The 71,664-nt window shown below is 42.3% G+C and overlaps 4 protein-coding genes across 11 annotated transcripts in view; all 4 read left to right on the top strand.

Annotated features, from left to right (window-relative positions):
• The first annotated feature begins 2,837 nt into the window (after positions 1 to 2,837).
• On the top strand, positions 2,838 to 6,815 carry LOC118791183. Its single transcript, XM_036548466.1, has 3 exons — positions 2,838 to 3,143; positions 5,832 to 6,056; positions 6,378 to 6,815. The coding sequence occupies exons 1-3, from the start codon at positions 2,838 to 2,840 to the stop codon at positions 6,633 to 6,635; spliced, it is 789 nt and encodes a 262-aa protein (XP_036404359.1). The 3' UTR covers positions 6,636 to 6,815.
• Positions 6,816 to 23,722: 16,907 nt separating this feature from the next.
• Positions 23,723 to 45,215, top strand: pelp1 (proline, glutamate and leucine rich protein 1). Its single transcript, XM_036548986.1, has 17 exons — positions 23,723 to 23,868; positions 24,386 to 24,450; positions 24,732 to 24,837; positions 26,372 to 26,521; positions 28,586 to 28,657; positions 28,774 to 28,833; positions 29,597 to 29,753; positions 30,603 to 30,735; positions 30,924 to 31,011; positions 31,146 to 31,234; positions 31,603 to 31,716; positions 32,036 to 32,186; positions 32,786 to 32,948; positions 33,190 to 33,245; positions 33,367 to 33,591; positions 41,990 to 43,936; positions 44,234 to 45,215. The coding sequence occupies exons 1-17, from the start codon at positions 23,728 to 23,730 to the stop codon at positions 44,324 to 44,326; spliced, it is 3,810 nt and encodes a 1,269-aa protein (XP_036404879.1). The 5' UTR covers positions 23,723 to 23,727; the 3' UTR covers positions 44,327 to 45,215.
• Positions 45,216 to 47,356: 2,141 nt separating this feature from the next.
• Positions 47,357 to 63,104, top strand: alox12 (arachidonate 12-lipoxygenase). Of its 2 annotated transcripts, none has more exons than XM_036547997.1 (15): positions 47,357 to 47,761; positions 53,051 to 53,194; positions 53,370 to 53,571; positions 54,120 to 54,201; positions 54,705 to 54,827; positions 55,405 to 55,511; positions 57,911 to 58,083; positions 58,423 to 58,566; positions 59,097 to 59,300; positions 60,091 to 60,177; positions 60,532 to 60,701; positions 61,108 to 61,229; positions 61,326 to 61,426; positions 61,819 to 61,989; positions 62,353 to 63,104. In XM_036547997.1, the coding sequence occupies exons 2-15, from the start codon at positions 53,051 to 53,053 to the stop codon at positions 62,530 to 62,532; spliced, it is 2,010 nt and encodes a 669-aa protein (XP_036403890.1). In that variant the 5' UTR covers positions 47,357 to 47,761; the 3' UTR covers positions 62,533 to 63,104. The 2 variants fall into 2 exon arrangements, with proteins under 2 accessions (XP_036403890.1, XP_036403891.1); XM_036547998.1 differs by lacking the exon at positions 47,357 to 47,761 and adding an exon at positions 52,873 to 52,887.
• Positions 63,105 to 68,136: 5,032 nt separating this feature from the next.
• The window catches only part of LOC118790764 (chromatin complexes subunit BAP18-like), a 12,264-nt gene continuing 8,736 nt past the window's right edge, over positions 68,137 to 71,664 (top strand). For all 7 annotated transcript variants that reach the window (XM_036547778.1, XM_036547777.1, XM_036547776.1 and 4 more), the window contains exons 1-2: positions 68,137 to 68,650; positions 69,534 to 69,628. In XM_036547778.1, coding sequence (XP_036403671.1) covers positions 68,630 to 68,650; positions 69,534 to 69,628 — 116 coding nt within the window. In that variant the 5' untranslated portion in view covers positions 68,137 to 68,629. The remainder of the gene's footprint in view (positions 68,651 to 69,533; positions 69,629 to 71,664) is intronic.

Here is a 71,664-nt window from a genome sequence, read left to right as displayed (position 1 = left end):
ACTATTTGATTATATAGCCTACATTATTAAATACGTGACAGACATCTAGTCACAATTCAGCCGTTTCAGCCTTTTGCTTTTAGAGATGGATAAGCTTTGGGACAGAATGGTCGCATGGAAGAAAGCCGAAAGGAATCATTTTCAATAATGAGTGTATTGAATTCGTGTCAAGATGAGTATATTGAGCTCTGTGTAACGTTACCTGTGCAACTGTTGAATTGTTTCAGTGGACGCTCTTAATAATAGGCTATTAGTGTGTTAGAGTGTGTACGTTTGCTTCTGTGTTACTTGCAGATCTTTCAGTGTGCACACGTTCCTCTCGGTGTGCAGAAAGCTGCGCTTCATCATGTTTTGCGCAGATTAATTATAGGCTGTATGATTTTTTTTACCATTGTTACTATTGAATTGCAGGAAAGAAGAGAAAGAAAGTTGAATTTAATGAAACCTACGCAGCAGGTGAGAACACGGACTTGTTTAGTCAGGCTCACACAGCAGAAATACTTAACGGTGCATATACGGGAATGGCAACTAAAAACTAAGGTGTGACCAGAAGGTTTAAACAGTACCACCAAGCCTGCCAAACTCCTACTATGAACGCACAGTGGAATGCGGACCGGATAACTCTCATTCTAGGGTTCTGAACCATAGCCGAATTTGCTTTCGCGGGTTTCTACAGAGGGGCGGAATAGTGAAACCAGCTCGTGTGTTTCTCTGACTTGCGATATTTTCTTTTTTTTTCATATTCTCTGCGAGTTGTTGATTTTGTTAACACTCACGCTCACTGATGTCCATACATTCTTATGCTGATTGTGAATTGAGGATATTCTCAAATTACGCATGTGGTGTTAACCGCGGCACGTCATAAATTCATTGCGTATTTTCAATACTTTGAAGCTTCCTTGAGACATGCAGCCATTTCTGTCTATTCTTTTAAATTCTTTCTCCCTTTATGCTACGCTAATTCGAAATCGCTAACTGTGAGCCTCTCCGCAATGGGCCTCAGTCTCTCCCCCACTGGAATCAGTAAAGGTTTCACTTTACGATTTAGGTTTCCTTTTTCTGGATAGGTTTCGTTACTGTTTTTATGTAGGCCCACCAACAACATGTTTTTGCAACATGGAAACAGCTTTCTAGATTCAGAAAAAAATAATAATTGTTAAGTATTTCGATGGAATTATGGATCATTAAGTCAACAAAACACACTTTATCGAAATAGTGGCGTCTATCATTTAGTTATAAGTCAAAACGAAGAAAATTGTGTTTGATTATGTTATTTAGTAAGTCGTTATTTGGAGAAAGTATCTCTACATAAGCAGGTAATTATTATGTTATTATAGTTTAATAAATGGTAATTATGAGATGTTCTGTGCATCTTTCCCTAAATGTCAGTGGATTTTTTTGTGTGGGAAATAGGCTTTCACTGGACTCTCCACATGCTTGTATTTCATATACCAAGTAGATATCATAAATATTAATCCACACGAGAGTAAATTTATGAATAATGCCTTTTGTATATATCATAATATACATTTCAGTTGTGAAATCCCTATAAACCTACATTTATTGCTATGGAAAAAAAATGATGCAGAGGTGACAAACTAGAAGAGAGAATAAGATGGACAAGATTAACAATATAACTATTTGGGTGTTAGCAGATTAATGACAGTTGTATTAATCATATTTATCTGTTGTCCTCTAGTTCTCATGCCATCTTCTTATTCTGCATGAGTGGTTGTTGAGTTTCCAACAGCAGCAGACTCTTCTTCTCTCTCCTGCAGAGAAAAAGATGAAGACATTTGAACTCGAAACCTGGAATACCAACCAACTTCCCAACAAGTTGGCGTCTGGATTCCCTCCAGGTGTAGATGGCTTGAGACCTTGACATGGTTGCATTCAGCATGTAGCTTTCCTGTCTGTAATCTGTCTGTCTTTGTGTTCATTTGTATGCTAAAGATACAAGAAAGGGATTTACAATATTCCAGAACGTATCATTCAGAAACAAATAAGAAAGACCTGAAAATGTTTTGCAGTGGTTTGATTCTGACAAATGTCTTCCAGCTTTCAAAAAGGAAGTGACTGGACCAAGGAAAGGGGTAAGCCTTTTTAAGGTACATTGTATGTACCAAATGAAAAAAACAAAAGTCAGATTGTTGCAATATACTACGTAATATATGATTTTGTTGGCGTTTGTCCAATTCTGGGTTGTTAGAAATAGGGCTGTGACGATAACCGCATCACCGCAATACCGCGGTCATGAGACGCCTACCGCGGGGTTGAGCTCATTACTGCAATTATTTATTTATTTTAGGGCTGTCAACGTTAACGTGTTGACACGATTAATCTGGAAACTTTAACGCGTTAATGTTTTAACGCAAATACGCAAATAAACCGCTTTGTTGCTTTATTTGTTGCTTTATTACCACGGGAAGAAAAAATCATTACCGTCACAGCCCTAGTTAGAAAAATTCCCTACCGTTTTGCTCATGCTTATTTATTGGCTGATGCAGTATACCTATTTACAGTAGTTTAGTAAGAGATGGGTTTGACAGTGTGAACCCAGTCTCTGCACTGATCGCACTCCCTCTCAGTCTCCACCCTCAGGTGAATCTCAGATCACCTCAAACACCTCTTGCACTCAACAGTCACAAGAGTTTGTTGTATCTGGATGCAAGGGGTTCCTTCCTCCTCTCTCACTTCTTCCTCTGTATTCCCCTCAGATAATGATGATCAGAGATTTAAAACAGGGTGGAAAGCTTGATGACAAAGGCATCCAAGGAAAGGTTGTGCTGAAATCACCAGAGATTCCATACTGCAACAGCCAGGGAAAAAAGAATGTGATGTGTCACCTGGCTCTGGCTGATGAAACCGACTGCATCAAAGTCACTGTATATGGCAGTGAGAAATACAAACAGTTGCAAGAGGGATGTTTTTACTTGCTCTGGGGGCTGATCTTAGAGGAAAGCGTGGTGAAGGTCACAAGCTGCAGTACAATTGGTCAGTGCGGCCCACTGATCATTCCACCAGACTTGGAAGAGGAAGCAGCGCTGCTTGTGGCTCTGCGCGCGCCGCCTGTTTCCTCCATCAAAGAAGCTAAGGACTCTGAGACAGACGCTTTCCTGGCCATCGAGGGCACGGTGACTTTGGTGAGTCCTGAGATAGAATTCGTAATCTTTCCAGTCTGTGGCTTTCTTTGTTCAATTTTAGCAACAGCTTTGTGTAGAGGATGACTAACATGTTACTCCACTCGACTGAAGTCGTGAGTCTTCAAAGTTGATATACAAGAGCAAAATTCGTGAGTGCTCCAAAGTGGCTCAGACAAGGCACTTGTTTAAGCGCAGACTTAACCCTACAGACAGGAACAGCCATGTCATCTGCTAACAGTAAGCAGGGGCCCAGAGAGGTGGGACAAATTGGCTTATATCCGCTGAAGGATAGCTGGCCAGCGCCCCCTTGAATCACAACTGTGGCGACGTCCATCAGTGATGTCATTGGGAATACACACGCCCTCCAGTTGGTGTTGGCCTTGCTGTGGTGCACTGTGGGACTTGTAGTGTGAAAAGGTTATGCACTCAAGTTTACCTGAGGATTGCGCTCATCCCTTGCGCTCATCGCAAGAGAAGAAAACGTCTGTACATTGTAGTGTGCCTCAATGTGATAATTCGTCAAGGACCACCTCGGAGATAAGCTTTCATTGGTTTCCAATTGATCCTGAGATCGGGTTCAGTGGCTCATTAAGATTCGTAGAGCAGGGTGCGAAATGGGGGGATCTCGGGGGGGTCCAAGACCCCTTGATTGACACTTGAGACCCCCCGAAAGCCTCAACAGCAAAATTTTGGGGAGTCTCTGGAAAAATCTTTAAATTAAATTATTTGTCACTTGCAATTATCACTAAAATGTCTTTTAACCCTTAAATCCGACAGACACAGCCTGAGTCCAAATTCACATCCCTTCTTCTCGGTTGAATTGCTCACAAAGTATTCATCGCTACTGATGCTAGTTGCTTGTCTGTGTAACAAAGTGTTGGCAAGAAAAATAGTTTTTAATTTACATCAAATTTAAATTATATTAGTTACAATCTGCATACAGATCTGCGTCCATCTCCACATCCATTATTCTTGTTTGAATTACTCATGAACTCGTCATTGCATAGATATGGAACACATATCACAAGAAAGAGCGGAACCTGAGCTTTGTTATGATGCTAGTCACATATTTGTATATACCGAAGTAATCACGTTATGAAGACAGGTCAAACTTCTGCAAAGTAATATCTTTACTAATTTCTTCACCCATTTTCACACTCCTGCTTCTCGGTTGAATAAGTCACGAAGTCCCTGTGGCTTCACAATGCATATCAAAATTAACAGCAGAACTTACCCTTTCTGATGATACTAGCTGTTTCTCTGTAGAGAAAGCGTTGTCGAGTAATCCAGTTTTGAAATCACAGCAAATTTCTGCATTGTCTCCAAAATAGGGCTGACATTACATCCCACTTTGTATAAAAAAATAAAACACAAACTCCCATAATTTGCATGGCAAACTTTATTATGAATAATCGTCATACACGGATCCATAAGTTTTGTATGTTTGTCTGACGTTACCCAAGTTGTCAGATCATCTATGAAACACAATCTACACACATGAACACTCAGCATCACTCATCTGTACAGGGGAGGAGTCCACAAGGACAATCTTAAAAAAAGGTGATGTCATGTTACAATCATATAGCCGACACTAACACATCAGCTTAAATATTACACAGAAAAAGAGAAATGAGAAAGCTAATCAAATTGTTTTGAGTAATCATGGTAGTAGGCTTAACCTTATCAAGTTATCAATGTCATCACAAAAAGAGAACAAAAATTGTCTATTTCTGTTCTGTTTTTGGAACATTGTAATGTTATTAAATTAAAATAGATAAGTCTGTAGTATCTACCATTAGTGTCTTAATTTGCTCAGACCTACTTTCAAATATAGTTTGTACAACAGTGAATACTGAACAGCATGCAGATAAATGAAACTGAACATACCGCAAAGAACAACAGCCGCCACAACCAGTTTCTGGGGTTTTCATGAAGGCTAGATACTTGAATGCTACCTACAAGGCAGGTAACGTTTATGTTACCTCCTTCAGACGTTAATGTTACAGAGTAACAGAACCTATCCTAGCCGCATCAAATCCCCAGAACATAACTGGAACAGAACTGGCTTGGAAGTGATGAACAACTGAACTATTTTCCATCCTACTCTGAGGCTGTGAGGTTTCTCATGTTTCCTCATAGACCTATGGCAGGTAGCTCGGATGCTCACTCTCCCTGTTCGTTGATCTTTATTTGATACTGGGGACAATATCACGTTATCATCAACACACTTAAAACTGGGTCATATTAGTCAAATTTTCCAATGTTAGATAGCAAAGTTAGCTGGTTAGCAAGATAGCTAATCCTCTGTGGCTGTTCATGTTAGGTAGCTACTAAGCTAGTAAGTTAACTTACCTTCATAATTATCGATGTAACTGGAGACGTACATCTTGAAGCCCTTCTCTCGCTTTCTCCTTGGTGCTGATGTTGCAGCTTGAATGATGCGGTGAACAATCATTGATTGTTATCTTTGGAAGTCTTAGAAAGTCATTTTGTTGTCTACAAACTGACCAGCGGCGGAAAGTGGGAATGCTTGTGCCCACTGTCCTCAAACCGGAAATCCTACAACATCGTCTTACGCAACTAGCCAATCGGCAATTCCAAAAATAGAGTGGTGGTGGTGGTAGGGGAGGACTCCTTCTTTGTTCTTGTATGGAATTTTTTGCTGAAAAACTATATATTCTCTGCTAGGACTCTGGTGTACATAAAGTTCAACCTAAAGGGAAGCAGGAGATGATTGAAAAGCGCATGCTGACGCTGAGGGATGAGACTGGATCCATTGATGTGTGCCTCTGGAGGAACCACGCGAAAAACAGGGTAACTGTAGGAGACTGTGTCAACATCTCCAATGTAAAAGTGAACAAATACTTTGACACCATCTCCCTCAGTTCAACTGGGAAAACCACAGTTAAAAAGGTACGAACATGTTAACTCCAGAAACATTCAAAACATAGCCCCATGTCTCGGTTAGCACTCACTGTTGGAGTATTGTTGAGATTACATGTTTTCTTCTTGAATTTTTGATTGTTACATCCAAAGTAACCAGAATTAGAGCTTTGTCCTTTTGTTTGATATTAAATAGCTTATATCAAGTAATTACAGCGGTTTTAAGTATCAGCCAGAAATTCTCTCAGTCAACACAGGCGTATTTTCCTAATGTATCATTGTGTCAAGTCAGTGTTCTCTTATGAATAATTTTGTGTGTGTGTACGTGCATGTGTGTGCACATGCTTACAGGTAGCTCCTGCAGCTCAAAAGATGATGTTCCTGACCATACAAGCAATTTTGAAATCCACTAAGAAGCAGGTGACCCTGATGACACAGACCAGTGAAGGACAGCAGACCTTCACTGCGACAACCGCCTGCCTCATGAAATTCTTCAACATGTCGTGTGATGAGGGCTTCAAGGAGAAACTGCTCAGCAAGATCCCCACTTGTGTGGAAGCTGTAGTTCAGGGCAGCAAAATCATAAGCTTCAAAAATAAAACAGCATAGACTTCTGTTGTAATTTTAATGTACTAATTACTGTTGTAATTGCTTTCATCTGTTATGTTTTCTTTATGGTTTTTTCCCTTCACCCGGTTTGGAATCGCCAGTTGTACATGAGGCTCATCTAATCGCACAGTCAGTGACTACTTTTTACGAGTGCCCCACAATGTACCACAGTGGAGCAGGCATCAGCTGGAACATGAGAGCTGGCAGAACAAAGCCAATTTATTCTACTGCTGTGGGCTTACAGCCATCACATTAATCAGATATTTTAATCACGTTTCTGATCTCTGTTTATGTCAGTGACATTGTGATTGTATCCTTCTGTTTTGCTGTGCTATACTTTGGGATTTCCCAGCAATTACATTCTTTACATTACATTCAGTTGCTTAAAAGACTTATCCAGAGTGATTGTTACCAACAATTGATTGTTACCAATAATTGTCACCATTTATCCATTTATAAAACTGATATTTACTGAGGCCATTTTGGATTAAGTACCTTCTCCAAGGGTACAACAGCGACCGTGGTGTGTGGGGGAATCATGCTGTGTCTTGTGAATTATGTCTTTTCTTATTTTTTGTATGGAGAGCAATAGTAGATGAAAATTAAGTCTGAGGGGAGAATCAATGGAAATGGTGGTCAAATATCTACCGTAATGTTCTTATTGCTGCTACACAATGCTACAGCAAATATGAGGATGTCATACCACATTCCTGCTCTAAGATACACTGCAGCCTTAAGATGGGTCCTGAATCAAGTAAAATAGGTGCAGCAGACTGTTTTTGTATTTGATGGTAGACACTCTAAAAGACTGATAGAATCTCTGTCCATACAGCTGATGGTCCTTGTGTTGGCTGTACAGTCGAGTGATGTTAACCTCAGATTCGAAGTATCTTAACCACCTGCAAGTTGTGTTACATGGATTTGAGAAGTGTAGTATTTGTGCTTCTTCATCAGCCCAATAAAACATGCATTGATCTGTCCTTTCTGTGGGTGTTGGCTCATGCTGGGCTGAGGGGGAATGAAGCAGTGGATTGTTTGGCTAAACTGTGTTCGGATGTGAGGTAAGGGCATCTATCAACAGAGAGGCCAAGGGAGGCAGTAACTGTCAAATGGCAAGATGGGAAAGGGAAAAATCTGCATCAGCCACAGCAGCCTTTGTATAGTAGATATTACAGGGAAACGATAGAAGAAAATAAATTTTAATAACAAGATTGAGATTTGGGCATTCAAGGTTAAATGTGTCACTGTACCTAGTGGGGAAAGATAATGACAGACTTTGTAGTACCTGAAACAACAATTGTGTATGTGTGTACGAGAGCACCCAACGCTAAGAGGGGGCTTTGCACCCTCAGTTGTATTTTCAGCCCCCCAAGTTTAAGTTTTATGTATCCTATAGAAAAATAGCAAAAACAACAAAAATATTGGCTGAGATGATAGAACACATCACTTCGGTTCAGCCAAGCTTGCTTTTCGTGGTTGTAAATAGAACTTTCAGCCCTATTTTTTCCATTGTAGCAATCCACAGAATGGAAACAACAGGGAAGTGAAGTTTCGGTCAGCAAGACAGAGAGAGAAAGGGAGAGAGCTGCATGGCATGGGCAGAAAGACAGACAAAACGATCTGATCATCTTTTTTTTTTTCTTACCCTGACCCTTACGCTGTTGGCTATTTGTTGATTTTAGCAGTCATCTCTCAGTGGTTAGAATCTTTCATAAATTCTATTATTTTGCATCTTGTAGACCTACGTTCCGAGTGCTCTGATTTCCTACATTGTATGAGGACACTCAGGTTTAATACTGGCTGCACCACTGCTGTGAAATAAATGTATTATTTGATTTTGAAACAGTAGTCTTGTGTTGTTGTTATTTAGCTTTTCAGAGGCTATTGCATGGTTAAATCAATGAATTTCATTAAGCCTACCACCAGATCAATTTTAGGTTGTGACCTGGCAATCTTCCCCAAATATTGCTATTTCATATTATGGCCATGATGCACAAACACATGGAAAAGGTAAGGTAGGGAATTGTTCGCATCTAGTCAAGATGCCACTATATGATGAAATACAGGATGATGTATAGGATGAAAATGCAGAAATAGGCATAACAGGGTGATAACCTACTGTTTTACTACATAAAAAGATTTCCCCCCTCTCCATTTTTAACTGCCCCCTCAGTCACTTCATCCTGGTGCTGGGCCTGTGCATGAGAGACATAAATAACATCAGCCACTACAGAAGGTCTTATCACTTGGGGTGACTGAAATGACATAGGTTGTTATGGAGTATAAGGGGTAGCAGGGAAATTTATACAAGAGAGCTCAAGGTCTTATTCTGCATAAGGGTGGAAGGTAAGATTCAATGTTTTTTATTATTATTATTCAAACTCCAGCACAGCTGGGGATGGTATGCACCTGCAAGTTGGTGTGCAACCTGCTATTGCAATACACAGAAGTACAATGTCTCTACCAGAATAACATACATTGACAGCTGTGTACACCATTCTATCCAAGAGCTAGTAGAACTTGTATATAAAATCATATATCTTTCTGTTTCTGCATACAGAATAGTTTATTGGGAGTATTAAAATACATCCAAGACCAAAACTTCCGAGTCTGCTGCCACATGCAAAGAAAACTCGAGTGTGAAAACAAAGAGTGTGTATGCACCAGAAGATCATGTCGTTCTGCGAAGACTCTGTCTTAACTATGGAGAGAATAGTGAAGAAGATACCAAAGAAGGATGAAGCCATTCAATCCCCTTTGCGTCGTTTCGTCAAACCGATTAACCCTATTGAATTAGGCTACTTGCATAGGTAGGTCTCACCACAAACGCCACATAGTGTCAAACACTAAAATTGACCTGTAATTCAGTTGCTTCAGGCTCTTAAATGCTTTTTGTAAGAAAAGCAGACGCTGTGTAATAGAATGGGCATGAGAAAGGAAACAGAAAACGATTCAATGTACCGAATGTGTTGTATTCAGTTTATATAAAATGTAACGAATTTATCTCTGAAATGACGGTCTTAACCAGATACGTATTTTAAGCAGGCTAGTTAGAAACGATATGTGTGACATTTGTTATTCTTTTGTTATTATCTTTCTCTGTGCTCAGGTGTCATATTTCTTACAAAAGTTGCTGCTCTGCATTTAGTCTGTTTTAGTGTCAGACACTTGGAATAATTCCACATATTGTCATGATTATTTTAATGTTTTTAGAACCGTAGAAGCTTGGTGCGTGGGAAAGGAAACCGAAAGCCATTGAATTCTTTGCATTTGTAACAAATTCAGCACAGTTTATATTTGTGTACCTGTGAAATTGTTGATTTATTTGAGTGGATGTTAAGCGCAATAAACTTCTACTTACTGTATCTAGTCAGATTCCCTTTTTGCAAACTTTGTAAACTTCGAACAGAAAAAATCTCATTTGTCTTGCAGAACTTTCCCTACTCAGCATAAATGTACAGATAGGCTCGCTGTTTTGAACTCTGGTATAACTTTTTTTTGGTCCAGAAAAGAAGAGAAATGGGGGTGAAATGGAGGACAATCCTACAGCAGGTGATGTGAAGCTGTCTCCGATTTCAGACCACATACTTAGCTTGCGTACAGTGTTTCGCACACGTAAATTCACACTAGAGACGCATTTTTAAGAGAGCATGGATGCGCAACATCATTCACAAAATTCTATATTCTCATTTGTTTTTTGTTCTCACAACTTCTCAAGCACTTAAACATCAATTTAAAAGATGAGTTATCGCCTTATGAACGTTAGTAACAATGGTTGCTTTGATCGCAACTCTAGTAAGAGTGGAGAAGGCCAAGGAATCCGCAGCAGATGTTTTTGTTCACCAAGTATGTTTTTTTAAGCTAATTATCCTTTCACCCGACCATTATAATTAATAAATAAATTAATCATTCATTTTCAACAGTTTTAATGGTTAAAGATGGTATATCTAATAGCAGCCATTGGTATTTCGCTATGACCTTGTGTGAAAAAGCAATTTTTTAAAGATCATGAACTGCATTAAACATTTCTTGAATGAAGCAGTAAATATGCCAATTCTCAGATATTGCTGAATTACAAACGATACATTTTAATTGAACTTGATGACCTTGTTGAATTTTGTTTTGTTATATTTATTTCGAAACGGCTTACTGAAAAAAGGACTCAACACCCACTGGCACCACCCTGGAAGGCGCTTGACCAGAATGGAGCTTCATATTAATAGTGTTGTCTTAATTGCTGTTATGTGCTTTGCTAACACTTATTGATCATATGCTAATTTTTTTCTGAAAATTTTTGCTGCTAATGGATGTGTGCTGCCAACATGTGTGTTGCTGTCTGTCTTCTGCTGAGGGTCACATACAGAATGATATTAGACACACAAGAAGTAAATGTGTACTGTTTTTGTGTTTTGGGTGTTATTATCCTTTGTTTTTATTATTATTTACAATTATTTTCATGTATTTTCTGTAAAGTGTGCAAGCAACTGAATTCACAGTGCACTAATACAGCACGTTTAGCCTTTGTTGAAGTGGTGTGGGAAATGGGAGAGTCATACAGCAGTTGGAATTAAATCACTGCATGTCCCCTCATGTTGTGTCATAACTCATGTTACATATAAACTACATGAATGCAGGAGGTCTTGACCCAATCACAGTGATTTGTTTGCTTCCAGTATATATGTAGCAAAGGGCGAGCGCAGTCACCCCACCCGGCCTCAAACCCAGGTCTACGGGGTACCAAACCTGCAGCTTGACTGCAAAGCCAAAGAGCCAGACTCGTTGGTATGGCAGTCAGAGCGCATACTCAGCCGTAGTGACAGCACTCTGTCACAATATATGATTTTTCACCGCTGGTGGAGTAAAGTGTCTGAAAGGAAAGCCTGCAGAATGATAGGTTTCAGACCCATTTCTCTGTTAAAGTATGAGCTTAAGCACTTTCTCATCTCTCCGCAGGGAAAAGGAAGAAACAACATGAGCCCAGCACCAACATGAATCCCAACCAACTTCCCAGTAAGATTGTTCCTGCATCCCCTGATGGTGTCAGGAACGGGGATCGGGACACAAACGCGGACCACCAGGTAAACGGAACCAAGCGTTTAATAATAATCGTCGGGCAGTTCGTCGTACAGGGGCAGGCAGGGATCTACAACCACCACCATTAATAGAAAAGATAGCATCCATTTCAACATCTGAGAAACCTTTATCTAAAATATACAAACACATATCATCACCAAAAGAAGAAGCACTACCTATACCAATAACAAACTGGGAAAAAGATTTAAAAATTAAGACTGATCTCAGTTTCTGGAAACAAATATGTAGCAACATCTTCTCCATGACAAACAACTCCCAACTACAGCTAATCCAGTATAAGGTCATGCACAGAACACACATCACCACCCGTAGAATGCGCCTCATGGGCTTCACCAATACAGATATCTGTCCACAATGCACCCTCAACACAATAGATTGTTATTATCACTCTTTCTGGCAATGCACACCAACCAAAAATTTCTGGCAAGCCATAATATTTGAACTCTCCAAATTTCTGGGTCACAGCATTCCACTGTCCCCGTCCCTTTGCCTTCTAGGAGATCTCACACCCATCAGTCATATTCACAAATACCACAAGATCATACTTGTCACCTTAACAATAGCCAAAAAAACAATACTCCTAAACTGGAAATACAGGCACAAACTTTCAATATCACAATGGCTTAATCTGTTAACAGACTACCTCTCAATGGAACGAATCACAGCTAAAAACAATAAACAGACCAAATTATTCAGTAACACCTGGGAACCCATCCTTGTAGCTCTGAACTTTCCAACAAATTGACCCCCCCCCCCTTTTTTTTTTTTTTTTTTTTTTTTTTTTTTCTCTTTTTCTTCCTCTCTCTCCCCCTTCTTCCTTCTTCTCCCCTTCTCCTTTAATAAAAGAAAAAAAAAAAAAAAAAAAAAAGAAATATAACCATAGCAGTTTCTGATTGGTACAGATGTAGATTGTGGAAAACCTTTAATAGTCTTTCCTTTTTTCTGAATAACCTGTTCATAGCTTTGTCAAATGCTAGTAAAAACAAAATCATTTCTTTGTAAAAAAAAAAAAAAAAAAAAAAATAATAGTAGTGTTTATTGAATATAAAAAAAAAAAAAAAAAAAAAAAAAAATGAGCACCTTCTTTGTTGAAAAGTGGTAGGGAAACACTGACAATATTGTTAAATGCAGTTTTTCCCAATGCAGCATGTGTTATAATAATTGTCTTGTTTGAGCAATTAATAAAGATTATTCTGCACACCCAAAAAAAAAAAAAAAAAAAAAAAAAAAAAAAAACAATCACCATCTAGTTCTGAAGGTGGCTTTCTTTTAATTGCTTTGGCTTTTCCATCAAGTTGGAGAGCTTTGAAGGGTGGCAGGGGTGGTATCGGGTGTTTGGTTACGCTTAAATTTGAGCTGTCTGTGTTTTCCTTTCTCCACCAACACACTGTCCCGCTGTATGCAAATCCCTAAACATAACCATGTGTAGCTAGCACCCAACACACATTCGTCTATGTCTGCCCTCACTGTGTAAAAAAAAAAAAAAAAAAAAAAGAAGTATCTACTTCTTCTGACTGCAGTCACCTACCACTTACCCCCATTGATGGAAAAGAACAGGTAAATGCAGCATCCAGAATTATTCCATTGTTTCCATGGATTCCTTGTATTTTAATGAACTTTCCAGTAATATTAAAACGTTTATTTATGTTAAAAAAAAAAAAAAAAAAAAAAAAAAACAAAAACACGGGGAAGCAGTCCGGGGGCAGATCCAGGATCGGGAGTCGGGGCAGGCAGAGTCGGTAACCAGGCGGGCAAGAAGAGTCAGACGGGACCAAGACGGCAGGCGAAGGACGAAGTCGGAAGACAGGCAGGATTCGAAGAACAGCAATCAGATCTCAGGTTAACTAGAGCGGGGACGAGACAGGAGAAACTCACTGAAACGAACAAGCAAACAGACAGGGACACGCAGGGGAGATATAGGGCAGGGATAACGAGGCGATGGGGTGCAGGTGAGCAGACAGGCAGCGGGGCGGGGCTGAAACACAGGGGAAACAAACGAAAACACCGCGACTAAGGGGGCGGAGCCCTGACAGATGGTATGGATGGTCTGTGACCTTGACCTGGTGATGTTCAGCATGTTCCTCTCGTTTAAACGTCCAATAAAATGTCCAGAAAAAGTGACAGTGGATACACAAAAAGGAAGTTAAACACCGAAAAACATAAAAGAGGAGAGGAACTGAAAGATAAATAACCAGACTGGCACAGCAATTTAGCCTCAAAACAACAGAAGTACCAGTGTCTGTTCAAACAGGAGAGGCTGGGACAGATATCTCCCTCTCCCCAGGTAACTAAGATCGTATATCTGCCAATTAGATGCGCATTTGACTGTAATTATACGAAACTGCCTGGGTTATTGATTAGCGCATCTTTATCTCATCCCACAGCCTCATGATTAGTCCGTGTGAAAATGTAACTTTGCTTCATTTCAGTTTATTAATCATATCATGTATAGTTAGCTGGGCTAGGGCAATATCCGACGGGAATCCAGTAGCTAGTTAGCATTGGGGCATCTAAAATCAATCTAGTTATCTAGCTAGCTTGATGGACAGACAAGTAGCCTAACACCTTGATTCCATATTGTTTATTTCGATTGAGTCAAATTGATATAACAAAATTGTATAAAATTAATGAAAGAGCAATGTGTTCCGCACTTTTTGGCCTGTAGAGGTGGTGAGTGCTGCTGGTTTTTATGGACCAGCAGCATTTACTGGAAGAGAGTCTTTGGAAGAGGTGGCTACTGAGGTGGGCAGGGGCAACAGCGATGTTTCCTGCAGGCTTCCTTGCACTGGCATCATGCAGGGCATTGATGGACGGCAGCTGACAGCCAGTGATACTCAGCTGAGCGGACAATGCGATGCAGTTTAATCCATTCATACAGCTGGATATATTCACTGTAGCTGACTGTAGCAATTGTAATCATCTGGATCCTCCAGAACACAAAAGGTTCTGGACCATGGATACCTTCCAGTCTGAGTGGGATTGGCTATCCCACTGTCTGGTTTCCACTTTTAGCAGATGACGTTTGGTATGTGCAGTGTCATCATAACATTTTTATGCGCTTCTATTTGATTCTTTTTACAGTATCATTTAATCATTGCATTTTTTCTATATCACATAGTACCATGGGCTTGCCAACCAATTATGATTATATTGATTTTCCTGCATGCATATGTTAGGTCTGCTTTTAAATCCTCTGTGTTAATTTCATTCTGTAATGCAGTGTAATATGAATTTGACTCATTTCTGTATTGTATTGAGTTGTGAATTATGACTTTCTGTCATGCATCTTATCAGTAATAATGGATAAGTAATAAAGAGATGGATTGATGGATTTAAATATTTCAAGCTGTGACACATGTGTAGCGGTAGAATGTTGTGTTATACTATAGAACATTTTGTATTATTAGTATTATTATTGTTGTTATTTTGCAACACTGTCTACGATTTTATTCCCAGTTTGGCAACCGTTGCCTAGGCTATTTCACCCTGGAAAGATAGGTTTCATTTTTGATTCGTTTGTTGTCGCTGTTATCGCGGTACTTTACTCCAGGGTTTCAGACACTAAATTTAAAATTGTCGAGCGACGTCGATCAGTCTTAGCTTTAGTATACGACGCCATTTAGCAAGCTATGTCTTTTTGACTTATAACCTACAATAATCTGATCTAAAATTACTTTCATATTTGCAAATACGATTTATGGGTAGCCTAATCATTACGGCTGAACATTAGAATAACCAGGAAGTACACATTAAGGTTGATTGCATGTTGCATTTCGTCGCAGGCTGAATTACACACAACAAAGTTAATCAGTTTTATAAGGATGCACAACAGGATGGAGCATAAGTGGTTACTGAATATGGTAAAGATAATGGAAGAGATAACCAGCCAAGAATATAAAAAGATGCGGGTCCACCTGAGGAAGATACCCACAGATGTGAAAAATCGCACTAACAAAATGGAACTCCCTCAGAAGATCCTCTCTGTCTATGGATTTGAAGGGTCCGTGCGGGTTATGGTTGAAATAATGAACAAGATCCCCAGGAAGGACGACGCCATTCAATCTCTGCTGCGTCCATTTCTTACCAAACGGATTGGTGGAAAAAAAGTTAACGGTAGCTATGCTCTTTTTCTTTCTTTTTTTGAACAAGATTTAATATCTCTGTGGAAGACCGTTTCCGCCACATTAAAAAATGTTTGCTTAATTGCGACTTTATTTCTTACAATTCCGACTTAAGGCCTATTTCTCGAAATTCTGACTTTTCCCCCTCACAATTCCGACTTTCCTTCTCACAATTCTGACTTTATTTCTCGCAATTCTGACTTTTTTTTTTTTTTTTGCAATTCTGACTTTTTTTTAAAGCCAATCAGCCGTCACCTTCTCTGCAATATGTTAGCCAGAAAGCTTTACATAGGCCTATTGAAAATGAAATACAATCAGTCGATTAATCTGTGAAACAATGGATACAGTAATAGAGCACTATTTTAGGCGTGGTTTCAAAAACGATGAGGTCTTGTTGTTACTGGAAGAATCGCATGGTATTAAACTAAGCCTCCGATCCCTCACGGCAGTTGTAGCTTAGTCGTCTATTTATTGTGATAGGCTACAATAAAATACAAATTCATTTACAAAAATAGAATTCACTGTAAAACATACTGCCTATTTAGTAGATAAGCAAGCTTGTCACCATTTCGATAGCTGTCGGTTAAAGTTACAGTTAAGTCTTCAATAAATCAGATGCTCGTTTCGCTGAGCTAGATGGCGACTCCCTGAGGCAACGTTGCAGGAATCTACATGCAAGTTATAAATTCAGATGTTTATGTTATTGTTTCTAATGTAACTGACTGTCCATGGGGGTAATTTATGGTAGGGACGGTGGGGATATGTCCCTACCACTTTTCTGATTACCTAAAATTGTCCCCACCACTATTTTGATATTAGTTGCATATGCGTTTAAATCAAATGTAATTTCCAAAGAGTTAACTCCCTCATGTTCCCGCTAAGTGAGAAATAGAGTTTCTATTGGCGTTTGGTCGCTCTGTTCCCGCCTCCTGTGCATGCAGCGATGTGATTGCTGGAGTGCATTTTGGATGAAAACAGCACAGTGTACAAACAAAAATAGTTAGGCATATTAACGTTATACTAGTAGCTAGTATACTTAGCTAACATTAATAGATAACGTAGTTAGTTAGCAAACTAAATGTTGTGACAGGGTGTGCTGTAGGGTGATTTTGTGCTATTACCTTTGACTTGGGTAACATTAACTGTTATTGTTCTTCTCGTGTTGGCATTAGGCCTATACCTGTTGACCAAACAAGAGGAGCATTAATAATTCTTCCAGGATTGCTAGTTTGCTATTCTGTCTTCTCCAGTTTCAAATCCCATCTGTGTGGCTACAGCCTAGGGTTACTATAGTTAACATTACAATCAAGAGCATCTAAACTATGCTGCAGTCTGCCATGTACATAGGAACATGATGGACAAACTGGATCTCAAGGCAATATGTAGACAATTTGTGTGTATCAGTGAGAGGTGAAGACATGTTTTTGGGTCATACACATGAACTTGTGGGTGGATGTAATAATATGGGAGGGGAAAGAAGACAGAGACATGTGGCCATGTTGAGGTAGACAAAGAAATGTGTGTTGATTTAAAGCTGCTGTACAGAGTAAAACTTCATTTATTGTGCTGTTGCTTTTCCATCTGGTAGAAAAAATAATAAAATGGCCATGACACAAAATTGATCAAAGCTAAGTGATGTGCATGTTTGTATCAACACCAGTTATATTATGAATTTAATTGTTAAAATGCTGTGTAAAAATTGTACTGATAATTTCTTACTTTTTATTGTGTTCAAGAAAGTACAGTCATAGTATATTGTGTAGAATTTCAGGAAATGCAATGAAAAATTCCAAAATTTTCTGGGGTAGGACCCCCAGACTTCCTGCCAAATTTATGTCCCCACCACTTTCCAAATCAAACCTACACCCTTGTGACTGGCATATTTTCAGACAAGCGATATGCGGCAAGGGAGCTAGGCTAGCTAGCTATCGTCAGCTGTCCAGCATGCTTCCCTCCATGGATCCAAATAGATAGAATGGTTAATACACTTGAATCACACGGGATGGCTGTGTGATTCAAATAAGGTCAGAAATTGTTTAACCGCGCTCTGCATTGTATGGAGAATTGAACTGAAGACCACAGGAGTCAAGGAGTCATGTTTTTTTTTTTAATTATTGTTCTGGAGAACATTGAAAAGTTTGCCGGTAAAGATGTTGGACTGGAGCACAATCAGTCACAAAGATTCATGTATATGCCCTAACAGGACGTTCATAGACGAGGCTTCAAAACGAGATGCTACATTGCTACATTGAAAAACATAACAATAAAAAAAACAGCACATAGCTAGTTATAATAGCTATCCTCACGTGAAGCACCAGTTAATGGGGGTGTATATAGTGCTCCTGTTATTAATTTGTCAGTCCTAAATTATCGGGGCACCAAGTGATGAATTTCATCTAAACATTTAAAGAATTTATACAAACAAGGATTTCATCCAAAGAGAGAGGACATTAAAATTGTAGCGTCAACTTACTGAGTGACCAAAACAACACCTTTCATAAAGTGTGGCGTGAAGGACTATCAGCCAAACTTCACTCAAAGGGTATCAGGAGAGCTTCACAAATGGCTGCAAGACTCTCTCTGGCTAAATGCCAGAAAATTCCTGTATCAATTCCTCACTACTGCAAGGCTCAATGCTTGGTTTACTCCTCTTCTTCTTCTTTCCTGATGAGCACCTGTATGTGGACAACTCAACCCTTTACTCCAGTAGGATCACAGATTGCAATGCACAACATTTCAGTACAGTGGCCACTAGCCTGCACACAGATCATGACCAAATGAAAACTAGGTTTGATAAAGGAAAGATCACCTTTGAACCTAAAAGGGGTAGACCATGACACTATCCAGGAAATGAATTTCATCTAAGCTGGATCTACAATTTGGTAACTGTAACTTAATGTCAACACATCAACAGTGAGTTAACATGGTCGAAACATCTTACAAACAGCTCCATCAGAGTAGGGCCAACAGACCTGACACCATAGACTGAGTCACTGTCTAAAAAGCAGAAGCCCTCTGTGTCGTGGTTTACACCTCACTGTTCCAGATGAATGCCTCACCAGTTCACCTCAGCCTGCCCTGAGGCCACATCCCACTCTTAACTTACCATTGCCAGCTTACATCACAGAGAGACTGGTCTGTGCTAATATCTTGTAAAAAATGCACACACAATAGTGCCCTACAGACCTCCAAGCCATGCTTCCACCCCTATAAAAAAGATGCTTTGCCACCTTTAACGCAGCCATGTCAGGTCATGCACTCTCCCCTACATTTACCACCACACACTCCATGGGAAGGAGCTTCATGCACTCTGCTGTTTGAACATGAAATAGCATTCTACAGCGTTTTGTTGGAAACATCATAGACACTGGCCTCCAGGTCTTCAAATATCATGTGCATGGATATCTCCTAACTTCAACCCACTAGGGTTATGACAATATTCAATTCTTTGAGCTACAGTGAACCATAGCCAACTACATTCAGTCATCTGATGTGGCTATTATTCACAGTTACACCCAATAAAAAGGCAGCAGTTTGAGATATCCAAAATAAACTGGCACCTTCAGTATACAGAGTGTCAAAAGGTACCATTGTAAGTCTTTAACATCAATGTGCCATTCATAGCCAAGTTGCAAGTAAGAAGCATCTTCTGAAAGCAAAACACAAAAAGTGGTGCTATGAATTTGGCAAACTACACTGACAGTTTGAAGCATTCACCTGTTTCTCAGCTTGAGATTTGAAGAAGGTATAGGGCATATGGAGCTTTGTTTTCACCCATGCCTGTACTCTGATAGGGCTATATAGATTTGTTGTCTTCCTTTGCTTTCATTTTTCAGTTCTATCCCCATATGGCAATTTTTCTTGATTAGCACCACAGTCCTGTAGTATGCCTACCCACAATGGTCAGATTTAGGGCAGTGGTCAACTACAAAAATATCTTAAAGGAAGTGAGCCCAGGATAAGTCTGTACTGAGACTAGCAATTGTCTGGGCTTTGTCATGATCAGGTAAGTACCAATAGTCCAAGAGACATAATTTGCTTCACACTGGGGTTAATTGGGCTCACATAGCTTTGGGTTCCTTGGATCAGCACTGTATCAGTGCCTCCTACAAAGTTACAACAGCCTGTAATTTAATAGGTTGTCATCAGGGAGAGATTCACAAAGCTAATTGGTGCTAGCTCTCCTGTTGCAACACAGTGTGGTTTGCAGTGTGGCTAGCAGCTATTGGCATTATGGGCAAGTCAAAGAGAGAAGTTCACTTGCCTTCACTTGAGTGGTTGGCTAATTTATTCTAAAATCTGAGTGGATAAAGCACAGAGGGAAATATTTTTGTGTTATGGAAGTATTGCGATTCCGCCACTGAATTCCCCTATTCATCTAAATAATGAAAGGGTGTAATTAGTCTCCTCCCTCTCCTCTCTGACAGAGAAAAAGAAAAAAACATCTGAAGCCAGGACCAGGGACACCAAACAACCTTCCAAAAAAACAACCTCTGCATCCCCTCCAGGTATGGATGTCTTCAATAGCTTGAGTTGGTATTATCTGGCATGTAACTCTCCTGTGTATTTTTGGCTAGATTTGTTTGCTAGGATGTGTCCAGGATTGTTGTATTCTTAATTGCCCTTTCTATAAAATTCAAGACATATAAGAAAGACTTGAAAATGTTTTGCAGTGATTGCGAAGCCCATTTCCATCAAGAAAGCCAAAGACTGCAAGCCAGACACCATACTGACCATTAAGGGAAAAGTGATTTTTGTGAGTTCTAAATTGAACAGAGTTTCAAGTTTCCTGGCCATAGATTACAGGAATTAATTTTTTTATTTGATTTCTGACAGTTTTGTCTGTAGGGACGAAACCAAGTGATGGTAAATTATTACTAGTTCTTCAATAGTATAACCACTAAATTTTGCATTGCCCTGTTGTTTTGTCTAGGACTCTGGTGTGGAAGAAGTTCAATCAAAGAAAGAGAGGAAAAAGATTGAAAGACGCACTTTGACCCTGAAGGACAGAACAGGCAGCATTGATGTGTGCCTCTGGAGGGGGCAGGTGAAAAAGAGTGTAGCTGTGGATGACTCTGTCATCATCTATAAAGTAAAAGTCAACAAATTCAATGAGAGGATCTCTCTCAACTCAGTTGTGGGGACTACAGTTGAAAAGGCAAGAACATATTGATTTCACCTAGAACCAACTTCATTCCAGATTCATGTCATTTTAGCTCTCTTTTGGAATTTTGCTGAGGTTACATCCGAGGAAATCAGATTTGGAATTTTGTCTTATTATGAAGAACTTTGATTTTAAGTCAATTATGCCGAGTAGTGAGGACTGTTATATACATTAGCCAATATTGTGCCAAATGATTAAGATCCATGGGAGCCTCACCAACCCATAAGAAATGACAACACAATTACAAGCACATAAAATGAGACTCAGACAAAACATGTACAGCTCTGCAGTGTCTTTAAATAACTTTTTTTCTTCTAATCATATATCATTGTGGTAAGTCAGTCTCTACATATAAATAATTGTGTTTGTGTGTGTGTGTGTGTGTGTGCTTGCAGGAAATTGCTGCACCTCGTATGACAATAACCTTGACCATAAAAGAAATTATTAAATTCACCAAAAAGGAGGTGACCCTGAAGGCAGAGACCAGTGAAGGAGATCAGACCTTCACTGTGACAACCACCCGTGTTGGGAATGTCTTCAAGGTGAAGCTTGATGAGGGCTTCAAGGAAAACCTGCTTGAAATGTTTCCTGCTGACATGGAAGCTGTAGTTCAGGGCAACAAAATTGTAAACCTCAAAAAGGCACAAACTTCAGTTTAATTTTTTTTTTTTTTTGGATTTCTGCTTTGGTTGCTTTCTGCTTTAATAGTTAACAAGTATCCCAGAACACATGGTTCTAGGTTCTGGATCATGGATCACCTACCAGTCCAAGGGAGATTTTGTTTATTTACTGTCTCTTGTCATTTTCATGCATTTTTATGTATTTCTTTTAACCTGTTTACTTTGTGTCAATCTCTTGTAAACCCTTTATTTGTTACTTCTAGATGGGTATATTTGAATCACTTTTTATCATTCTCTCTTTATTTCACTGATATCTTGATTTTATCTTTATTTTGTCATATTATACTGTGGAATTGCCTAGCAAGTAAGATAATATCTAATTTCTTACATGCACGACTGTCCTACTTTGCAAGTCCTCTGTGACAATCACATCATATAAAGCAAGGTAAATTTGACTGCTTTTTTCTGGGAAGAAAATGAGAAAGAAATAAAATATTCACTCATCGTGGTTTGTCTTGTGAATTATGACTTTACTCATTTCTCTTACGGGGAGTAAAAACTTGAGAGGAAGTGGGATTGAAAGGAAAGTCTCATATAACATTCTCATTGCCATTGCACAATGGAACAAAAAGATTAGTCTGTTATGCCCACCTACTACTCTAACATTTACTACAACCTACCTTACTTCTGTTGAGGAAAAGGAACCTCTAACAGAACATGCTGTGAGGCTGGATATACATTTCACTCAAAATGAAGACATACACTTATATGGATCAGTCATTAGAGACTAAGCAGCCACCAAGCTGTGGCTCTATTTTCATGCTATTAATATATACAGATTACATATAGTTTACATACATAGGGGTTTAGCCATGTTTTTGGGGCTCCCAGTTAGGTATAATCCACACATGGATGGCAAATGGGAACAGGATAAGACTTTTCCTGCAAAGGTTCTATAGTAACTGTAAACAAGAACAGTACAGTGCTCACAAAAATGTGTGGCTTATTGGAAGTTATGATCTATGATCATCAGAGTTCTGTTTTCATTGTAAAATGTGTGTATTTGTGTTGTGTTGGTGTGGAAAAAACATTTTACCATTCAGATAGCAATTACCTTGTGCTGCTAGGTGAATCTGATGATTTGACTCTGCTATTCTGGAAGACTACCACTATAGTAGTGACAGCAGACACCACAAAGATGCATCTGAAATTGAAAAATGTTTTCAGGACACTCCTCTTCCCTCAGGAGACACATCCCTCATGATTATAAGCACAGTTCCAAATAAAGGGCTAAAATGGACATTTACATTTCAAACACACTGATACTGGAAAAAAAAAAAACTTTGGGATATGAATGAATACTATTTGTGATTGTAATATGCGGTAGATTCTTATGTCAGGTCCGCAGTAAGTTAGTTTGATTAGGGTGGGCTTTTTTGGGTTGAAGATGGTGTTCATTTGAATGTAACGACATTTTTCCACATCTGAACATCCAGCATGGAACATGCCCCCTCTGAATCCTTCACATTTCTTCCTCCCGTTTTATGCCTCCCCTAATCAATCCAGTATTTGTTTTCAGTTGATATTTAAGATTTTTTTTTTCTGTTTGTACAGTACACGATCTCAAAGGAACAAATGAGCGAGCAACTTTGAAGAAAAGAATCTATTTTTGCAACTCCTAATTTAAACTGCAAGTATATTTGTAGATTTTGATAAAGTTTTCATTCCCCCATGAATCTATAATGTAGTAACTATACACTGTTCATAAAAATAAGATGCTTTTTTGGAAAACAAGTTTAAAATAACGAGTCACTGACTAGTGTAAAACCAGAGACGGTCATTCCCTGACCTTATCCTTTAGTACAAGCAACGTACAGTTGACAGGAGTCCGAAAACTCTGAGAGCATAGGTGACCCGATAGATGCTGATCTTGCACCACATTCCCCCAAAACAGTTCTAACCTTCCTCTTACTAACGCGGCCCTACATCACGCAGGTAACTTCAGCCCCCAGCTTTCAAGTGATGTAGTCGCCCAGTCTTGACGTAACTGACGTCGACGAACAGTGACGTGTTGCAGAGCTAGCTCGGTGAAAATGGCTACGGCGGTTTGGCTGCATGGTTCGACTAGTATGCGGCTCACCGAGGGTTTGGTGTCCGTTTTGAAGGAGGAACGGCCCGAGTATTTGCCGGCACTTCTGGCGAACTATCGTGAACATGGCGGGATAGCGACACAGGTGACGTTAGGGAGCTTGCTCGCTGAATGAGGATCACACTTGTGTCTTTCGGTGCCAGTACAAAAATGGGCTGATGCCGTCTTTGTGTGTTGACTTCTTGATGGTTTTACTTTTGATAGCAAATTGTATATAGCAGGCTGCCTAACTGTGTAGCTATACAATATTGCGTTGCCCAAGGAAGTACCCTGCTTTTCGATTGCATGCTAGTCTGTTGAGGTAGCTTACAATGCCATATGTGGAATTGACATGCGATCAGTGGGTAGGTAGTAGGACTAGCTAGCTGTTTTACTTACAAGCATGCTAACTAGCTAATTAGTGATCTCGCAGATCTAACTTGTAGCTAGGTCCATCATTTGAGGAAGGTCTCAAACGATTTCTCGTTGGTGTTCGTCTTTTCTGTTACTGAGACTAAACAGGCGCTCTGTGTTCGCTTGGGTGTGTATTTGGATATGAACTATGTATTAGTTGTGTGTTGTGTATTTATAACGGTGCCCGTGTCTTTCATCCATTTCTTTAGACGTCTGGGGCAGCTGGGGGTCTCATCGGACTCACCAATGCGCGACTGGGCTCCAGCAAAACAAGGTGAGTGTCCGTCCACTGTGTACCATCCGCGTACCGCGTAGAGCAATGTATGTAAGGAGTCGGTATGTGCCCTGTTATTCTCTATGTGTCCGCATTAGTGTGTCTGTATCATATCACCCCGCCCTCCCATCACATCAGAATATGTGTGAACAGCACAGCAGCACATGGATCCCCCCCCGCCCGCACAGAAGAAAGGAGTATCATGCACACTCTCTGCCAAGTGAAGTTTGGTTGTGCTTTTCTTATGCATGAACACTGAAATGTTTTTCCCCATGCCATAGGTTCGAGGGCTTGTGTCTGCTCTCAGTGTTGGTGAAGGACAGCTCCAGCGAAGTATTCCAGCAGCACTGCCTCTCCTGGCTACGTTCTTTGCAGCAAGTCATTCAGGTGAGTCATGGGAGTGTATATCATACCAGCATCCTTCACTGCATTTTTGCCACTGTCCCTGCTAACTGAACCTGCCTTCTGACTGAATCACACATCTTTCCTGCGCAGAATGTTGTTCACTGCCCTCCCTCATCTTAATTATATTATAGATTTAATATTTAATATAATAATAGATAGTTATTTGACATTGAAATCAGTAGCAGTTTTAGCATTTTGTACCCATTCTTGTGATGTGTGAAGATCGGCTGGTCCGTGCATTAAAGCAGCAGTCTTTTTTTCTGTGCTGCTTTGAAAAATAATATTAATACGTATAGGTATTTTCTGCCCTTAGCAACTTCTCCTGGATCAGAACAAAATTTAAAATTTAATAGAATGGTTGAGATTTGGATTAGGGATGGGCAAGCTGGTGTTAGATCTGTTGTCAAGGACAAAATAGAACCCAAAGGTAAAAATACAGTGTGAGTGCCGTAGGGTTTGGCTGGAGAACAAGCACTGTGTGATGTTAATACATGTACAGATAAGCAGTCTGTAGCATCCTACGACAGGTCACACGCTCCTACAAGCATCCCATGTCATCAAGGACCTGTTGCTTATTAATGATACTTCATTAATAATAAAGAAATAATAATATTAATGAAGTTCACCCTCAGAAACACTCCATACTTAAGTACTTGCATGCTCTAGTTCTGACTGCCTGATGAAATCGCATGCATACACAAACATCGTCAGTGCACCTCTATGACTGAAAGACAACCCTATGCCTGTTACTCAAACTCTTCAAGGACACTATTAGCCCCTCTCTCTACATTTGTATTTGTCAATTTAAGAAGGAAAAATCACATGTCATTAATGATTTGCATATTTAACCCTTTAGAACCTAGCAGTATTCTAGAATTCTGCTTTAGAGTCCCAAGTGAAATTCATAACTGAAAGATTTATTTCCAACAAGAGTACTTGTTCAGTATGTCAAGCTTATATACCTGTCACCTTATGCAAATTCAGCTGGGGATGGTGATGGGCAAATGGGCCAGGATTTCCTTGTCTCACTGCTCTCAGGGCATCCTGTGATTCGTCAGGTGGCTGAAAGTTGCTGAGATGACATTTACATTTACATTTTATTTATTTATTTATTTAGCAGACGCTTTTATCCAAAGCGACATACAAAAGAGCATACAGTAAGTATATAGCGACAGTACGGGGACAGGATGTGTAGAGTTCCACAATGAAACAGTAGTTATCAGATGAGAGGAAAGTGTGTTTGAGGATGAAGTACTAGCTTCATGACACTACATCAGTGGTGTAGTGCCAATCCTCTGATAGGCACCCGCTTCGTTACAGAATACAGCCTGTGTATTGACTGTGTGTAAGCGTATTGGAGGATAGTATTTGGCTCCCTTCAGTTCACTTCTCAGAAAGAGGAGGGCTGTGGAGGACTGTGCTTGGTTCTGGCTGCCGGTGGAATTCTGTACCTGCTGTAATCATTAAACCCGTACTGCAGCCACATGACTGAAACATGTGTCCCTCTCTCCCCCAGTCCCAGGCCCCTCTCCCCTCCGTCCAGCTGGCTGTCAGTGTGCTCCAGGACCTTCTGCAGTACTCCTCCCAGCTGCCTGAGCTCGCCAGGGAGGTGGGGCTCAACTCCATCCTGGGGATCCTTACCTCCTTGCTGGGCCTAAAGTCAGAGGTAAAGACCGTCACCGGAATCCTATGACCACATTTTTGGCAGCTCTGTACATATCTACATGCATGTCTGTGTTTACATGTTATATAGTCAATATGCATTTCAGCTGGTAAGGTTTGTGTTAAGGTTAATATGGGACAGTAAAAATTTAGGGGGGCTCCCGAGTGGCTCTGCCAATTAAGATGCTCTTTCCAAGTGCAGGCCGAGGCCTACAGCCTGGCTTTGATACCAGCTGTGTCATCAGCTGACAATTACTGGGAGCCCACAGGGACAGAGCAAACTGGCCTTGTTCTGCTGGGGATAGGGGTTGATATGGTTATACTTTGTCATTTTCAAGTATGATTCACTCATCTGTACCATCTTGTCCCTTTGGTGGTATAGATAACATACGCATATGGCACGGTGTTGGAAATTCCACCTGGCGTCACAGACTCGGCAAAAGAATGGAAATAAGAGTGGACAGAAAATTGCTCAGAGCCATTTTATTTACCATGTGTAACAGTCCCAGGCCTCTGTCGAGCTGGATCTCATCACTACTGCCTGCAGAAATAAGCAGTAATGTTTTTGTTCTGGGGGATGTTGAGCGCTCCAGTGGAATCATTTGAAAATCCTGTACTTTATTTACCTTCTTTACCACCTCTGGCTAAACATGAAAAACACTGACCCCCTGTCGCACACCTTGGGAAGTTACTATTGGGAGTTATTTGAATTTTAGCTTATGAAACCTGAAATGTGCTGTTTAAGATGGGTGTTAGGTTTGGTTGTTAGATATCCATTAATGTGTAACTGAATGTCTGTATATTTAACACCCGTAATGCATACCGCCTTGTTATCATTGTAGAGAAGGGGGAGAACAGTCACCCCACCCGGCCTCGAACCCGGGTCTACGGAGTACCAAACATGCAACTTTGACCGCAACGCCAAAGAGCCAGGCTCGTTTGTATGGAAGTCAGAGTGCATGCTCAACTGTAGTGACAGCACTCTGTCACACTGCCCTCCCCTTTGGGAAGCACGCCCATGCGCTTCACGCACCAAGGCGTCCCTCATGCATTCCCCTGCCTTACTTCTCCCATCCCAGGGTACCCCACCCATCTCTGGGGTCCCTCACACCGTGCTTCATCCATCTCTGGGGTCCCTCACACACCGGGGTCAACTGAACCTGGGGGTCCCTCGTACGGCTCATACACTGGGCACGCCTCCGATGGCCTCGTGGCCAGCCATCCCCCTCTAACACCATTTGTAGTGAAGGGTGAGAGCAGTCACCCCACCCGGCCTCGAACCTGGGTCTACGGGGTACCAAACATGCGACTTTTACCGCAACGTCAGAGAGCCAGGCGCGTTGGTGTGGCAGTCAGAGCGCATACTTAACCGCAGTGACAGCACTCTGTCACAATCATAAATACATTTTTTTAATTTTCATTAAGGAATGAAAAGAAATTAGATTAGGAGCGCTGTTTTATGAATAGGTACAAACAGTATTGCACACCTAAAGATAAGACATAGTATTCCAGGAATTCCAGTTCCATGGAATTCTAAACCATGTGCACTTACTACTTCTGTTTATTTAATTGTATGTTTTGAAGTGACTTCCACAGGATTGTCGACATGCACACTGTGATATGGTATAGATGATGGAGCTCCCAGAGGCTGTACAGATGGCCAAGTGACTTCCTCATCAAACACATGACTTCTTTCTGTTGTCTATCACCCTGGTCAAGATCAAGTCTTGCACGATAGTAGTCTGTATACAAGGAGAACAACTGACCACGATGTCCTAACACACGCCTATGACCTTTGACATAGTGCTCTGTCATGTCATGTTCTGTCAAAATTTCACCTAGCCTGAAACTGGGTTGTTGCTGGCTAAGGTGCCACCACACTTTGCCAAGCCCTTTTTTTTTTTAAATCAGATTTATACAAAATAAAAAACTGTACTTGGGCTGATAAACAATGCATATATTTCAGGCGTCATAAATCAAAATTATGACAGTATATGTCTTTGACTGTTTGATTTGTTTATATGTTCATATGTTTCTGTAAATGACGTGTTTGTTCATATGGTTACAGTGCCACCTAGCGGCAATGGAGGGGATGATGGCTTGTATGACTTTCTACCCCCGAGCCTGTGGGTCTTTGAGGGTGAGTAAAAGATGAAGATGCTTTAACAGAAGAGCACCGCTGTAAGCCTCATATGTTTTTGCCACTGCTGAGCTAGAGTGGGTCTGTGTCTGACAGTGTATGGTATGTCCAAACAGGACAAGCTGGGCGTGTATTTCCTTTCCAAAATGGACTCCGACAACCCCAAAGTGCAGGAGGTGAGTCTGATACATGCTTCACTTCATCTTACCTCTCTCTGTCGCACTGTCTGCGTCTCTCTCAGCTAGGGGCTCTCACACAGGATTATACGTGGGCCTGTAGCTTCGAGCTGATACCTGTCACACTTGGATCCTTCTGTAGGGAAAGGATGTCCTTTCAACAATTGTACAGAAACACCTGCTCAAGTTTTTCCTCAGTGTTGGCAGCTTAGGTTTTTTTAAAGATCAATCAGAGAGTGAACTGCACTTTAAGTTTTAGAATTTTTGTCTTGCGCATCATTTATTTTAGGCCCATTTTTTAAGCTTATTTTGTCTTTGGTCAAAATAAGCTTGTTAATTGGGTAGAAAAATCAGGGTACTGTCTGGAGATTTCTGCATTCCTCAAAGCTGAATTTGCAGAGTATAAATTGAAAGGAGCCTTTTTGGAGAATTGGTGAGTGTGAGGTGGGTGGAGGAGGAGTTTTATTGTTAAATTTCTGAAAATATGACACCTCAGGGATGGAAAAGTGTGTTGTTGGGTTTTCAGTGTTTCTTTAAAAATTTCTTTTGTTTTCTAACATTGCATAATATTGTTGTGTATATGTGCCTTTGTGGCTTAAATCTTGTGTGTATTTCATTTTATATGCTACATAATTCTTCCTCTTGGTAGTTTTATCTGAATTGTTAAAATAAATGGAAGCCTGAATATAAAAAGTGTCCAGTGTGTAAGCTGTGAAACCACATCTCTTTCTACCCCCCCTCCCTCCGGTATTCTTTCCCCTAGGTGGCGTGTGAGTGTTATGGCCGTCTGCCTTGCTTGGGCGGGGTTCTGGAGAGAGGAGGGGGCGGGCGCAGGGCTGAGGGCTGGGCCAATCAGCTTCACTGCCTGCTGGCCACGGCACACAGCATACTGGGCCAGCTGTACCAGGGAGCTGAGTCCGGTCAGTTTTTCACTCTCATTTTACAGAGTCAGTGGGTCTCTACACTGCACTTTAAAAGTATTGGTGTGGCTCTATACAAGCAAATAGAAGTTTTTTTTGTAAACTAATACATTACATTATTGTCATTGTCAGAGGCTCCTATCCAGAACAACTTGCTTCATAAATTTATCCATTTATACAGGCGGGTGTTTGTTGAGGCATTTGTGGGTGAAGAACCTTGCCCAAGGGTACAACAGCAGCTCTGCTCCTCACCACTATGCCATACTGCTGCCCTCATTACCTAATACATGTAATTGCTCAGCTGGGTAATGGGAGTAAGGGATGAGAGGCTAGGGCTATGTTCAAACTGTAGCCAAAGGTGGCCCAGTTCCAATTTGTTTCATTCTATGTGACCCAGTACGGGTGTTTATAGAAAGTGTGAACTGCAAAAAAGCCCATGAAGACACACCAGTTTTCAGTTCTGATTTGGACCATGTGAATATGTGGAGATAAATCGGATACTAATCCATACGACCTGTGTGTGGACCCTCAGATCAGAATTGAGTGTGTGTAATGTGGCCCAAGTGATTTTTACATCACCTTGCACGCAAGTCGTTTTAATTCAGTATAAGCTGTTACCTGTGGCGATGTAACTGTGCATGACTACACAGGCATGACGTCTTTTGTTGTTGTTTATGTGTGCATGTGGAACATTTTAGAGAAGGGATGGCCGTTCACACTGATTTCAGATATGTCCACTTTAAAAAAAGAATAAAGTCAGGAATTATGCATTGAATCCTGCAGTCTGAACGTAGCATAGATATTTCTGTGGTAACTGAAGGCAAGGCTCTCTCTCTTTCTCTCTGGTAGAGGGGACAGTGCAGTATGAGGGCCCAGGGGTTGAGCTCCCTTTCTCCCCATTGGATGAGACTGACCCCCTGCTGGTGATCCAACTCCGACACAGATACAGGGCTGTGTGCCTTGCCCTCAAACACACTCTCAGGTATCTCTCTCTCTCTCTCACACACACACACACACACACACACACACACACACACACACACACACACACACACTTATCACTGCATTGCATCAGTCGGTGCTGTAACAAGGGACAGTTATTCACCAACATGCCACATAGTCTTCAAGATAATATGGTTACTTCTCTTTCTCTCTCTTCCTCTCTCTCAGCGTGGACCCAGTGTCTCCTGTGCGCCTTCCAGTTCAGAATGTGTTGAACCTGGTGTGCCGAGCCCTGGCAGTCAGCTGCAAGAGCATTGTGAGTTTGGCATCTGTGGTTCACCACAGCAGCCTCCCACTGTACAAAGAGTAGATAAGCAGCCTTCACCCTGTCTGTAACAGGCCCCTGGTAGCAGGGTGTAACAGTACAGTGTGTCTCAACTTGTGTTGCAGAACGTGTCTGGTGATGGATGTCTAAAGCTGCTGGTCCTGCCCTCAGTCCACAGCGATATGCTGGAGCTCCTGTCTGCTGTCATCACCACGTTAGTATACACACATTCGTGATACACCTACCTGCCAGCACGCCTATGTGCTGCCACCCGAAGAGTGGATTTGTGCCTGCCCCTCCCCTTTATCATGTGATTGGATCACGGTGTCTCGAATCAATCAATCAATTAATTAGTCACACTTGTTGCAGTGCATTTTTACATTCGAGATTGTCAAAGCGTTGTACATATAGCATAGTGGATTTTCCTGAGGGAAACAAAAAAAAAAGAAAGGCCAGGCCAATTTGGGGAAAAAGCTGGACAATTTTAGCCTGGTCCCAGGAAAAGGCAGTGTAGGAAGTAATGGAGAAAATAACATTGGCATAACGATTAAAAGGCATTGTCTTGTCCCTTGTGTGTCTCAGGGTCGGCAGTGGGCTGGTACAGTACTGCAATGTGCTCACGAGACTCTTCTCCCAGAGTCTGTCTGCCTGGAGCCCCCTGCCCGAGGCCAGCCTAGGACAGCAGAGGACATACAGGTAGTACATACATGTACACACTCAGACGCATACATATACACCCACCTACATGCACGCTTCCACTCACATACACCACATGGAAACACACATAAGCAGACATACACACAGGCAGCAGAGTGGTGTAGTGGTAACAGAGTGGCCCCTGCTGTTGTATCCCTGAGAAGGGTACTTAATCAAAATAGTCTTGAATCGAGTGAATATCCAACTGTATAAATCTAACGTAAACATTGTGACACAGACACACACATGTCATCATAGTTATCCACAGTAGTATGAGTTATCTACAGCCACGTTTCTGTCTTCTCCATATTACCCACAGTGCTGTGCGGGTGTCATTGTACCATACGCTGGAACTTTGGGCACGAGTAGCAGGGGCCTCTGCTGGTGTGCTTCAGGGAAGCTCCACCCACTCAGAACTTTTATTGGCCCATCTACTGGGTGACATCACACCGGGGGCAGACTCTGTCAAGGTGAGGCCTTGTGCATGATTCAAGGAGGTTTTCATCTGATTTGACCCCAACTGTCTTTAAGTATGATTTTTGTCACAGCAGGGGCACTGGTATTGCCCCCTGTGGTTCAGGTTTTTATGGTCTGATTTTATGGTTATGATTTTTCTATACCCCTGTCTGTGTGCCTACAGCTAAAATGGTACCATTTTAAATATCAACACCAATCAACAAATATCAACACAATATCAACACATTACATAATCATCTGACTGAAACCTCTGAGTGAAAGCATTCAGACATTCTGATTGGTTGATGTGAGTGATGGGACTGTCTTTGTGCAACACTCAGTCACGTGGTAGCTGGGATAGAATTTTAGAATTACTAGATGCCATTGCCCTCCTAATTCAAAATAAGAAACCTGAAATGAAAAAAAATGAAAATAAAGGATAAAAAATATATGTATTGGTTGTTCGTAAACAGTTCGTTTCAACAGACAGGGAAAATACTGCATTATTTGGTCCAGTTGTTGACTCTGCTGCACATTTGCCATGCTGTGAGTCTCTTAACAGCTATTGGATTTAAACTTTAGGCACTGCCCCCACCTGTCTCTCTCCCTTCAGTTGCGTTCAGGCCAGACAGCTGTGTCTGAGCTCATAGGGCATGCTGGGAAGGCTGGACCAAGGCGGGCAAAGGGTCTGGGTATGGGCGAGGGGGGCGGAGTCTCACTGCAGAGGAAGGGAGATGCACTAGCCAATCAGGATACCTGTCTGTCAGCACTGAGAGGTGAGGAGGTGGGGTTTTGGATAGGGCCACCAATAATATTAAAGTTGTGCCATTTTTAATAATGCTGTTTAGGATGTAATAGAACAAATGGAAGAGTGCAGATTTTGTTGATTTTAGCTCAGCACATAGTTGTTATAACTAAAAAATATAAGATGATGGCACCAAAAAAGATGTTTATTTAACTTTATCTAAAAATTTGCTGCTAATGATAAGGTAGTGAAATTGTACTGTGCCATTACAGCTCTGAGACAGATCATCCTGAGCAGTGGCACTCTGCTGAAGGAGGATATTCACAAGGTCAGTACTATTACTGTGTGTGTGTGCGTGTATGTGAGCACGCCTGTATGTTTTTCTGTTGTTGTGCATGCGTGTCGGCGTGTTTGTGCCGCTAATCCGGCCCTTTCCTTCTCCCACACAGCGGCTGCAGGACCTTGTGCTGCCCCTCTGTGTGCGCCTGCACCAACAGCAGCAGTGTGGGAGTGAGGTGGGAGGCGTTAGCGGCCAGTACGGCAGCGCCCCCCCTCGCCGTGAGCTCTACCGCCTCCTGCTGGCCATGGTGCTGGCGCCCCCACCACGCTGGCCACCTCCACTGACCTGCGCTGTGTCCATATTCAGCCACGGCCGCAAGGACCGCAGCTTGTTGGTGAGCGACTGAAAAACAAAGCACACCCTCCTCACACTACGAGCACACACACACTCAGAGTACAGATATACTACTCACCAGGTGCAGCACCACATGGGTCTGGAATGGACAGTTTCTGTGCAGATGGAACTCTGGGCCTGACTGGTATAAATATTTAAAGGTTTCTGACAACAACAGAGTCTGATAACTTCCCATTATTAGGTCAAGTCAGTTAGGGCTGGGTATTGACTCAGATGCCCCAATTCAATTCGATTCCGATTCACAAGCTAACGATTCGATTCAATCCGATTCGATTCAAATCCAATTCGATATTCAATGTTTGATTTTCACTGGAAATTGTGAAAATCACTAAAGAAAAGACCAAAGGCTTGTACAGTCATGCGCCGCTTAACGTCCATGCGGACAACGTCCGTTCGCATATACATCTGTAGTCCCATAAGGTTATAATAAAGTTTAAAAATCCCGATCGCAGAACGGGACGTAGCAGACATAACTGGATGTAGTGAAGGCAGTGCTTCCCGCACGCAACACATCTATCTCATGTCTCATGGAAATAAAGAGATTGCGCTGCTGGGTTGATAATGGTACAGTACGTAGTATACCGTATAATACATATGTCTTGATAGTCATAATAAACGCCTATGCTAATGTCTTATGTAGCCTATGTACTGTACTTTCTATCTTTTTTTTTAATGTGAACTTTGCATACTTTAAGTTTGCCGCATAACAGTGTATGCTTCTACTCGTAAGCAGCAGCATCCAATCTCGTGCCTATTCCATGTAGATTTGCTAAGTATATAGTATGATGTTTGCACACTGTCCAAATCACATAACGTCCTATTTCACAGAACGTATCGTGGACGTAAAGTGATGCATGGCTGTATACCAAAATCTTGTTATTTGAGGAACACATGGGTATAGTTCCTTAAAAACAAAGCCAACCTGTATCATTGCCTACTTATTAATGACACGAAGCAGCAATCTGTTTGCATCAGTTAGGGAAAGCTGGTTTGTAAGGTAGCTACAATGACAAATGATAAAACGTGTCTGACTGCCAGTAGCAATTTTGCAATTGTGAATGTTTTCTTGCTAGCCTAATATGAACAGCTAGCTAGCTAACGAACATGAACAACTACGTTTCTCCTGAATTGCGCTAAATTACATAGCATTCGTTAGCAAGTGTTGCGGTTCAGTTTAGCTAGCTAGCTAGTTAGGTAGCTTGGTAGTGGTTGGGAACTGTATTAAAGTTAAAGCTAAAAAGCTGTGACTGCAGTGCACATATAGCCTATATGAATATGTATACCAGGCATCTCCTCGATTTCGGACACCCTTCTCCATGCATGTTTTTTATTTAGGCTATATCTCTGTAGGTATCAAGAGTCAAATTGTAGAGTATGGTGAAACCCGACACTGCCACGATAAGCTTCTCCTCCATGTTTGACTGGAAGCAAAATGTTGGATCATTTGTTTCAGCAACGCGTGTCATGCTGCTTTCGGGGTGTTGCATCACTCATATTTGCATAAACCAGACCTCTAGTCTATTTTAGCCCCACCTAGTTGGCTTTGCAAAGGCCACTTGTCTCTTGTCACTGTAAATCGCCAACTCTCATTGAAAATGAATGGCAGCCAGTCGCTTTGTCTCTCTCCTGTGTCGTCCGTTTGACCGTAAGGTTAGCCATGGTGAACACTGAGAGGTCATATCATTGGGGGGGGGGGCTAGAAATTGCCTTTAATCTGACAGTTAAGCTATGTCAGAGCCCGTCTATTTAATTCTTTGGCTATGTTTAACCATTTTGGAAATGAACCCTGGAAAACGGGGAAAAAATGCATATAAATGATTAATAAAAAAAAAGATATTTTTGTACACCCCTAAAGTCAGTGTGATTTCAGTGAGGGACATGTCAGTGGAAAGCTAGTTGGCTATTAACCATCGGAGTTTGGTCATACACACAGACAACAGAGATCTGTAAATGCTAATATCATTTCAAGAAGAGCGCAAGTTACGTGTCGAATGGAAGGAAATGGCACTATTTATCAGGTATCACTTCCATATCTGATACCCAGATATCACATCATAGTCAGCTAGCAGATTGAAGTATTTAAGTGTTCTGTCTTTATGTTGTTGAGCAATATTCATATTGAGGCCACATAGCTAACACTTCTTAATATCGGATTGGATCTTTGTGAAAATAATGCTTAGTTAGTTGCTGTAAATACCAAAACATCATTTGCGTGTTGGTAGCTAGCTCTTTTGCTGTTGTGGAAATGTGGGTGAGTAGCACAGGGCATGGCGAGTTGCCTACAAAGTTGCTGTTGTAATTCGTCAAGAGTTGACTGTATTGTACATTACATTACGTCATTTAGCAGATGCTCTTACCTGGAGTGCATCACAATGCTAAGAGGAGTCAATGAAAAGTACTACAAGATGTCAGTGAGATGCTGAGTTAAGTACTAAACTAGTGTAGAATGCTTTTTTTAATAGAAAATAGAAAAAATAGGCGGGTCCGAGAGATGCTGCCCTTGTCTGTTGGGACACAGAGGCGACCCGAGGTAGCTGAAAGCTTACTGGCTTGAAGGCTTTGATTATGTCCTCTATGTATCGGGGGGCTGATCCATTAATTCCCTTAAAAGGATTAGTAACAACGTCTTGAACTTGATCGCGCTGCAAACGGTAGCCAGTGGAAGGACTCGAAGAGAGTTGTCACCTGGGCCTGCATGGGGTGGCTGTATGTCAATATGGCTGCTGCGCTCTGGATAAGCTGCAGTGGTTGGATGGCATATGCCGGGAGGCCGGCAAGCAGCGAATTGCAGTAGTCCAAATGTGACAGGATGAGAGCGCGGATCACAGCTTGGGCTGTGTATGTGGAGAGGTATGGTCTGATCTTCCTAATGTTGAACAGAAGGAATCTGCAGATCCTGGTTGTGTCTGCAATATGCTTCTTGAAAGACAGATTGCTGTCCAGGGTTGCCCCTAGGTTTTTGGCAGGTGTGGTTGCCATTATCTTTGCACTGTCAATGCAAATTGAGAATCTCCTTGGAGCAGACATATTCTTACTCCTTTATAATAAAAAATGATCTGTAAAAATGGAAAAAGCACATAATTAGTTATTTGATATTTTTAATTGCTGTTGAGCTTACCTTTTAGTTTTTGCAATGTATTATTCTCCCTTTGCAATCCTTGTTTTAAAACGGAATATGCACATTTTGGACTTCTGAAACCCGGAACTTGCCCTGATTTTACATAGTTAGACTTTGGTGAAGTGCTGTGAAAATGGCTATAGATATGCAGTGAAAAGTGGTGGAGTGGTGGGGAGTAGAGTTCATAGCCCAGTTTGATTAGCAGGTGGGCCACTGCTGTTATACACAGCCTTTTTAGTCACTGCTGATAAACATTGCATAATCATCAATCGCACCTCACATGCTTTAACCCGAGGCTCCGGGGGAAGGCGTTATGTCACAGAGGTGTGATAGTGGTTAAGCTAACACAGTTTGACAGACATAAAATCATAGTTTTGCATCTACAAGGCAATTCTCAGTGAGCAGTGGCTTGTCTAATCAGATTTTCGAGATGTGGTGTTCAAGCAGTGGAAGACCCAATCTGATGCATCTGATGAACAGTATTTGTATCTGATGAACAGTACTGAAAGGTTCCTTCAGGGACAGTAGGTAATCCAGTGAAGTGCTTGCTCAGCATCTGTCAGAGTCATCTGGCACCAAAGGACATGCTTCAAACCGTGAGATCTTCCAAGGAGTGGTCTTGTAGGGTGTTGCAGCTAAGAAACCATTCTTGCAGAAAGGCTACAAGCACAAGAGATTGCTGGAAGTGAAAGACCATAAAATATGGAGCAACAACCAGTGGCAGAAAGTCTAACGGAGCGATGAGTCCAGATGAATAATTGGTGAGAAGTACATTGTTGCCTGTCTGCAGCCTTCTGTGGAGCACGGTGGTGGCTGTGTCATGGTTCAGGGGGACATTTCAGCCAACAGTGAAGGCGATCTCGTCAAAATCGATTGGAATTATGAGTGCTGAGAAATATAAACAGATCTTGACTCATCATGCTGTACCTTCAGTCAAACAACTGATTGGCATCAAATTTATCTTTCAGCACAATAACTTCCCCAAGACCTACTAAAAGTGGAAGTTTGCAAATGATACACTCACATTATTAGACTGGCCACCCACCTCAGAGCCCTGACCTCAACATAACTGAAGCTGCGTGGGATAATTTTGACAGGGAAAAGGAACAAAAAGCAGCCAAAGTCAAAAGAAGAGTTACAGCAAATCGTGCAAGTAGTGTGGACAAATTTACCACAGGACTTCCTGCAAAAATTACACAACAGTGTACCAAAGTTAATTGCTTCAATTTTGCATTCTAATGGAGGTCACACAAAATACTGACTTGTTTTAAAAGCAAGAACAAGACATTTTTGTTATTTTTCATTGTACTAGTGTTTCTTTGTGTTTACTTCACTGTTATTCGAACAAATTACTTATTGCTCAGATAAATGGCTTTAATTTGATTTTTTTCAGTGGCTTAAGACTTGCACTGTATTGTGTGTGTGAATATAGAGAAATGGAATGCTGGTGCCTTGTCAGGACTTGCCAATTCTGCATGCTAAATGCAAAGCACATGTCTCAAATGTCCACCTGGCCCTCATGTACAGACCCAGTTATCTGCTAAATGTTCAGTCCCCTCAGTGTCTATTGGCTGTGCAGCATACCTGAAGCAGAAAGCAGTGCACATTAATCTGCCCATGAGCGCTTATTTTATCAAATAAATTGGTTAGGACATGTCTAATGAAGAACAAGTCAGTCACAGGTACAGAGGAAAAACTATTGTCCTTGCTTATTGCGTCAGAGACAGGAGAATAGAAGCGGGAGAACTGGGAATACAGGACACCTTCCCTGTCATGAGAGAAAAGGGAAATATGAGTCCTCCTACTAACCAGTGTTTTGTTCATTGTTCACTATTCCCCCTGCATGGCTCTGATGGCCTCTGAGGCATATACACTTCTTTCAGTGTTTGTGCAGAGGTTGTAACTCATCCTCTGGTGTGACATTCCAGCTCCCTGCCACCTTGTTTGTACTGAGTACCACTGACAAGCGATGCAGGAATGTCATGGACAGAGCTCTGAAGGGGTGACTCTTGGATTGTCCTTTCTACCTCCTACAATATGTTTCAGTGCCGGTGTAAACATTCAACTGCCCCAGCTGTGTTAGTGGTAGTCACATAATTACTAGTATCACATAGACAGACACACAAACGCACATATGCAGTATATACACACACTCTGTCACTGTGGTGGTTGGCTCTGTGGAGTCCCTTTAGCAGAGCTCCTGTTAGTCGTTTGGTGAACGGCTGGGCTTGCCAAGATTTGCTTTTTTATCCTCTCTGAATATATAAACATTTACTTTTTGTGTTTGTCAGTGTTTATCTGTGTTACCTTCAGGACGACATCGAAACTTGGCCCCACAGGATTTGAAAATGGTCAACAGAGCATTGCTTGCCAGTTGTGACACAATTATGTTCTAACATCTGGTTTTGAATAATTGAAGTAATTGATTCATGGAGGTTTTACAGGGTTTGTGTGCAGTTCTAGAAAGTCTGGAGAAAGCATGCCATTGCCATGCTCTGGTTATAGGTTCAGTAAGAATTCAGCATTTTCATTCATTCATTCATTCATTCTGGGATGGAACTAACAGGAATATCCATCTGTGTCTCTGCAGCAAATTAGTCGTATGCTGTAACCAAGAGTTGTAGCATTCACAGCCTTCAGTGGGGTGCTGAGGCAAAAGGGGTTGGAATTGGGGTGTTTGAGCTGGAAAAGGGGGGATTGCATTATGAATATCTAACCCAAATAAAATGTGTTTAGCTGTACTGGAAAAGGAAAAATGTCTATAGCGTTAAAGTGTGTAAAATCAGCTGAAGTTACGTTCTTCTTTCTGCTTTGTAGCAGGTGATTAATAAAACCAGAATGTCCCCCATTTCAAAATTACAGGCTTCTTCCAGACCTCAATTTCCAGACCTGCTGAGTTTTCTGGCTTGTGCTTTGCCAGTTTAGACTAGACACTATAACAACTAGAAGTCATTATATGTTAATTCAAGGAAATGTTTGGATCAAAAAGAGATCGTTGCTCAGGCTGGAGGCAGAGACTGTCCATATGATGAATGGTAAGACTTGTGTCCAAAGGGAAATTGAGGTCTGGAAGAAGCCTGTAATTTTGAAATGGGGGACATTCTGGTTTTATTAAACACCTGCTACAAAGCAGAAAGAAGAACGTCACTTCAGCAGAGAAGAATTAGTGTTGGGAATGGAGAGAGCAACATCATCAGTCTCCCAGTACCTGTTTCTGACAGTACCTCTCTCCAGTGCTTCTGTGCAAGAAAACATTAAAGAGTACCCACATTTTGTAGATGCTGTAGATTCCTGTTTACACAATAAATCAACACCATTTGGGAACATCTGCAGTGTTCTAGTGCCATTTATTTTACTCGGGACTTTATATTTACCAGCCACCTGTGACTGCTGGAAGTAGGTGTGTATTTTTGGACCTGTTGAGAGAAAATACATTGAGACTGAGGGAGTGGAGTACTGTGGAAGAACTAGTCAGGTGATGTGATCGTTTGACATATTGTTGTATAGTGTCGAATTTCGTGAGGCAGGATTTGAATAGCTTGGCCTATCTGTTCATAAAGGGACACAATGTGCTATTCCAGTTCAGCACAAGTGCTTTCATGCACAGCACCTGTATAAGGTGCCACTCTCAGTGACAGTATTCAGTTTCCTGTAAAAGTCAAAACAAAGTGAATTCCTGTTCATTCAGAAAGTCAATGAAAGAGTTGGGCTCTGTGATGCCCTTTACATTTCCCGCAAACAACTCTGAGAAAATCAAATATTTGTTTGATGTGGCCACATTTCCGTTCCAGCTTCATCAAAGTAATTAGAAATGGGTTCATTTATTTTCTTTGTTGTTTTTCTAAGGTGTAACATCGTGAGTACTTGGAATAGTGAGTTTTAATCTTTACCAAATGATGGTTTCTTGTACTATACTGCCAAAACCAAACTGAAGTAAAATGGCATCAGTGCTCAAGTTTGCCAGTTATTATGTGAGTTATAATAGAAATATAAGTAATAGTAGGCATTGTATAAACAATATAAGCATCACGCTTTGGCTAAATCAAAGCTCATCAGAAGCCAGTCAGCACCAGTGCCCAGAGAGATTGTACACAAATGGAACATGTAGCAACATTAACATGCACAGCAAGAGCCTGTTTGTGTAAAGAGTGGGGTGCCAGCTGATTTGCAAAACTGAAACGCAGGCATGTGTGAATTTGCACCAGTTTGCATTGGCACAGCATCTGAATTTTACCTCAGGGGTCGCACTGCGAAGCGCATGCCGACCCAGCATTCCGATCTTAGGGGAGTACCTAGCAGGCCTTGTGAAGCGCTTGCTGCGAACGTTCAGTTAGCTGCTGTGAATACAGCAACTGCATTCATGTGTTGTTAGCTAGCTAACCTTAGCTCTTTGAGAGCTATCTGGTGCTCTTGTCGACATGTGAACAGGCAGCACAGGCCTTATCGAGGCCTTTTCACACTTACTGTGCATTTATCACCGATCACTGGTGCAGAGAGAAATAGGGAGCAATTCTGCCATCAGACCCTGACGCTGTCAAAAGTTCATTTGGGTGTTATATGACATATATTATATGTGTAATGCTGTTTGGTTTTGACAAGTCAAGTGTTTCCCTGAACGGTAATCTTCAGATGGTATCAAGACTACATGCATAACATGCACCAAATTGGCAACAACAAATAATGTGTATTGCATGGACTGTGTTTGCAGTGTTGTTCAATACAAAGTGACCGCAACTCCACAATGTATTTTTGTACAATAAAGGATTAGTCATATTTCCATAGCCAAGCCAAAGTAAGCTAGCTCACAGGGTAAGATCACACTGCAAGATCGTCATTAAAATGCATTTTTAGTGAATACAGGAAAACACAACCCATTTCATATTTTTGTTTATTTGTTATGCATTTTACAATTTGTGTAACCTATGGTTGTAACAGTTTTGCATGTGGCTTTTTTACTTGTATGTAATACATGGTACAGACCAGGAAATGTGTGTGTGACAGTGCTATATTGTTTTCTGTTTGTGTTTAGGCAAATTTGGGGTCACATTCTAATAAACAGAACGACCTTTAGAATAGTAAAATACTATTCTCTCTCTCCCTCCCTCTCCCCTTCTTTCCCTCGCCATTGTTCATTCCATGATGTAACAAGAGCAGTATGTGCTTGCTTCCTTTTTTTTCTGGAAATATTTTTGCCATGGATAGAAAAAGGGGATTTTAAAAGTAAAAAAAAATTTTTTCTCTCTCTCTCTCTCTCTCTCAGGTGTCCTCATTTTGTGCAGAAGCACTGACAGTGTGCAACTCCCTCCTTCACCCCCGCACCCCATCTCTTTCTCTCCCCCTACCTCCTCTTACACTCAAACACACATCCACAGCTCCTACACTCGCCCCTTCCCAAAACCCTGCCCTCTCCCTCCCAGCCCTCCTTGGGGGCCCCACACAGGGGGCTCCCTTCCCCGCCCGCCACCCCCTCAGTCTGGGCCCAGCTGGCCTCCTTGGCCCCCTGGAGAACCACCTCCCCCTGCCACCCTCTGTCCTGCCCCCCCAGACGGGCCCTGCCCCCACCCCAGGAGACCTCCTGCTGTCCCCTCCCCAGCCGGGGGAGCTGGCCACCCTGGGTGCCCCCGAGGGCCACAGGCCCGTGTTCGTGCGCTACGATAAGGAGGAGGCAGAAGACGTGGAGATCTCCCTGGAGAGCGACTCCGATGACAGCGTGGTCATTGTTCCGCAGGGAATGCTGATGCTGGAGCCGCAAGACTCCGCTGGCGCACAGCCCATCCCGCCCCCACCAGGGGGCACCGTGCCAGCAGGGGGTGACGCAGGGGCCGTTAACAGTCCACTCCCCAATGAGCTGCCCACCTCCCTGCCCCACCAGATTCTCCCCTCAAACACTAACGCCATCAACACCTTCCCCGGCCAGAGCCAGGCTCAGCTCGTGTCCCTGGTGCCCCCGCTCAACTCCACTGCAGCTCAGCTAACAGCTCCCCCTGTAGGCCTGGGGGACTCGCTGCCAGGCGCGCAGCTGCAGCAGATGCTGATGCAACCATCGCCGGCTGGGCAGCCCTCACAGCTGGGCCTGCCCATGCAGATGCAGCTGCAGACGCAGCTGGCGCAGTCCGGCAGACAGCTGCAGCAGCAGCAGCAGCAGCAACAGCAGCAGCAACAGCAGCAGATGGCGAGCGAAGAGGACCTTGCTGTCATCAACATCAACAGCTCGGACGAAGAGGAGGAGGAGGACGAAGAGATGGAGGATGACGATGAACTCGGGGAGGAAGAGGAGGAAGAGGAGGAAGGGATGGAGGACGAGGAAGAAGAGGAGGAGGGGAGCGACTTCCCAGAGGAAGACGAATACTATGGAGAGGAGGAGTTTGAGGACTACGAGGATGAGGAAGAGGGCATGATTGAGGCAGAGGAGATGGAAGAGGAGGAGGCCGAAGGGCTGCCGCCATTAGAAGGAGAGAGCCGGAGGGCTCTGCTGGGCAAGGAGGAGGGCGAGGTGCTGATGGGGTCTGAGGAGGAGAGGGGGATGGGCATGTTCCGCGTGGAGAGAGAGGGGGAAGCGGACACGGAGGTGGAGAGAGGGAGTGGTGAGCTAGAAGGGGGCCACGGAGTCTACAGGCAGCCTCTGGAGTCCTCTGAGGGGACCCAGGAGGAGGGGGTAAAGGAGGAGGAGAGGAGAGAGGTGGGGATTGTGGAGGAGGGGAAGGACAAAAGCAGAGAGGGAGAACAGGAAAGCGCAGCTGTCCAGGAAAGCCAAGGGGACCAGCGGCCACATGGACCCGCTGGAGAGGTCACTGGAGAAGGTGGTGAGCTTGTACAGGAGGTGGGGCCTGAGCTGGGTGGACAGGAAGTGACCTCAGAGGAGCAAGGAGCCACACAGGAAGGGGAAGTGGCCACTGTAGAGGAGACTGTAGTCATCCGCCACGAAGGAGAGGTGGAGTCATCGCCAGGAGCAAGGCTGGTCATGGAGGAGAAGAATGGGGCAGAGCAGATGTCAGAAGAGCCTGGGCCGGTACAGGAGGAGACACCCAAACAGGAAGGTGAGACCCCTGAGGAGGAAGTGAGGTCAGCCGAGCAGTGTGGAGAGGGCAGGCCTAGGGGAGCAAAAGAGGGTGAAGAAGAGGGGGATGATGAAGATCTCCGCGGAATGAAGAGAAAACGAGAGGAACGAGAGGAAGAAGTATCAGAGCAGAGTGTTGAGAAGAAAAAGGTAAGTTCAGCATGGTCTGTTTTCCATGGCAAAATTTCTCTCTGTTCATCTAAGGATTATGGTATGTTGCACATTGACTTCAGACCAATGCTAGCTGTGTAACTGGGTTAGGTAGGGATAGTACTGTCTTAGATAATCATGTAAACTTTGGTTGTACTGTATATGGGTCTCCATCTGTTTCTTGTTTACATCCCTGTGTTTCTGAATGTGGACTTGTTTTGGTCTTCGTATAACATGCTGTATCCACGGTGATAAAATGAACGCTTTGGAAATTTTGCTTTGATGTTGTCTTGGCAGCTGGACGAGGAAGCCATGGCCTCCATGCTGGCCGACTTTGTGGACTGCCCGCCCGACGAGGAGGATAATGCCCGCTCCCCAGCGCACTCCTAGGCAACAGGACAGCGTGGGACTGGCTTGGTCCAGAAACACACCCTAAAGCCTGTGCCAGTGGCCTGCAGCCCTGTTCCTTGGGGGCCCCCAGTCTTAAAGGTTTTCCATGTCTCACTGCACACTGTCAGTCACTGAATATGTAGGTCAGGTGATCATTTGGTCCAGCTCCACCTTATGATCGATCTAACAATTCCAAGGCTAAAACGGAAGCCAGTGCAGCTTGTTTAGGTATAGGGTTGCAGCCCACTGCTTCAATCATGATTGGACTGGACTTGCGAGGGCGATTTTAACACCTGAGTGGGAGTTCCTTATGCACTTAACACTTAGGTTAATCGATTAAGATCAAAGTAAGAAGAACCGGCAGTATGAAAATGGATTTGGTGGAATCTGTTCATCTAGAAGTACAATTTTAAAAAGAGACCTGTCCCAGCTCTGTGTGTGTAAGTCTCGCAGTAATGAGGACCAAAGCATTTTGGCTTTTCTTTTTTTCTTCTTCAGAAATATCCATGTATCCTGGCCATGAATTTGTTAAACTGTGTAAGACTTCTTGAATGGACGAGGGAATTTTGCAGGTCATCACCACTCACTTTAATGCATCAAAAGAATCCCTTAAAGAGATATCGTGATACTTCATACTGCTCTCTGTTGTTATTAGGTTGACAGAATACAGTCTGTGGTTACCTACTGGAAGTCACATGACTTCCCACCTGTCTTTTTTGGGCATTGGATTTTACATAAGTAGTGTTAGAACTATGACATAACAGTTAATATGTTTATACTGGGATTTTCAGCCCTGTATTATTGAAGTCACAGTCACCCTGGGAGTGTAATGAATGAACACGGTCTTACTACACTATACCAAGCTCAGTAATGCGTTGAATAGGTTAGGTGGCACAGAGGACTGTACTTAGTTTCAGGCCATCATTATTCATACAGTTGGTTAGTACAGGATGGTTAGTGTAGTTTTTGGCTACTATCATGTATATTTTTTATTGTGCAATGTCATCTTTTTTTGTTAAGTTTGTTCTTTTTGTGTTGATCATCCTTTGTTAAAAAAAATAAACTGAAAAAAGTGTAAATTTTGTGTGTCAGCAGCAGTGTTCTTATGAACTGATAACTCTCCCATGATTTTCACAGTACACACTGGTTTATTGATGGACTCCTGTGTCACCGTGTTTGTGCAAACAGACATATCGCACTGGGCAGGTTGAGTTTACGCATGTGAGTTCCAACAGGCGTTGGACACACAGGCCGACGCAGCCACACCTGTTGAATTTGGCGTAACACTCAGGCCGAAGTTATGAACTGAGCTCTGTGCAGCAGTGCCCTCACTCTCCTTCCTTCCCCTCAAATGCCATATTCCCAACAAAAGGGAAACCAGGGCTTTTTAATAGACACTGTATGTAACATAAATAATTTGGTAGCAGTGTGGCGTAGTGGTAAGGAGCAGGGCTCACAACTGAAAGGTTGCTATTGCTGTTGTACCCTTGGGCAAGGTACTTAATCCAGAATTGCCTCAGCAAATATTACATCATTGCCATTTAGCAGACACTCTTATCCAGAGCCATTACAGGTTTTTACAATTTTATCAATTTATACAGCTGGATATTTACTGAGGCAATTATGGGTTAAGTACCTTGCCCAAGGGTACAGCAGCAGTGCCCCCATGGGGAATCAAACCAGCAACCTTTTGGTTACAAGTCCTGCTCCTTAAGCACTATGCTACACTGCCGCCCTATTTTATATCCAGCTGGATAAATGGATAAAATTGTAAGCTATGTAAGTCACTGGAAAAAAGGGTCCGTTAAATGACAATAATGTAATGTTTATATATATATTTATGTATATAAACCCAAAAGTGAATGTGCTTATTTGCTACCTTGAATGATGGTTTCAAGCCTGAAGGCCTTCCAGGAACTGGGGGTGGGTGGAGTGGGGCACGGTGTAACCTCCTCTGTTCCTCTGTCACTGATCTCTTTCCCATGCTGACTGCCCCTCACCACCGGCTGTGGAAGAGCCACAGGCTGTTTCACAGTGCTCAAGAATGATCAAGTAAACAGCAGCGATTTTCGCATCAACTGATGTGTTTACCAAGGCCCTTGAGCTGAACTTTAACAGGAAACATGCGCTAATAATGTGCAAAGGGGCGTGTGTGTTGGCCGATGATTGAATTTGAGTCAAGCCATTACAGAAAGCAGAACTTCCGTTGACACATACATAAGTATTACTGGCAATTTCAACTTCAGCCGTCCCACAGAGACTCCACTGCCGGGGGGGGGGGGGGGGGGGGGAGGATGTGCGCGCGCCACTGCAGCCTAAGGAAGCCTGAAGTTTGACATTTTACTAGCACTGAAAGGCATAAAGCCGATGGTCTGCACTGTCTGTGCTAGAGCTTCTAAACCATTGCGTCACACTACAAGGTTGTGAGCTGCAAGTGCTTGCAATTCTTGTCAGCATACTCTTACACAGGGACTCAGAGTGCAGGTGTGAACATGCCGTTGTTCTCATCAGTGATTTTTGTTCCTGCACAAAGCTGTGGCTGAGATCTTATTCTTGGTGTCTGTCCATATTGGCCGAGTTTGGGCTCTCTGTGGGTCTGGTGCTGCTGTGCTGTATATGTTTCTAGTGACTTTCACTGTGTTGTCTGGTGTGTATGTGTGCGTGTGTTTTTATATCACAAACACAGAACTGTAACAGCGCCTCGAAGGAATGGGTTAAAAAGGGTGTCCCTAACTTAAAAAAAAGCAGTAGGTAGATGGAGCCATTTTGATTTTGAAGATAATATAGGGGCTTATACACCTGGGCAACTGCAAAGACAAAAGCACTCACTAAAATCACACTCAAGTTACACAGCTGAATTTATACATCTCCACAATTAAGCAGAGATGCAGCTGTCTGTGTGTGTGTGCATTTGTTCACGTCTGCACTTTGCATGTCCTTGATAACAATCTATTCAATCTCCTATTTGCTCAGTGGCCACGTAGAAGTTAGTGTACTTCCTTAAACAGAAAGTACAGAGTGAGAGAGAGACTCAGACAGGACAGAGCTGCTGCAATAAGAAGCTCAGCGTCGGGGGAAACAGTGGACTGAGTGTACGAGAGGCACAAGTAGACAGGTAATGAGAGAGGAAGCAGGAGGTGGAGCGAGCTGGCAATACCGCAGGGGAAGGAAATTTGGAAAGAGTGAAATGAGAAATCTGAGGTACAGTAAATATTTTGAGAGAAGACGGAAGGAAATAAAAGGAAGTTCAAAAAAAGGAGAGAGTGGAGAGGGAAAGCGAAGGGCTGAAGTAAGCGAGAGCGACCGGCACGCCTGCCAGTGAAGACGAGGAGAAGAAAAGAGGGACTGAAAGGTGTGGGGTTCCAAACAAAACAACTGCACATTTCTGAAGCTGAAAGATTTCTCAAGCAAGACTTTTCCTGTCCAAGCTGTGAGGTAAACCACATCCACACATACATACAACATGCACTGTTAGTAGATGGGTCACAAAAAATCACTCTGCTTTTTATTATGCTTTGCTCTTTGCTTTTATTATGTTAATGACAGGGGTAACTTTAATATTTAATCCTTTTATTTTTATGGATCAATTAAGATGTGTGTGGTAATAGCAGAATGGTCTCTAAAGACATTTGAAAAATCCAGTTAATGTAGAAATGCATGTAGTATTTCTTTGCACATGGTGGAATTTTATACAGCTCAAGGAAAAGTAACACGTGGCTCTCTTCCATTAACTGCATTTGTCATGCAGTTAGGGCAAGTTGCAAGGTTTTTTATTTCGAAGGCAATATGCTAAGTCATAGTCAGGCAAAAAGGCTTGTATGTCTTCTGTACTGTTTTACATCTGAAAGTAGAGAAGTGAGTTACTGTAAAAGAAGTGCTTTTCTCTGCACTTTCAGTCAGTCAATGTTTATGTTAATTGAGGACACAGTGGGCAGAGAGAGGAACAGTTGAGTTTGTGTGTAAGTATAACAGAAATGTGAGCATCAGGCAAGATCAGTTTTACACACTTTAAATGGCACTCATTCATGCATACATATCTAAATTGTGCAGTAAGTCCAACCAAAAGAGCAAAACCCAAAGTAAAAAGGGCATCTGTTTTACACAAGGTCATAAGAAATTTATTTATACCATTATGCAACGTGCAATATTGCACAGGCGCAATGTCAGCCTTATGCTGAAAGGGAAATGCAACTGCGGTCAAGTGAAAACATTGGTGTGTGTTTGTTTGTGCTCTCGCCTTTGTTGCACACCAGCGAGCAGTCTTGTAAGGTCGTGCGGGGCCTCACAATGATACATTATTGTCATTTAGCAGACACTCATGTCCAAAGCAAATTCCAAAGTGCACCTAAGCAAATGCATGAAAAGTAGTGCAAACAGGACACCACTAACCACACGAAAACAAGTGTCAGTGCGAGATCGCAGTTGCATCCTGGCATCGATATGTAAGCACAATGCAATATACACATAAAGACTATACCATTGCAAACACAATGTTAACACATAACCCAGAAGTAAACATCCACATTTATAATTATATATAAATCTGAACTACACTTCCACATATATAGTTATACATCATGGGAATGAAATATCACACTTGTTTAGGTGGGCTAAGGTGCAACCTGAAGAAGTGGGTCCTCATTCTACAACAGAATATGGCCAGTGTCTTGCCCATTCTAACAGGAAGCTCGTTTCACCACCAGAACAAACATAGTATTAGACCGCAATGCAAGGTTATCAGTGGGGCAGACAGCCAAGCATCCTGTAGATGCTGAGCGCTGTGGCCTGGCCAGCGGGTAGGGTATGATTGAAGATATGAGGGAGTCATTCCCCTCACCGCTCGGTAGGCTAGCACCAGCATTTTGAGACCAATGTGAGCTGTCACAAGAGGCCAGTGAAGAGAGGGTGGCAAAGACATGGGAGAATTTGGGGACACTGTTTACCAACTGAGCAGCAGAATTCTCAATAAGCTGCAGGGGTCTGCTCGCACAAGCAGGGAGGGCAGCCAAGAGGGAGTTGAAATAGTCTAGTTCTAGCGGGAAAGTGGGAGAGAACCAGAGCTTGGAGCAGGAGTTGTACCAAGAGTTGGGTTGAGTAGGTTGTGATGAAAGGACAGATTCTTCTCATGATATGTAGAAAGATATGTGGCAATTGTAACAGAAAGAAGAGCTGTTCCATTGGAATGACCAGCCTTGGAGCCAGATTGGTGGGGCCTCGCAGGTCATTCTCCTTAAGAAAATGTGAGACTTGATTAAAGGCAGCATGTTCAAGGGTTTTGGAGAGGAGAGACAGGGCAGCAGGGCAGTAGTTTTTGGCAGCAGAAGGGTCCAGCATTGGTCTCTTGAACAGAGTTGTGACACACGCCTGTTCAAACACAGAGGGGATATGGCCAATGATCAGGGAGTTATGTTGTGATAACTCATGTAATGAAGTGGAGAATGTCTTATGTGTGAGAATGTGAGTCTTATAGAGAAGAGGAGAGGGAAGTGCGTTCAGGCAGCAGGTCGACGAGACGTCAGGAGATTTGAGGGGCAAATGAGCTTAGTAAAAGGGAGGGCTGGTGGCAGTGCGGCTGGGTTTTGGGTTGACTGAAGGAGTTGCAGACAGTGGCATCATTCTCATTAAAATACAGTGCAAAGTCATCAGCAGTGAGAGAAGAGGGCAGGGGTGGGTGAGGGTGGGGAGAGCTGGGAAGAAAAGGTATCGAACAGTTAGTGGATGACTCCTGAATTTTGCTGTGGACATAAGATGCTTTAGCAGATAAGATTGAGTGAGAAGGCAGGGAGTAGAGTGTGGTAGGTAGAGACTGCATTCCAGTTCCATCCTACAAGCAGCTGCTTAAAGCACACCCTAGCCCTGCCCTCATTCTGCTTCACCTCCATTGATAGGATGTCACACAAGTGTAAACACATGAAGGAGCCAAATTCCTCACAGCTAGACCTCTCTCAGAGGCACACTAGAGCCAACACAGAGGCCAGTCACAGATGTATAACACTTGCCAGGGACGTTTCTAGCTATTGAACAGATCTGGGGCTAAATCATGTTTGCCTGGGGCTTGTCTTTTTTTCTGAAGGGAGATTGGCATTGATAGGTTGGGGAGGTTATATCTACCTTTATAATAAATAAATAGCCTATTATCACACCTTCGGACACTGTCCGAAGTTAAGCTCCGCTCTGTTACACAGTCTGTCTGTTGTTTTGCTATAAACACCTCCTTTTTTTGGGGCGAAAATATTCGGGGCTAGGCTTAAAATATTCGGGGCTATAGCCCCGAATGACCGGACCTAACAACGCCACTGACACTTGCCAGGAATTCTGAAACAAGATGTTCCTGAGATGAGCAGCTGAAATAGCAGTCTGATTTGTTAAGGTAAGCATAACAATAACAGAATATGAAATGAAATGAAAAGATAATGGAATTCATACATTTATTCTTGTTCCTTTATAATGCATTAAAGAATTCCCTTCATTGTCCTTTATTTTGCATTTATTTGAACGAGCATGCAAAAGTATATGTGTCCTGTGTGTATACAGGTAGCAAGTTAGGATGGAGTGAGATCTAATGTGTGTTATTATATGTAAGTGATACTAAGCTGTTTGTGCATTGTTGGTTAAACTGCACCTCTGGTTATATTATATTATCAGTTATACTGTGCTGATGGAGTATGAGGTTTTGGCGTGTTTTACTGGTTCTTTTATGTAAATAGACAAAACCTCTGAGTGTATTATTACAGGCTTGCGTGTCAGTATGTAGTGGTACAGTGGGGGTCAGGGGTTAGAGCATGAATTGAAAACATGACACATGGCAGGTATTGATAGCTTGATAGCAATATAACCGATTTCCAGCGTGGTTTGTCGATACAATCACTTCCTCTTTTATCGGCTCTCGCTGTGCTCGCTGTAATGTACCAGATAAGAGAAGAAATGTATGACCATACTGAGCCCCTTGCTACTGAAATGTTCTACATGGACAGCGAGCCCTCCATCAGCTGAGGAGAGCGTGTTACAACATTTTTTTCCCCCCTCTGATAATTTTAGGAATTCCAGGATGAGCTGAATGGCTAAGCTTAGCCCCAGGGATACTCTTACATTCTTGCACCTTCATAGCCTAACCTTTTTTCTGAACTTCTGTAAGTTATTCTGGATAAGAGTGTCTGCTAAATGACTAAATGTAAATGTAATGTAAGTGTTTGACGGAGCAAGGCCATTGCTGGGTGTGGTCACTTTGTGTTTCCTGCACATTCACTGTGCCCCTTCCACTCATTAACCCCGGGTACTAAATCTTGCTGCTCTCAAATCTGTATTTTTTCAGATTAGCCATTAACCTGCCATTGTACATTGCTACCAGCACTGTTGGTGCCTGTGTCAGGTGTGATATCCATACACACCTGTGGCGTACCACATCACATAGGCAGCGGCACACTTCATGTTGAGAGGAACCCAGTCCAATCACTGAAGCATGGCAGAACAGCCATGCAAATCAAATGGTTTCGCTCCATGGTGGTACAGTGCATCCAGTGTTACAAAGGCTGTCTTTCACATAGTCAAATTAGTGAGGCGCTGATGCATATTCCCCCTACATGCAACATTGTTGGGAAACATTGGTGCATCAGGGTCACACCCCTGCAACAACCTCTGCGCTTGCATAGGAATGCTGAAGCAAGTCGAATGCAATCCTCTGATATACTCGCCTGCAGCCGACGGCTGTTTTTTTTTTTGCACTATGAGTCGCAAGAGTTAAAGTGCATCACAGTGATTGACTCCAGTGGAAGGGTAGGAGCTACTCCACCAACACCATACATCAAGTAGCGTCACATGACATGAAAAACGCACACACACCCACACACACACACACACACAGCCAATGACTGTTTTTCACACCTCAAGTCATGCAGTACACCACAGTGAACACAAACCTCAGTGCAAGGAGGAAACCCTGGCCCTACTCCTGGCACAAAGAAGCCAATTTGTTCCACTGCTGTGGTTGTCCCAGTCACTGTGCTTATACCGGTCATTGTTGGTAAATGTTTGGCTGTGTTTGAACCTGGGCTGTAGGGCTCAGCCTTCACTCAAGAGGAGCAACTTCCCAACTGAGACACTTTGGCCTCCAAAGTGATGTAATATAACTTGAGTGATGTGGGCTCTGGCAAAAAAACAATGAATTCACCATTGCTTGATTCAGAGATTCAGAGGTTTATGAATGTATAGCTGAAATTTATATTTGGAAAAAATGGAAAAAGAATGCCTAGTTTTCTTTGCCCCTGTCTCTTGTTTTTATGGCCCCTGTCTGGCTGGGAAGATGAGACATTTATCAACAATGCCATGAAATGACAGTGCATGCAATCGAAAGGTAAAATCGTGACAATGAGGGCCATTTACCATGCCCAGGCCCCTGCAGCTGTTACAGGGCAGATTACAACAAATTTCAAAAATGATTTCTGCAGAAAGTGCTCTGTCTCTCTCCCACTATGTGCTCACCAGCTGCCCTCTTTGCACTTCGCCAGGTGAGTCATTATGGGGACTGCTTTGTGTTCAGATGGTGTGGCAAAGTGACAGCATACGTAAGCATACGATTGCAAGGTGTCAGACTGTGTTATTGTGACAGTGTGTGACTGTGTGCTGATGGTGGTGGTGTCAGAGTGTGTTTGTGTTTTGGTTTTTGTGCATTGACAGCATAGTAGGTTGATAGTATGTGTTAACGCGAGAGTGTGCCGTTGTGTGCAGATGGAGTACAAGGTAACCGTGGCAACGGGAACCTCTGAGTACTCAGGAACGAACAACTACGTGTACGTGACCCTGGTGGGTGAGAAGGGGGAGAGTGAGAGGACGCTATTGGACAACCCTGGGCTGGATTTCTGTAGAGGCGCGGTACGTATATCTAAGCTGCTGCCCATTCGCGTCAGTCATTGGTAATTTCATCCCGTAGGTGTGCATGAGCACTGCTTGCTCATCTTAGTATACAGGTGTATGTGTGTCATGTCTCTTCCTCCTGGTCCACTCACCCTCTTGCCTTGCTCCCCCTCCCGCTCATTTTGTCTCTCAGGTGGATGAGTACACAGTGTGCAGCGCTGCCCCCCTTGGCCAGCTGCTGCTGGTGCGGCTGGAGAAGCAGCGCTACTGGGTGGAGGACAACTGGTTCTGCCGCTATGTGACCGTGGAGCCACCAGGGGGCAGCAGTGCTCTGACCTTCCCGTGTTACCGCTGGCTGATTGGGGACGTTAAAGTGGAGCTGCGGGAGGGAACAGGTCAGGCTGAGGACACGGCTCAGATTGACACAACACACCTGGAAAAGGTCAAAGGTCATGCCTAGGGCATGGGTCAAAAAGAGAGGGGTTGCAGATTAGGCTTTGGAGCGGACAGACACTGAGACTGATAGATGCACGACAGGCACATACAGACATGCAGGCTGATGCATTCCTTCAGTGTTTCTGCCTTTCTCCATTGTCCTTCCGGGATATTGACTCTGGCTCTCATTTCACACCAAGTGTCACTCATCTACCACATCTGTCCTCCAGCTTTTCCTTCTCATGCCCCTCCCTCAGGGCTTTGGGGACTCCTGTAACATCCTGCTTGTGATTCCTAGCTCCTTTTGCCTGACCCTGTTTGCTGACAGGCCCCCTTTTTTTTTGCTTTCCTTTTGTCAGAGTTATCTGTCAATTGTTCATTTCATCCCAGCGGTCTACAGTAGATGAGATATAACACAGCATTGATCGTAGTGTCTAAGAAAGTGAGTGACATGCCTTTCTGGATCACTCACAGTTGATGTAATTTCTCCTTCTCTCTCTCTCTACAGCAAAGAAGTTGTGCGAAGACTCCTTACCCCTACTCCTGGCTCACAGAGCAGCCGAGCTACAGGAAAGACAGAAACTATATCGGTCCGTCAGGGTCACAAAGTGAAACTCTTTGCATTGTCTTACCAGTCCCTCTGTCTGTGCTTTGACCTCTGCCTCCAACCCTGTCAGTATTTTCTTCTGTTGCTCAAGTCACACATGTGAATGTCACTCAGTAGCTCTCTTTGCATGTGTATTCACCTCTGTGTATTTATCTGTAGTTTTAGATAGATAGATATTAGATAGATAGATATGTGTATGTGTATAGATGTATATAGATGTGTATAGATAAATAGTAGTATAAGGGCAGGGCTCATAAACAAAAGGTTTGATTCCCTGCTGGGTCATTGCTGTTGTACCCTTGGGCAAGGTACTTAACCCACAGTTGCCTCAGTTAACATCCAGCTGTGTAAATGGACAAAATTGTAAGTTGCTCTGGATAAGAGCATCTGCTAAATGACAATAATGTAATGTAATGTGTTGTTTCTGTGTAGTGTGAGTATGTGGGGTATCAGTATGTTCCATTTGCAATTTTTCTGCCCAACCAGGTGGCAGGCATGGGCCCCAGGGATCCCCAAGTGCATTGATGCTAAATCGGAGAATGACCTGCCTCAAGACGTGCGCTTCGATAACGAGAAGCGGAGCGACTTCGAGGGGTCGCTGCATTATGCGTGAGTCCCTTCTCTTCACTTAATTTTTTTTAGGAGTCCTCTGTTACACTCGCACGGGGTCAACGGCTATTTTTTGCACTACAAGTCACACTCGTTGGAGGACAGCCACTACTCTGCTGATGTCATCCAGAGCAACTGGCATGTGCCTAATGAATTGCAGTGTGTCTGAGGGCGGTGAGATGAGGAAACCCTGGCTGACATTCCCACGCCTACCCCAGGCAGAACACGCCTGTGCGTTCCACCACTGTGGGCTCCTCATTATTGCACGGCTGTATTCTAAATCTGGCCGTAGGGCTAAGCTTGTGTTCAAAGCAAATCCATTAATCACTGAGCCAGGCATGAGTCACTCAAACCACTGCTGTTTGTACAAGAGGGTTACTTCTGAGGAAGAGAGATGTTTCATCATTACAAAGAACCCTTACACATATTGCAAGACATCAGGGCAGAGCGTCTCACTGGAATCATAGGATTCTCAGCCTTTCACTGGAATCTTCAACTTTTTTTTAAACAACCCTCCTGCTCCCTCCCTTAACCCGTCCTTCCCCTCTGCCACCACCCCCCACCCCCCCACTCACAGGTTGCTGGAGCTGTCCCTGAAGAAGCTAGCCATAAAATTTGGAAAGTCCTGGAATGATCTGGATGATTTCAAGCGCATATTCTGGAAACTAAGGAGCCCTATTGCTGGTAAAGCAAATTTGTATTGATGATGATGATGACGATGATGATGATGTTTGAATAAGGATTGGATCCAAGCTGAAATAGTTTCTCTTTAATATATTGCTCTTCCATCTCTTCTCCCCAATTCTCCCTCACCCTATTACCTTTTATGAAGACACCCTATTTTTAGGAATTTCAGTATGACAAAACTAGGAAATAATTACAACTACTAAAAACTCACACAAAATGATAATGATTCCCTACCCTGTATATATTAGTGAAAATGGAAATCAAAATGTCTCCATACAAAGAACTCCACTAAGGGGTATCATGCCATAAGACGGATCAGACCATAATGAGTGGACGCCGTGTTTTTAAATTACAAAAAAATCTGAGGATGTCAGCAGTAATCACCAAATAACCACAGGAATATCAAATTCATAATTATTTAAATTTAAATAGATTATTAAAATGACAGACAGACCTACGGCTACAAAATCTGGTGTAACCTAGGCACAAATGTTTGGATAATGTCCCATGATCACCGCGGAATATGAATGTCAGTCAAATTTTGGGGGATTGTAATTTGTATGTGTATGATTACAGCTGAATAACCTCTTTTCTGATGTAGGTGGTTTATGTTTTTACATGCTATATATACTGTATATTTATCAGGCTTTTCACTAGGATTTTTTCTTGTCGGTCAGGTGTCAGGAAAGAATTTATTTCACCGGACAAATTTGAAACTTACCGGTCACGTTTCAATAACAGTCTGTATTACAAATGCAAATATAATGTACACCTAGGTTGATGAAAGAATGAGAACGACCTCAAATCAGTTTGACTATTTAATGAACAGTAACGATTAAGCAAAACGAACAGTAACGATTGAGCAAAACCTCAACATTAGGCGCTAAAATGTAGGCCATTATGAAACATCTGTAACCTGTAACATCTAAGCTGTTTTAAAAAAAAAGGCTAGGCCTACATGGCATCAAATGTAGCCTATAGGCTACCAGGTAACATTTTATTATTTAATTTTTTTATTATTTTTTATTATTTATTATTTATTTTTTTATTTTTATTTTTTTTCATTGCGGCAAAGTCCTCTGCTGCCAACTTGAAATCAGACGTGTCCAACGTGTCTTTGCATCTTGCAATGCGCATAAGCCGCGTCACTCTCTTCTCCTCCAGATGATTTCGCAGCGCCGTCTTAATTCGACTCTGCAGAGAGAAGCCCCTCCCTGTTGGCATGCTTGACACAGCAGAACACTGGCAATTTTAGCCAGTGTAGCCCAGTTGGGGTACAGCTCGCTGAACTCATGAATAAGCACGTTTCGCTGTCAAAACACAAATGTCCTGTTTAGGGATTGCCTTCGTTATAGCTACATTTTGTATGAGCATTATTACCGGACATTTTGAGTTTTTAATTTAGCGGGTTTTTTTTTTGTTTTTTTTTTTTAATAATAAATTTTACCAGGCAAAAACTGTAATTAAACTGTCTATATGTATATACATACATATATAGACAGTTTCATCTGTCAAAACTATTGCTACAATGGTGGCTACATTTCATGTTTTATTGTGTAACATATTTTTGGTTTTATGCTTAATGTGATATAATGTGTATATCTGAATGATGGTCAATCCCAAAAAATACAGAGAGAATGTGAATAAGAGTTTTGGTGGGTAAAATCTATGGAAAGTGTAAAATCTCTTCAACACTGTGTCCTTACACATTTTCTTTTGTTGCAACTGTTGCTGTTGTAATGACTGGATCCAATGTGGCTTTGCTTATCTTATTAGCTGTCCCATCTCTCATTCATACACCCCATCTCTCCCCCTCCCTCAAATTACCCCTCTCTCATCAGTCCCTAATGTACCATCTAATCTACCCTCACCACCTCATTACCCTCTCCCTTATTGCCCCCAGTCTCTCCCACACTCACTACCTCATCACCTCTCTGTCATCCTCCCCTCCCCCCAATGCCTCTGCAGAATGGAACAGGCTTACTGTTGTGTGCACCTGTCGGTCGAAGAGTTCCTGGAACTCATATGTAAATTATCAAAATATCTCACATCCTCACACAAAATAATTTTGTAATTCTTGGTATTCCTGCGTGTATCCAGACGCTGGCGATTTTACATGCAAATGAAGCCCACAGTGGTTTCAGTTTTAGGGCGCAGCTGGATAAAAAGACGAAAACAGAGCCAACTACGATGTAGAGGCGGAGCAGTCGTAACAATGACTGCTTACCACGCCGACGCCATATTGACACCAAACTACTTTTTCTTCCCGTGACTACTTGCAAACTAAAAGACTGATTAGCGTTAAGCACTGTGCCATCTGTTGGAAGGCAATACACCGCTCTCATCACCTGTCTCATCACCCCTCCCTCACATCTCTCTCTCTCCCTGTCCGTTAGAGTACACCATGGAGCACTGGAGAGAGGACTGGTTCTTTGGCTACCAGTTCCTGAATGGCTCAAACCCCCGTATGATCCAACGCTGCTCAAAGCTGCCGGCAAACTTCCCCGTTTCTGGAGACATGGTGCAGAGCTCCCTGGGACCGCACACCTCGCTGGAGAAAGAGATGAAGGTCGGCCCCTCCCTCAGTGGCTGTGGTCCAGTTCTCTGAGAGAAAGACATTCTTATGTTGCCAGCAGCTCTGACACTCTCATTATCTCTATCCACTTCCTCTTTCTTTCTGTCTTTCATTATCTTGATCAACCTCCTCTCTCTTTCTTTATTCATCCACTTTCAATATCTCTATCCACTTCCTCTATTTCATTTTCTCTATCCACTTCCTTCCTTTTTTCTCTCTCTTCTCTCTCTTCCACTTTAGATCAGCAGGAATAATAAATAAATAACAAGGAGTTAAGACTTGGTCCAGGCAAATTTGACCAGCCCCCAATCTCCTCTCCTTATCTCTTTGCAGGCAGGGAATGTGTACCTGGTGGACCATGCCATTATGGATGGAGTTCCTGCCAACACGATCCGGAACCGGCAGCAGCACCTGGCTGCACCCCTCTGTCTGCTTTATGAGCACCCCGAAGATGGCCTCATCCCCCTGGCCATACAGGTGCTAGCACATACCTGCCTTCAAGTGCCAGCCCAGCACAAATGCAATTACCTGTCCCAGCATACATCTCATAAACATGCCTGCATGTCCCAGCACACACTTTATAGACATGTCTACGCATCCTAATATACATGACTCACGCTTTCCTCTATGTCCCATCATACACTGCGCACACTTCTCTGTATGTCACAGCCACCACTGCACACACTGAACCCTCATTTCATAGCAGATACTGCCCACACTTTTCTATAAGCCCCTGCAGTCACTTCTCATCACTGACGGCAAGTCTAAATTCAGACCTGCATACACTGGCCTACATATCCCAGCAAACACTGGAAACACCCACATACAAGTGCGGTGGTCCTATATATAATGTAATTACTGTATAAGTGAGTTAGCTGACATGCACATACAGCACATATCTGCCTACAATTCCAATCATGCAATGTATCCACTGGAGTGCGAAAACAGCATTTAAATGCCTTGCAGCTAAAGATGGCCTCTTTCTCTCTCTTTCCACCTGCTCAAAGCTGAGACAGACTCCAGGGCTGGACTCACCCATATTCCTGCCCAGTGACCCACCCCTGGCCTGGTTGCTGGCCAAAATATGGGTTCGTCATGCCGAGTTCCAGGTGTTCCAGGTGCTGTCCCACCTGCTGCGCACTCACCTGGTGGTGGAGGTGTTCTGCGTGGCCACACTCCGCCAGCTACCTGCTGTACACCCCATCTACAAGGTGAGAGCGAGTGTGAGATCAGCCTGTAGACCCACTGAATGCTGATTCTCACACTGACGTGTACATCCTACAACCTATTTAGACTCACACAGACAAAATCATGTCAATGTGAACGAGCAGTCATGTTCTTTTTTAATGTTAATGTTGCTTGCTAATGTTGTCTTATTAAATCTGCCATGGGGTTGTGCACATTCTCTATCATATAACATGAACTGTCTTATCTTTTTACTGTGTATATCCTCATGTCAGCATTCTCAGTAGCCTGATCTTATCTGAATATAATCTATCTATATGTGTACAGGACCAGTCAAAAGTTTGGACACACCTGATTAAGATAATGGGAAACATGCATTCAATGACATTTTGATCTAAAGACTTATGCTTAAATTCCAGAAATTTGTTTCTTAGACAAATATAAATAGTAAAGTTGATGCCTATGTATGAATTTCTTTCCAGAAAACAATACATATTTTTAAAAATATTTTGGATACTTTGAAGAATCTAAAATTTAATAAAGTTTTGATTTGTTTATTCCATTTGTATTATTGCATTGTTTTGATATCTTTACTATTATTCTAAAATGTGGAAAATGTGAAAAAATGTGAAAAAACCTTTGACTGGTACTGTGTATATTTAATGTATAATCATATCTAATATGCTCAATCTATCCTATCTGTACAACTACTGTGATCCATGTGCCAGGGTTTAGTGTGCACTGATATAGTCAGCAGTACGTGATAACACACAAATCACTCTGTCTGTCACTTTCTGTCCCTGTTGGTAACTGCAGCTGCTGGCGCCCCACCTGCGCTACACTCTGGAGATAAACTCTCGCGGACGCACCCAGCTCATATCCCCGGACGGCATCTTCAAAAGGGTCTGTCTGAGTCCCTGTCTGATCGGCTCTCCTGCATGTTTCTTTTAGTGTTTTTTGTGCATCAGTTGGAAAGTCAGTATCTTAAGTTGTACAATCATGCATTGAACAGATCTTTATATTTTTGACAGTATCAACTTTAGATAAGGCACACAGGTCTGAAATTCCCAATTCCAGTTCCCATGCTCTTTCTTTGTAATAACAATGCTAACATTAAGAAAACAAAATTCAAATGGAATACCTTTCTAACATACAGTATGTAGTTGTATGGTAATCTGCATAGATTGCTGAAGTGCAGCGTTCATTGTAATAGGCTGTTCCACTCCCTCTCTCCATGATGTCACACTGGTCTGATAGGTGGTGTCTACAGGCGGCGACGGACTCCTGGTTCTGGCCCAGCGTGAGTACAAGGTTCTGACGTACAGGTCCCTGCAGCCCAACCTGGATTTCCATGACCGTGGGGTGACCAAGTTGAAAGGCTACTTCTACAGGGATGACAGCATGATGCTGTGGGACGCCATCCACAGGTACGTCACAACTGGGGACACTACACGCATGCTCTACTGGGGGCAGGAACAAACACACATGTAGAGCAGGTATAAACATACCAGCAGGACAGGTGTAAACACAGGTTAGCATAGGTACAAGCATAACCAAGAATGGACTTGCACCGGCTTACCAACACATGTGAGGGTATCGAAACATCTAGGCGGTGGCAGATTACACATGCAGAAATGGAATATTGGCAAATAAATTAACAACAAAGATTGTGAGGGAAGGGCTAGGGTTGTGGGGTTTGGGCCACGTTTGGACAAAGGTGGTTCAGATGCATGTTAACAGCAATTAGCAGTTGATTCAGTTTTAAACCATTAAACTGTGCCATCATAACGCATCCTGTAGCATCCCCCCTCCATAAATGCTTTCTCCTCTCAGTTTTGTTACAGGGATGGTGTCTCTGTATTACACCACTGACAGAGATGTGGCCAAGGATTCTGAGCTGCAGGCCTGGATACAGGACGTCACCCACGAGGGATTTGTGGATGTTCCCAAATTTGGTCAGTCATCTACACTGCCACACTTGGTAATGTGGTAAACGGGGGGAGATGTCAGTGTTGGAGGTGATGTCTCTTATTTCCTCTCTGCTCCTGCAGGTCTGTCCAGTGAGCTGAGGACCAAGAAGGAGCTAATCACCCTTCTGAGTGTGGTGATCTTCACCTGCACTGCACAGCACGCTGCCACTAATAATGGCCAGGTACACACCACACACACCACACACACACACACTGCCATTAATAATGGCCATGTACACACACACACACACGCTGCCACTAATAATGGCCACGTACACACACACACACACACACACACACACGCTGCCACTAATAATGGCCACGTACACACATACACACACATATAACACACACACTGCCATTACTAATGGCCACGGACACACACACATACACACACACACACACACACACTGCCACTAATAACGGCCAGATATACACACACACACAGAAAATAATGCTGGTACTAACAAAGGTAAGGTACGCACACCAACCATAGCACTGAAAGCTACGCTGGACAATCATAGCCTCCACATGCAGCCCTGTGATGTGCCTTTCTGTCTCTCGCTCCCCTTAGTTTGACTGGTGTGCTTGGGTCCCCAACACCCCATGCACAATGCGCCTCCCTCCACCGACTGACAAGGATGCCGTCACCATGGAGATGATCATGGCCACTCTCCCTGACATCAGCCAATCCTGTGTGGAGATGGCGATCACATGGCACTTGGGCAGAGCCCAGCCTGATGCGGTAAGCTGGCAGACCTGGAATGAGTGCTGTGTAAAGTGGTGATACACCGACTATAATATTTGGCACTTTATGGTACACATTTACACCTGTGTGGCACCTGCATACACTGCATTTTCTATATTTGTTTCAGACTTTATATCGCAGATAGATATGCTTTTTTTGATAACATCAGGTATACAGTGGACATGGTTGCTGTTGCACTACATGTGTCAGTTATAATGCTATGAAAACAGAATGCAGGTTTTGAAGTTGAGATGCTACGGCTTCTGAGGTCCCATTCACTCTCCTTATTTTCCCTGCTTTCTTGGCCTCACTTTCTCTGCCCAACATCCCACCCCACGCACACCCAAAACCCCTCCCCAGATCCCCATGGCTCAGTATGTGGAAGATTACTTCACTGAACCTCAGGCCCAGATGTTGATTGAAAGCTTCCAGCAGGAGCTGAAGGATGTGGAGGAGAGGATCATCAGAAAGAATGAAGGCCTGGAGCTACAGTACCTGTACCTTTGCCCCAGCCGTATTGAAAACAGCATCACCATATAGTCTGCCTTGGCATTGCTGTACAGATTGTCTCAGTGTGACTATAGAGACTGTTAGAGTCACTGCAGCTACTGTCCAAGAATCACCATAGAAACTATCATGGGATCACCATGGAGACTGTCCCAGCATCATCAGATATGCTGTAAGAGCATCCAGAGAATGTTGCCAAAAGCTGTTTGAGCATCACAATAGAGACTGTGTCAGTGTCATCATGGAGACCGTGCCAACATCACCATATAGATGGTCTCACCATCACCACAGAGGCAGTTCAAGCATCACCATATATGCCGTCACCATAGAGACTGCCTCAGCATCACCATACAGACTCAGTCTCAGCATTACTGTATACTTCAGGGGTTCTGTAAGTATACACTAAGTCAGGGCTGGGACCCAGAACTGGGCTATGACAGCAGGACATTGATAATGTAGAATTAGTGGTGTGGAAATGGTAAGTAGTTACTATGATATATTTATAGCTTTTCTTAAATCACCTCCCAATCATCCTTGTCCTAAAAGGCTTACTACATGGAAAGTTACTTACTTTGTGTCATCTAAAGTAAACCTAAGACAGTTAAGGGTGGTGTTTAAGAATTGGGATATGGGAATCAGTAATATGATTTGAGTGCATCTTGAGAAAGGTTTGAGAAATGCAAATATCACTCCCAACACAGAAAAGCTGTAAATAGGGAGTATGATTATTAAAAAATACACTTTTGCACATTAAATTCTATAGCATGTAGTATCATTTTTGTCATGTGTGGTCTTCTGATTAGTCACTTGTACCTTCCTGTACTCATGTACCTCCTCCTGATAACATGTTAATTTTCGTACAATCAGATTTTATTAGAGGTGTTTATTAGCATCAGATTACAGTTAACCACATTAACACTAACAATATTTTATGTAGTTCCACAAAAAGAGTTTTATCAAGTGTACAGTAAGAAAATAGTACAACAAGTAGTCCAACAAGTCACAGCTTGTCCCCATCCTTGTAATTGTGTACACCGTCTGTATAGATGAATAAACAATGGGACAAAAAAGAAATCCCAAGTGTCTGATGGTCAGAGTACAACATCTCACAGAAGAATAAGTTAAATGTCTGTAAATGTTTTTTAACCTGGGTGATTCAGTCTGTTGGTCCAATTCCACCAGGAATTTAAATGGCAAAGTTTAAAAGAATACAAACTTCATTGTGAGCATGCTTGGAAAGGGTTTCTGACCTAAAGCTGCAAAATATACCTGGCCAACCGCTTTAACCTTGTATCAATTTGTATTTTCTCAGGGTGGGGTAGTGCAGTGCAATGTTGTTTTCTGTCCAGCAGGGGGCTCTAGTGCACCATGTACTCCTTGTGCCTGTTGAGTTGTACCTGGCAAAGAGACAGTTCCCATCAGTGCATAGATGGCCGCTATGAAACAGCTGTAGCCTACATAGTTGCACAGTCTGTAGATCCTTCCCTTGCTGCACAGAAATGGGTTGAGAGAGGAACGCTGCAGTGATTCAGAAGGGAACCGTGCAGAAATGGAAAGTTAACTGAGTGAGTGTCAATACAAAAGCAAAAGCAACTTAAAAGCAAAGTGCGCCCACACCTAGAGCATGAATGAAGATGAGCACAGAATAGAAGAAGGGAACAGGATGAGAAAGTATAAGACAGATATGTTTTAGGAGGGGCGATATCAACAAGAGCCAAACCAGTCACAATGTCACACTGCTGTGTGGATGTCATGAGCGCACGGGACATTCTTTGTTGCCATGTCGTTCTGAGAGCTGCTGAAGACAGTGTTCACCCACCTGGTGTGCACATCCTCCTCAGAGGACACACCTTTGATTAACACAGCAAAGTGGACAAAAAAAGACAAAAAGAGTGAGAAAAAGGAGGTATGGACAGGTTGGGGAAAAAGGGATTGGTGGTTTAAGGGGTTTTGGAGTTATTCAAACCAGCTACTGACTGACACCTGGCAAGTAACTATCCTGCCCACAGAATTTCAAAAAGCAGTTCTGAGTAATGAAAACCCGTGCTAATGTTCACACCAGCAGACCTTGTCAAGTCTGAGTGAGTCAAGTGAGTCAAGAGTGAGTCACAGATCCTTTGCGCATAGTGTCCCTGCTGCTGGTCCAAGGCAATAATAACACTGTTTTCATACAGACGATCACGACTGGTGCACAGACATCCCTCCCCTATACTTCCAATTGATTACCATTAATTAATACTCCTTTGTAATACTAATTTAAAAGGCCATACTGAGTACACCTTGCACACTGATACCTGTTCACTCTGTGCCGGGGAAATGCCATTATGCAATGTCAGATTGATGTTTTTATCACATTTCATAAAAAATCACAGTGACTTACAATGCAACTGCAAAATGACATGAAATAACTATACATAAAAAACATATTTAAGTTGCATTTAGTTGGCATATCAGTACACAGTTTAATATATAATAAAGATTTTTCATATAATGTGACACTGAGCATCTACTTAGCCTTTTCATTTACAGTAACTCCATTACAAGTGTTACTGACATAAGAATGTGGATAGGTTTAACATTTTTGGCTTCAACAAATTTAATATTTGATCATTTTAGCTGATTTATTCAATTTTATGCCACAGTATATAATTGGTTTCAATTTATGATATCTAATGAAAAAATAACCAAAAAAATAAAAAAAACCCTGATCAGCTACATGGGCGTGATGGACCAGTGCTGATGGACACAGGCTCAAGAGGCAAGGGTGCATCCCAAAAAGGCATTTATTCAGCTGTCACCACATGAAAACCCACACTTGCAGCAAAAAAGAAAATGCTGTTTTAAAAACACAAACAGGAAGGAACCCAAAGGCTTCCTGTTGCGACCTCTGAGCATGCTTACAAAGCTCCATTTGTGGTCGGATGGGAACTCAAAGGCTCAGGGATCAGGTTCTGGCATGCGTGTTCATCACAGAATAGTCCTCACGACCCCGCACTACTGATGATGCAGCACGGCCTTTCCTCCGCATACATGCACAATTTTAATTATGTTGGCCAGGAGCCCTGCATGAAGATCCCATTTGTCCTGAGCCAAGAGTGACTGACTCATCTCAGACACCGCTTCAGATCTGATGAGGCCTAGTGGCAACCGATGGCCAGATAGTGTGACAATGTATTTTGTGTTTTTCTTCATATACATTCATACACTATAAATGAACTGATTAGTAAGTAAACCCAGCTAGCTGCCTAGTTTGTTAAAAATAGGTTTAGATAAAGTTAACTAATAGGTCTAAAATCAAAATGTAACAAAACTTAATCCTTACCAGGATAAAGACTCCACAAACATAAATCACTATTCGACAAGCCACTAGTTAAGGACCGCAAAATAAACAGATGGCATAATTTGTGGTCAGCAAACAAGCCTGAGGTGTCATATTAGTTACAGCTATTACTCATCCGCTTTTCACACAGCAACGCTATCAAATGGCATTTGCGCTTTACGAGCTGATGACAAGTTAGCCTGCTGGCTGCTCCCTCTCCTACCACTGATCGCTCGATCATTTTAGTTATGGTCGACTTATATCGCTGATCTCAATTCAGTGTCTGACATCGTCGGTGGAGGATATAAAATAACAATATAGGGGATTTTCGTATTTAGAGACCACCCTGCTGTCATCGATTGGTCAAAATATTACGATTCCCATACAGACATATGGAACAATGAGTTAGATTTTCATTTCTTCATTTCTCCATTTTATTCGTTGAAGGGTACATCAATCATAACTATAAAACAAACAAAAATTACAGTGTAAAGGAGGACAGTACACCATTTACCACCGTATTTTCAGATACATTCAGAAGCTCGCAATGCTTGTAAGAATATTGGCCTACCATGCGCTACCTAGAAATATCTATATGTATTTGTTTTAAAGTTTGTAAAGGATGGCCCCTGGAACATTTTATATATGGCACAATCTGGTCCTCTTCTGTGATGGCAGAATGTGATGAGGAGAGACCCCGTGATGACGTCTTAGTTTACCGTTAGCTGAAGGGGGGAAACTGGCGGGAAGTTGACCGATGGGGTTGATTACTTGCAGATAGTTTCTTCTGATATGAGATTTATTTCAGGTGTGCACATGTTTCCGTTTTGAGATTGAATACATCTGAATGTTCACTTCCACAGATATTTGGTATTTCTGCAAAATGTATCAAATCCAGTGTTATCTCCCTTACATGGCAATATGAGTTAGGTCCTTAATGCGTTCATGGTGTAATAGTGTTTATTTGAAGAGGTTTTAAAGAGGTTTTCAGCTGTCAGAGATATCACTTTTTAAATATTCACAGTTCATGCTGTGGCAATTTTAATGCTTCTACATGACAGTAGCCCATGTTGCTGAGAATGCTGTCTTTATCAGGCAGATTTCGGTTTGCTCTATTTTTTGCCCTGGATTTCCTGTTGCACTAAAAACCTAAGAAAGGTTGTCTGTCTTTAGTTATTCTGAATTTGATCTCAGTCTCTGCATTGCCACCTGCCATTTTGACCACTACACTTCCTCAATTGTATCTTCGCGAATGGATTCTTTAAAATTATTAGCATTGTTCGTGAGTATTTTATTTTGGAGTTTAAGACAGATATATCCAGAGGTCAGCCAAGTCAAATGACCCGTTTTGGTCAGAATGTCTGTACGGCTACCCTACCAATACTGAACCGTCCATTTACCAGACTCACACAAGAGTCGACAAATTCATCATTTATTGATCCAAATCGACGGCGCACCATTGTATGGCATGAGACATTAAAACAGACAGGGCGATACATTTACATTTATTCATTTAGCAGACGTTTTTATCCAAAGCGACGTATAAAAGTGCATGTAGTGGGCAAGCAGGCACATATACGTAGCGATATACGAAGATGGGTAATGTGACTCAATTAGACAGGCCCTGTTTCTTAAACTTATTGTTTTCCCGTTCCAAATATTATTTCCGTCCTCTTTTGGTAGAGCACGCTTTCTGTTTGTATTGACTGTAGAATAGGTATAATAATATTAGCCTTCGGTAGTGTTTTCACAAAAGATGCTACATAATAAAACAGTGCATTGACAAGTGAAAGGTGACCATGTTTTAAAATAGGTGCAGCCCTACCATACTCTTTTGTCACTACTGTATGGTATAATTATTACACCTGTGGTTTCAATACAGAAAGTAGTTCAGCATTCGAGGTGTTTGCAAATGATATACCAAATGCTCTGAAGAGCTGCCTATATCGTCAGATCTCAAAATGATACCCACATTATTAACGTTCCTGGTGGAGAGCGAGCGTACCTAAATCTCAAGAAAGCGACAATTACTCAGCGTACGACGTCACACAGCAATAATCACAGAACTAAATGGAAGCGGGAAATACGAGCTGGTCTTAGACGTTTCTATATTTTTGACGCTCAGCTTCACCTCTCTCCACAAAGCGAAGGAAGCACTCGGTCTTTATGCTTAGGCCAGTGAATGAAATAAGGCGGCAATTGGCAGAACTACGTCATTCGGATATTGACTGACAGAGTTTTACACCAATTGGAGATGGACGGCGTATGTTTTTGGACCAATGAGCATGTCGAAATATAGAGCGCCCGCTGGGGTTTCCGGTTCACGCAGGAGTTGTACTACGCTTATTTATTTATCTAAAATGGATGCCTGTTGTTTCCAAACCCATTGTGGAAGTGGAAGTGTGTAATTAGAACGTCATAGCTAGCCAGTGCGCCCCAAAGTTATATTTTTAGACAAAGCGTAACGTCTTAATAATAAAGCTAGCAAAGTGTTCGGCTGCGGAGCTGTGACTTGCCAGCTGGCTTGGTGGTTGCAGGCCGGAGACGGTATTGTTGCTGGAAGAGTGAATGAATACCAAGGGATGATAGCGATGCAACGATACCTTTGGTAACTGAAATTGTTAGCTGGATAGCTGACAAAGTCTGATACCACTATTATCACAATCTAACACGCTATCCGGTGCTCATTTGTCCGAGTCTAGTTGTATGAGTTAACGTAGGGAAACATAATTGTAAAGGTAGCTAAATAAAGCGAAGTAACGTTAGCTTAGCCAGCTATTGGGCTCGGATCATTTTGTGATAAACGAAAAAATGACTTCAGCTTCTACTAAGGTAAGTACGCTTACTAGCTACCTACTCCAAAGACGTCAACACAACTTTACGCAGCACCTGTCCATCTGAGCCATTTCGTGACTGTCTGTGCAGTCGCAGCGTTTATTTTCAACACATCCTCTATGTAGAGGTATGTTGTGGTTATCTCATATGGTTAACTAGCGAATTCCGTCATAATTAGGTCTAATTTCTGTAATTGGAGGCAGAAAGGTATTAGCTAGCTATCGTTGTTTTCAGAGCTGAGCTTACTGCTGGGTCGGTGCAGCCACCTCGCAAGTTTTTCCTGCCAGCTAGGCAGGTAGCAAGCTAAATTCTTTGTTTAAAAGTTTGCAAAGAACATTCACCACACCGTGGCGCTATATTCATAACTTTTCTGATGTTACAGGCAGTTTACTCGTGCTGTATCGCGCCAAGTACTAGCGTTGAAATGTATTTTTAGCGCAGCTTGCTGGTACTGGCTAGCTAACCATTGTTATTATGGCTAGCTAGATTATTTAATGTCATAATTATAATAAAGCTGAATAAGAAGACATTATTTGATGTGGAAGCCAGGAAACGCTGAAGATCTTATAGGTACCATAAGTAAACATTTGGGATAACAGGTGACTGCACTTCCTACCCAGCCATTGATTTGAGTTGAGTTGAGTAATTCACTAAGACCTAATATGTAATAAAACTATAAGCAGAGCCAACACGAATATTTAAATACTGGTTGTGGGGGGGGAGCACATCTCTCTTTCACTTTGTGACTGAGAGCCTCTGTCTTCATACATGTCTCCATTCTCTTGTGTCTGTGACTGTGAGTAATAATGACTGGCTGCGGTATGACTCCAGAGGAAAGTACCTTTGCTCAGACTCTTTGTTTTATGTGTGCCTGTGTCAGGTTGGGGAAATCTTCTCGGCAGCCGGCGCTGCCTTCACCAAACTCGGGGAGCTCACCATGCAGCTGCACCCAGTGGCAGACTCCAGTCCGGCTGGGTGAGTGGTGGAATCTCTCTCATGCACACAAACGCACACATACACACACACACACACACACACACACACACACACACACACATGTGCGCGCGCACTGGCAAGCATGGTGGGAATCACAGTGTACATCCACAAAAAGAACTTACTGTGACTCATTGATTGCATGTAAGATTGTACCTTGAGCTTTTATTTTGTCACACTGTCTCAAAACAATTCATGCATAGGTAAGGTGAAAAGAGGCAAGTTCATGAGCTACTGGCATGGGCACACTCACAAGAATTCAATTTCCTTTGCACCAGTTCTTTAGCAGTCAGCCCCCTGTCACTGTAAATCACAACCCAGAATCACTAAATAATAAATGAAAATCACAACCTACTGTCACTAAATCATAACCCATTGTCATTGTAAATCACTACCCAAAATCACAGTAAATCAGTTATTGGAGTTTTTCCGAACTGCAATTTTTTTGTTTTGATTGAGACGAAAATGGTATACACTGTATATCTCCAGATATTGCAGGCCTACGTGTTCAATATGATCCTGTGCACACTTAAACATTTTGCATTAATGATGAGACTAGCCTGTACATTGTATCACAATGTGTTCATGTCTGATTAGTAACTGGGTTACTGGAACAGGTTTATGGGGCTTGTCTTGCTGTTGGTTTGCAAGGTTCTAATACTGAATCTGCAGGACTTTCTCTTGAATTTGAATGAGGGCAGTCCAATGCAGAGAAGGTCACCTCTTTGTCCTGTGGTATGATCCTGTAAGGACCCAGGTGAAAATATGTGTCTGTGATGAAATGGAAGGTTAACGGCCCAATGACCTTCAGGTGGCATATGGGTACTCCTATACCAAATGTATGGAGAAATCCCAAATATTAGGTCTGTATCTCTGATAGTTTTGAAACTACAGCCCTTTGAAGTTTTAATTAATTTTATGCATCTTGCCGAACGAGCCTTTCGGTCCAACTTCTGACATTCATAGCTCCTTTGATATGGCATGTACAGCTTTGAAACTTTGGGACTAGGGCTACCTTTTTCTGTAGAATTCAAAAATGTAATCGGTGTTGTATGCAGTAACCACATTTATTACTGTTATAGGAGTGTCAGGATAATTTTTTGAAATTTTTTTCCCTCAAAATTGCCTATTTTCATGTCCTCATTTGGCCATGTGGGCAGTTAACCATCATTTTCATTTTTACCATGCATTCTTATATATCTGAAGATGATTTGACAAAAATTTGGTGTTGTTGCTGAGCTTCCTTCTGGAGTTATGATTTTTTTTAATGCACATTAAATACTCGAGATTGTATCAGTGTCACAAAGTGACTTATACAGTGAGTAAAAACTATTTATTTGCTGAAATATTTACAAAATATTGTCTTTGTCAAACATACAACTATGCAACATTCAGATGGTTCACATTTACATATGAAAACATGAATTGTTTAAATTTTTTGATAAAAACATAAATCAGATTGAAAGGGCAAAATTCATTTTTCTTTTATCAATCATTATCACACATGGCCTAATATGTCATAAATGTCAGGAAAAAAACTGTGCTTTATCTAGCATACTGTTTGAGTGAGAAGCTCTCAAAGGGGATGTCGTTTTGTTATGTTTTGAATTTTCTGCCATTTTCAGAGCTTTGTAGGAGGAAAAGTACATAAGATACACCTGATCTGGTTACTACTGATTTTCTACAGGAAAAAGTTAGCCCTAGTCCCAAAGTTTCAAAGCTGTATATGCCATATCAAAGGAGCTATGAATGTTGGAAGTTGGACCGAAAGGCTTGTTCGGCAAAATGCATAAAATTAATTAAAATTTCAAAGGGATGTAGTTTCAGAACTATTAGAAATACAGACCTAATATTTGGGATTTCTCCATAAGTTTGGTATAGGAGCGCCTGTGAATTTTTTCAGGGGAATCTGAGAGGGTGACCTGGGAAATTCTTCTCAAACTGGGTGATTTGATATGGAATGACTCATATGCAAGCAGGCTGTACCACCCAGAGTAGCTGCACAGGTAATGAACTGG

This window comes from Megalops cyprinoides, chromosome 16 (assembly GCF_013368585.1).
Source record: "Megalops cyprinoides isolate fMegCyp1 chromosome 16, fMegCyp1.pri, whole genome shotgun sequence".
NCBI lineage: Eukaryota > Metazoa > Chordata > Actinopteri > Elopiformes > Megalopidae > Megalops > Megalops cyprinoides.
This window is presented reverse-complemented; position numbering and strand designations above follow the sequence as displayed.

Bases quoted from the DNA above. Each gene is read 5' to 3' on its own strand.
- LOC118791183 (XM_036548466.1), top strand. From the start codon at position 2,838: ATGTGTCACCTGGCTCTGGCTGATGAAACCGACTGCATCAAAGTCACT. The intron at 3,144-5,831 runs GTGAGTCCTGAG...ATTCTCTGCTAG, and splicing joins TCGAGGGCACGGTGACTTTG to GACTCTGGTGTACATAAAGT. The intron at 6,057-6,377 runs GTACGAACATGT...ACATGCTTACAG, and splicing joins GGAAAACCACAGTTAAAAAG to GTAGCTCCTGCAGCTCAAAA.
- pelp1 (XM_036548986.1), top strand. From the start codon at position 23,728: ATGGCTACGGCGGTTTGGCTGCATGGTTCGACTAGTATGCGGCTCACC. The intron at 29,754-30,602 runs GTCAGTTTTTCA...TCTCTCTGGTAG, and splicing joins GTACCAGGGAGCTGAGTCCG to AGGGGACAGTGCAGTATGAG. The intron at 31,717-32,035 runs GTAGTACATACA...TATTACCCACAG, and splicing joins GGACAGCAGAGGACATACAG to TGCTGTGCGGGTGTCATTGT.
- alox12 (XM_036547997.1), top strand. From the start codon at position 53,051: ATGGAGTACAAGGTAACCGTGGCAACGGGAACCTCTGAGTACTCAGGA. The intron at 59,301-60,090 runs GTGAGAGCGAGT...TGGTAACTGCAG, and splicing joins CTGTACACCCCATCTACAAG to CTGCTGGCGCCCCACCTGCG. The intron at 61,230-61,325 runs GTCAGTCATCTA...CTGCTCCTGCAG, and splicing joins TGTGGATGTTCCCAAATTTG to GTCTGTCCAGTGAGCTGAGG.